The sequence below is a fragment of the Pseudophryne corroboree genome, chromosome 4, assembly GCF_028390025.1.
Source record: "Pseudophryne corroboree isolate aPseCor3 chromosome 4, aPseCor3.hap2, whole genome shotgun sequence".
Classification (NCBI taxonomy): domain Eukaryota; kingdom Metazoa; phylum Chordata; class Amphibia; order Anura; family Myobatrachidae; genus Pseudophryne; species Pseudophryne corroboree.
The window spans coordinates 476,719,788-476,791,876 of record NC_086447.1 but is presented as its reverse complement, the minus strand read 5'-3'; the positions used below and the strand labels follow the sequence as shown (position 1 = coordinate 476,791,876).

General features: G+C 46.7%; 1 long non-coding RNA gene across 1 annotated transcript; it reads right to left on the bottom strand.

Annotated features, from left to right (window-relative positions):
* Window positions 1-39,041: 39,041 nt before the first annotated feature.
* On the bottom strand, window positions 39,042-65,547 carry LOC134911517 (uncharacterized). The gene is made up of 3 exons (XR_010176637.1): window positions 65,428-65,547; window positions 62,174-62,233; window positions 39,042-39,246 (listed from the first exon to the last, which is right to left on the bottom strand). It is a non-coding gene; the product is annotated as an uncharacterized LOC134911517 (long non-coding RNA).
* Between the last annotated feature and the right edge of the window lie 6,542 nt (window positions 65,548-72,089).

Sequence of the window (72,089 nt, the reverse complement as noted above, 5' to 3'; positions counted from 1 at the left end):
GGGCCGATGTGGGAGAGATGTGTGCTGAGCGAACCGCTCAGCACACATCTCTCCGGCCGCTCAGTACAGCGCGATCTGTGCTGAGCATGCGGGGGGAGACAGAGGGCCGCTCATTTCACCCAGCGGGTAAAGTGAGCGACCCGCTAGATTGGCCTGCATGCAGACCAATCTAGCACCAGCGATAGCGATGCACGGTGCTGCGCATCGCTATCGCTGTAGGGGGTACACACGGAGCAATAATGCTCAATATCGAAGCAATCTAGTCAGATTGCTTAGAATATCGCTCTGTGAGTACCCCCCCTATAGTCATATGTCACTATCTATGAGGATAAAAGGATGATACAAAGAAACCTTTATGTGCACATAATCCATTTATGCAAGTAAGCATACATATAAGACTCTACACAGAGTGACATTTCCATCACACATTGGTTGCCATAGAACGGGAGTCGGCCTCTTTGAGTACCTTGGACGGGACTATCTCACCTTATCCTGTGTGATTTGACACTTGGGGTGGGATGTAATGAAGTCCAAGTTCGGCAGCCGTGATAGATGCCGGCTGAACTCTGATGGTTTAGCCTTGTACATGATTGCCCCTTTAATAAAAACATCAGCGTTTGTCTGGCATCCTGCACTGCCACCAAACTATGACTTCATTATATCCCGGCCGTGGGGTGTATTTGTTTAACAATATTACACCAATGTGTCTTATTCTTCTCCCTTTTTATGTATTCCGATGTATGGACTTTAATACTGAAAACATCTGGAAATTATAACAAATTCGAACAATCTATAGCGCAAGTGAGACTGTTTTGTTTCATCACTTCAATAAACTTGGTTTGTTTAGAGATGTGCGTGACCCCATGTTTTGGTTTTGTAATTCTTCATCGTGTTTTGGTTGTGGTTTTGGCAAAAGCCCCCCTCAAGTGTTTTCATTCGGATTTCAGTTTTTGGATTGGTTAAAAATCAATAAAAACAGGTAAAATCATGTATATTTTGCAATGTAGAACCCGAAATTCCAATTTAAAATCCAAATTCCAAATCACGGGAAGGTCTGAACCGGACTTAGTTTGGATCAGATCTCCTTGGGCGATCCGGACTGGGTTTTGGTATGGTTTGGATCTACAAAATTTTATGAGGATTTGAATTTCTGGAGAACTGAACTGCACATCTCTAGTTTTTTTTTTTTTTTTTTTTACTACTTAAGTACATCCCATGGAGGATTGAAAAGGAAAACTGAATTATCACCGATTATTATTTTCTTTGAAACACTCTATGGTAACCCAGAATTACTATCCATGTTGTTTGAAACATTATATATGTACTTTCAGTGACCGTTTGGGAAGTCATTAAAAGAAACAGAAAGAGGAAGAACTGGACTATGTACAGTACCATCTGGGGGGCAAATCTGTATCTACATAATCTACTTATTTTACATAATTTAGCGCCTGATTCCAATATGTTTGGTATTGCACAGCCTCAGGGAAGCGGCTGTGCAATCTTGTACAACTGAAATTCTAATACAGCAGGAGGTATCTGTAAGAAAAAGACGTCTCCTGCCAGCATCTGCGATCTGTATGCTGCACCTGAGGACACAGAATTGGATCACCTAATTTTGATGGTTGTCATCCTAGGCCATCAGCGGAAGCTGAACCTTACTCAGATTGGCCAAGGGAACTTCTCTGCTGGATCCAGAAAGTCTGTATCTGATGATGTGGACTGACCCCTGACTTGGAACGCCTGCCAAATGGGGGTCACCATTTTGTAGAACGGTCTCAGTCGCATACCCCTCAACCCAAGGAATTAAGGAATAATTGGCTGTTTTCTCGGTAGCACAACATCTTTAATTAAGATAACATGTAATAACCTCAAATATAAAACCTTTAGCTGTTACCTGCAGTCTGTTGACTTTTGAGCATGATGGTGGTGAACACAATAGCATTTATCTAGTTTACAATTTAGAGTAATTAATTTTGTCTTTTTGCTATAGCTGCACAACAAAGATTGGTGGGCATTTTATCATTACAGGACGAGAACAGATGTCTTGTCAAACTATAGATCACGAGTGCTCGTTAATTTTTACAATCCTACATAAAATGTTGTGCATTAAAGCATTGTTTTCAGTGGATGGAATATGTTGAACATTTCATGCCATAAACCCGTTAGAACTATGTTATGTGATTAGCTGGCTGTGTATATCTTGCTTGACTGTGACAATGCCACTATAAAAGTTTGCAATGGCTGTTCTGTCAAGCAGTTTTCTTTTGCGAAGAAAACCAAGAAGTGATTAAATGTCTGCATAAGAGAAATATGAGTACATTATTTTTAGTAGGTCTTATTTTATGCATGCATTTAAAAGTATGTCTGACCAAGTTTAAAACTAGTTTTATATCAGTAACATGTTTGATCTGTGTGATAGGAACAAGTTCACAAATAATAATAGTAATTGTATAACCACAATGGCTGTAAAGCAGCTAATACACCGCTGATGTCAGTGCATACTCTTTATTTGGGTGTAGTATGGTATGCCAGCGGCCGGGCTCCCGGCGACCAGCATACCGGTGCCGGGAGCCCGACCGCCGGCATACCGACAGTGTGGCGAGCGCAAAGGAGCCCCTTGCGGGCTCGCTGCGCTTGCCACGCTGCGGGCACGGTGGTGACCCCCACAAGGGAGAATAGCTGTCGGTATGCCGGGTGTCGGGATCCCGGCGCCGGTATACTGTGCGCCGGGATCCCGACATTCGGCATACTGAAGACCACCCCTTTATTTAGTATTTCAGTGTATGCTTTTTGGGGTTTTTATGTTTTTACTTAATATAGCACTCAGATATGTTCCACAAAGTAAGGTATATATAATTAGCTGCACATAGAAATAACATTCACACTTTATTAAGATATAACCACTTGGATAACATGCTGGGTGTATGCAGACAATGGTGTAGCTAGGTGCCATGGTGCCCGGAGCAAGGGTTTGTTTTGGCGCCCCCTCCCCTGTACTGAATTGGGAGCATGTTGCATTGGACAAGAAAAAATATTTAAAAATCCTAAATTGGTGTCAGGGCTGGTTCTAGACCTTGTGGAGCTCAGGGCAAAAGTTGGGCGCCCCCATGCATAAAATAGGGACAGTGCACACCGAAGGTGCACAATAAAAATATAGTGGCCACAGAATAGAACCAATTCAGATTACACCGCACAGTATTGTCCATTATTCACATTACACCACAGTAAAGCCGCTTATACACGTTACACCACATTAGAGCCGTTTATACATGTTACACCACAGTAGAGCCGTTTATAGACGTTACACCACATTAGAGCCGTTTATACATGTTACACCACATTAGAGCCGTTTATACATGTTACACCACATTAGAGCCGTTTATACATGTTACACCACAGTAGAGCCACTTATACACGTTACACCACATTAGAGCCGTTTATACACGTTACACCACAGTAGAGCCGCTAATACATGACACAACAGTAAAGCCGCTTATACACGTTATGCCACAATAGAGCAGCTTATACATGTTACTCTGCAGCTTCTAATGCAAAGAGGGGTGCTGTAACAGCAGCTGGGGCAGAGAGAGGTGCTGTAGCAGCTGGGACAAAGCACAGTGCTGCAACAGCTGGAGCAGAGATAGGTACTGAAGCAGCCGAGGCAGAAAGAGGTGCTGCAGCAGCCGTGGCAGAGAGAGATGCTGCAGCAGCTGGGGCAGAAAGAGGTGTTCCAGCAGCTGGGACAGGGAGAGGTGCTGCAGCAGCTGGGACAGGGAGAGGTGCTGCAGCAGTGGGCAAGAAAGAGGTACTGTAGCAGCAGGGGCAGACAGTGGCGTAGCATGACAGAAGTAACCCTGCTGCACAGCTACAAGCACACAGTGAGACATAAAGTGGGCGGCTGTCCTGCTGGCTGTCAGTGTCTCCTGCTGTTGCCTCTGGTCTGCCCTGGTCTCTCAGTTCAAGTCAGTGTGCGCCTCTCTGCTTCTCCTACCTGTATAGTGGCCAGCGGTATAGCGGGTGAAGGAAGGGGGGGAGTAGGCAGCGGTGCGCCCTCTAACTTTTCCATCACCCGGAGCTCACGCGCCACCAGAGCTACCCTCGCTACACCCCTGTATACAGGCTGTATTACTGACTCCTGATTCCAAGTATAGCAACATGCACGGGCATAAGCCATAATGCTTTGTAGAACATACTCAGTGTCTTGGCATGGATTGGGTTTGTTTGGTCAACCCTTTTTAGGTCGACACTCATTAGATCGACCACTATTAGTCGACAGGCACTAGGTTGACATGGTCATCAGGTTGACATGGAAAAGGTTGACATGAGTTTTTTTTATTGCTGTCGTTTTCTTTGTAATGTGACCCAAGAACCCCAATTAGTGCACCGTGTCCGCTCGCCATGCTTTGGGCAATGTGCCTCGCTCGGCACAGGTTACTATTCCAAATCGTAGTCAACGTAAATCGTAAAGTATGAAAAAGTAAAAAAAATTAAAACAATTGTGAAAAACTCATGTTGACCTTTTCATGTGTCGACCTAATGCCCATGTTGACCTTTTCCAGGTGTTCACTTAATGCATGTCGACCAATAGTGGTCGACCTATTGACTGTCGACCTAAGTGAGGTCGACCTAAGGGCCGTATCCCCCTGGCATATAGGAGCATTGTATGTGCTGACGGTGAACTTGGATGAAAAAGTTGGTGAAAAGTGCTGCTTCTTAGTAAATAACCCCATGGTCCATACTTCTATAGTTCCATTATTGTGGTCTCTAAAGATAAAATATATTGTTATGCCTGTGCTCAGTATTTTGTCTTTCGTATATTTAAATAGTTACTGTATCTTTAAATCTGATGAGTCAATCTGAGAGCTTTCATAGGAATGTTTTCTTTCCTGTGAAACATAGAAATGCATAGACATAAATGGTAAATGTAACCGATGACGCTATATAATTACCTAAAATCAATGTGATCATCCTGGAATGTATACTTTGGTTTTGTTGCAGAGCAAACAATGGCAGGACTACTACTGTATGTGTAATTACTGTCTAGGCACAATCCGCAGGAAATATTAGGGTAGCCATCCATTCAGAAGTGCAAGCATATAATATGCCACCTTCCCTGTTCTGCACACAGCATCTTTTATACCTGCAGCATCTGTTTTCTGTCTGTGGGCTCTATAATATATAATTTATAGAGGGAGAGAGCTTGAATTATAATAGAACACTTTTTAATAATTATGTTGTGTTTAATGCTCGATGCCTCAATAATGAATGCCACACTAGATGAGCCCCTGCTGATCAGAATAAAGTTCCTGGCTATTATATTAGGATGTTGATAACTATGCTCTCACAATATCGCTAATAATATCAGCTGAAATGGATGGCATTTTGCTCTGTGTATGCTGCAGACTTCACTGGAGAGTAATGCAGGCACTTATTTTATTCTGTACATTACCATGTAGTGCAAAAGCCTATTAAAGTTTCACGTTGTGCTTAATTAACTACTGAATTATATTTAGCAAATATTTACCAACATCAAAGCTAGTTCCCATTTTACTATTAATTGATTGAATGATAACGTACATACGGAGATACTGTTATTGTTTTGTAAGCTGCAATTAAACATAATTTCTATATAAATCTGAGTGTAAAATGTGTATTTGTTCATATAACTAGTTAGCTAACGGCCGACTTCTTCTTGCTATATCTTTTAAATACATTTATTTTAAGGAAAACAAATAAGTTAAATTACAGAATAGAATATATAGTTTTCAAGTATTCCCTTACCACAGCGGGTAGCTTATTATGATAAATAATATATTTTCTGTTATTGGTTCTAATATGCCATTCTATATATATCTGGCAGATGAACACAACACTTAATACGACATGTAACAGCTTGTGTATTAGTTTTAGTGTTTATTGCTTTTTATTATCATTTTTTACAGACATATAGTGAATTATGCTCCCACAGGGAATCATGCTGATTATATTCTATTTTTGTGGTTATATATTTCTATAGCCCAATGGAGCAGTTTGTTATATCTTAATATTCTGCAATCATTCTGAAATGTTAAAGGTTATACAGATAAAACATATCTTATTGCTTGTGCAGTGTGTTAATTCATCAGAAGAGATTAGTAAGGCATTTGAGATAAATAAGCCAAAAACAACATTTTCTTAGTATGTAGTCAGATTTAATATGTAGAGAAATGGCTAAAATCGGATTTAGATGTAGATAGTCTCAAAGGGTTACAATGTTTATTTATGTATGTATGTACATTATGTATGTATGCAATGGAGAACAGATGCTACTCAAATTGATGCTTTGCAGATAAGTGTACAGTAGGGAGCTTAGATCACATAGGCGTTTAAGTACTAACCAATCAGCTCCATACTGTCATTTTTTCAAACACAGCCTGTAACATGGCAGTTAGGAGCTGATTGGTTGGTACTTTATCACCATGAAATGTATCACTCTCCGAGGCTTGATAAATCTGGGCCATTGTATTTTATTGGATGCAGAAGCTAATAGTTCTAAGTTCTAACCACATTGGCTTTGTCATTGACATCCTACTAAGCAAAAACTTTGTCATATCTAAATAATGTACAATTATGTAATGTGATTGTTAAATCTGCCTAGGGATAGAAAATCAATAAATTAGATCTATATATTTAATGCATGGGTCTGTACATGTTTAGATTGGACAAATGCTGCATGTTTTTAACACTTTTTGACTGAAGAAAGATATGCCTAAATCTGCTGGCTCTTAATGGTTGATTGATAGCCACCATAGTTGTCATTTCCTCTTCTGTTACCACAGCAGTGACCCATACATAACCCAAGGACTGGAGCTGACCAGCAGCCACATAAGGTAAGCTTTATTTCTGTTTCCTGTTTTGTGGAATGTTTCACTAACACTGAAAGGTCCCTGTGTTCTCCAATATCTCCAATATCTGCTATGGTCTCACATACAATGTCGCTTCTAGCGGTGGACAAGGTGTGTGACTGCACGGGGCACCCACCACGGCACTTTTCACTGTCACTAGACTGCTCCCCATGCTCCCTGTCATAGTACTCTGCTCAGTGGGGTAATTTAGACATGATCGTAGCAGCAAATTTGTTAGCAGTTGGGCAAAACCATGTGCACTGAAGGGGGGGCAGACAGGGCTGGTGCTAGGGTGTTCGGCGCCCCCCTGCAAACTATAAATTTGCGCCATCCCTCCCACACGTAATAAAGGGCCAGTGGTCTCACGTGCAGTGACGTGCGGTGAGGTCACTGGTTGGGGAGGCACTGGCAGCTAACAAGCCCCCCCCCCCCCGAAAAAAAAAAAAGTGTGGTCCCCCAACACATCAGGAAAACCAGCGCTAGGCAGAACCAGCCAGGGGGAGTAATGCCATAGCAGGGGAGACACTCAGTATGGGGTCCCCCTGCCATAACATTAATTTGCCCCCCCCCAGCCAGTCAGCCCAGGGTTGGAATTCCTCGGAAAGTGGGAACCCCAAAAAATAAAAATGGGGTCCCCCCTCCCGAGCAATAACCAGCACTGGGCTGATAGCCCAGTGCTATTCCCCGCACCCCTGGTGGCGGTGGGTGCGGGGTTCATTGTGTGCTAATATTGTTCTTTACAGGTGGCCTACAGGTCCCAGCAAGCCTGCCCCAGCATGCTGGCACTTGGAGGACCACAAGTGCCAGCATGCCCGGACATAAAGGGCCTGCTGGCACCTGTAGTCCACCTGCAAAGAATAGTAATATTGTTCTTTACAGGTAGCCTACAGGTCCCAGCAAGCCTGCCCCAGCATGCTGGCACTTGGAGAACCACAAGTGCCAGCATGCCCGGACATAAAGGGCCTGCTGGCACCTATAGTCCACCTGTAAAGAAAATATTAAAATAAAACGCCACACGTCTTGAAAATAAGCTTTATTAAACTGGGTCTTCACCTGGGGGCGGCGGCCTTTAAGCTCTTTTGCGTGGCCGCCGCCTTCCCAGGGCTTCCGGCGTCTTCACCTGGGGGGCGCCACCCCCCCAGGGCTTCCAGCGTCTTCACCTGGTGGGCGGCGGCTGCTAAGCTCTTTTGCATAGCCGCCGCCCAGCCAGGACTTCCGGCCGTCTTCTTTCTTCAGGAGCTCTTCACTGCTCCTCCTCCACGGTCGGACTGACTCTCCTCCGCCTCGCGCTGACTTATATAAGTCAGCCGGAGGGGGCAGGGCGATGACGCGGCGAGCCATGATTGGCTCGCGGCGGCCATCTTGAATTTCAAAAATGACGCTGAGGCGCCATTTTTGAAACTGGAACCGCTCCGCTGCCAAACTCTGCAGGATCAAGGTAATTTTCTGCCGCCGCACCGCCGCCGCAACCCGCCGCCTGCTCCACCGCCGCCCGCACCATCGCCGCATCCAGCCGCCCGCACCTCCTCCGCCAGCGTCGCCCACACAGTGATTGACAGCGGATCCAGTGACGGATCCGCTGGCCAATCACTGTGGCCTCACTGACAGGGACGTGCTTTCATAGGTTGAAAGCACGTCCCTGTATGAAAGCGGCACCACTAATGGTGCCGCTTTCCCCTATATTTTCAATGGGATTTTACAGCCCATGGCTAGTCCCCGCCCGTGCCCGCCCCCCGCTCCCCATACTTTCCCCAGTGACAACGGGAGGCACCACGATCGGTGCCTCCCAAGCACATAAAAAGAGGAGCAATGTAAAGAATAATATTAAGAAGATACATATGACACAGAATATGTGTCATATGCTTCTTCTTTGTATTATCTTAATCATTAATGACAGGGGAGGCACTGCCTCCCCTGCCTCCCCTGCCTGCACGTCCCTGCTCACGTGTAAGGGGCGTGGCCACACAATAGTGACCCCAATTCAAATTACGCCACACAATAGCACAATCTTATTCACATTACACTCCACGTAATGCCCAGTTCATATTGCAGCCCAAAGTAGTGTACTTTATTCACATTATGTTACACAGTACTGCCCCTTAGTCAAGTTAAGCTACACAGTAGTGCCTCTTATACACGTAATGCTACACAGTAGTGCCTCATACACAATTCCCACAGTAGTAGTTTCCCTTACATATAATACCCACAGTAGTAGTGCCACACATAATGCCCACAGTAGTAATGTCACACATAATGCCCACAGTAGTAGTACCCCTTACACTTAACATCGACAGTAGTGCCACACATAATGCCCATGATAGTAGTGCCACACAACTCCCACAGTAGTAGTGCCACACATAATGTCCACAGTAGTAGTACCCCTTACACAATGCCGACAGTAGTAGTGCCACACATAATGCTCACAATAATTGTGCCACACATAATGCTCAAGTAGTAGTACCCCTTATACTTAACGTTGACAGTAGTAGTGTCACACATAATGCCCACAATAGTAGCGCCACACATAATACCCACAGTAGTAGTGCCCCTTACATATAACTCCCACAGTAGTGCCACACATAATGCCCACAGTAGTAGTGCCCCAGACAATTAATGCCCACAGTAGTAGTTGATAATGTCGATATTACCTTAGACCGAAAAGCTATACCTCTAGATACACTATTACCGTGGAGCCGCTATGGCCGCTAGACTGAATACACGTGCTACGCACTTTGTACGCTATTTGCGTACAGAGTCCTGCACGTGGTACGTACTTGGCGTACACACGCCGCGCTGAGTGTACAGAGTACACACAGCGTGCGCACACACAATTGATAACCTTTAAACCTTGTTAATGATACAATGTAATGATATGATCACACTTTAAACCCTTAACAGCAAAGTACTGCAATGATGTTGTACCTTAAACCTTAAGTAGCGCTGACGGTATAAAGTACCCGCAGTGCGTACACCTTATCAAAACCTATACACCTTTCACAGATAAATACACTCTAAAACCCTTGCAGGAAAGTGAAGACACCACACCGATTTGTAGTTGCAACCACAGGGTTCTAAGGCCACAGTGGATTAATTCCAAAAGGTAAAACAGTACAAATCATACACTACAGGCTAACAAGATAAATCTAAACAGAATAATGGCTACAGAGAATGTACATACGTGAGAATGTTCGCAAGCGCAACCCGGCCGGTCCTCCGCTAGTCAGATAGAAAGTGTTCAGAGTCTTCTGACCGGCCAGGCAACAATGGGCTTTTTATACACAACATGCATACACAATACAATGGTCACTGTAATCTCATTGTCCATTGGACACAGGGATGTGTCTTTACATTACAGAAGAGGTCATAGGTGGATTTGAATAGATGGGCGATGTCTTTCCCCAACTGCTCTTGTGGGTGGTATCCTCTGGATTCCCGCCGTATACATAATATACAGTAAATACAGTGAAAAGCTCCTTTACGCAAATTGCGGATATGTGCACGCACGGCAGACTGAGTGCACGCGCAGCGGGCATGTGCATGGGGTTAGTACTTGGGGCATGCATTACAATATTTTTCGACTTTGACAGTCCACCCTTTGGCAGTCAACAATAACTGCCACTATCTAAACATTAAACATAAAAATATACCATACAATATCTACAGATGGTTGGATAAAAATCTACAATACATTATCCATAAAATAATTGGATGGTAGGAGGAGAGGTGTAGGCGGGAAATGTATGACCTAAAGGGATAGTAAAAGCATGTATGTATGTATGTATGTATGAAATCCATGTCTGAGGGGCATGTATCATCGTGCCGTATATGTTCTAGATAAGCTTCGAGGTATTGCAAAGTATACATTAAATCCTTCTTATCCCGTATTAAGGGTCTGTAAGTAGGCCAACAAACACTACCGAGCTCTTTTCGGCTTCTTGTTCCAACAAATGGGGTGCACATTTAGTTGATGATACATGGAGAGGAGGGGGGGAACATATGTGAATGCTAATATATAGGTATTACCTATCGACTATGTGTGAGACTACCTGAAGGTTGTAGAGATGAAGATAAGACACGTATCACAAATACATTCACATAACATTTGTGCAATCGTTGTCCGGATGGGTGTATCTTTGCTGAAAGTGTTAACCAAAGTCTTTTCTGGATGGATGTATTGTTCATCAAAAGTCTTTTCAGAATGGGTATTGTTCATCAAAGTCTTTTCCGAATGGATGTATTTTTGCTTGAGGGAAAACAAAGGAGAAACGGGTGAAAGAAACGGACCGTGGAATCACGTCTTATCACAACATTGTCTCTATTGATGGGTCATAAATTAAATCAGTTGTTGTAACAATGCCCCCGCTCCTCAAACTCATCACTTTGGTACCGCGCTTGCACCGCATTAAAATTCGAACACACCTGAATATCAAACCAATCATTATGACAACTCCCAGGATGCAAAGGAGAAACTTTCCTACACTCACGGTAACATTTTGAGCCCATTCTCCTAAACCTGAGAACCAATTGCGTGGGTTCAACCATGAGACCCAGCCGGTCAGTTCATTACTCACTGTTATGAGCCACGGCTGTGGCTCATTCCTGTTTTGCATGTCAGTTAGGTATTTTATGTTTATAAGTTGTTTCGCAGGCCAGGATTTCCCGTTGCTCTGTTTAAGAGTACTCTTGGTTGCTGCCGCTGGTGAGTCTGTGTAATTGCAGCTTGTTCCCATGTGTTCTGCCTCACCTGGCTGCTAATTGCATCTTGTCAGTTTGGAGTCATGCAACAGGGCAGCTGCATGAGATTATTAATTAGGCCTCTCTGTTATATGCTGGCTCAGTGCTATTCACAGACGCTGGTGATGTTTCTAGGTTTCCAGTCTGCTTGAGTTCTGAGCTTGGTTCCTGCTAGTTCCTGAGCTCTTGTGTAGCAGTGTCAGTCGAACTGCTTCCTGTGTCGATTCCTGTGTCAGTCCCTGTGTCGATTCCTGTGTCTGATCCCGTGTCCTGCCGTGAGGCGTTCCTGTCCTGAGGTCCAGTGGCTTTGCCTGTGCCTGGTCAAGTTTCTGGCTTCTTGGTGTCCACCGGTCTGTCGTTTGGGATTCTGCCGGTCCTCCAGTTCTGAGAGTCTGTGTCAGCAGCATTTGGAGTTCCTGTCCGTTTGCCAGTATTCGTACCGGTTCCGTGAGTAGCGGCTCTGCCACGTCCGTCGGCCTAGGCCGCTGTATTCCGTTATTATTTCTGTCACTGGTGTTTTGCAGAGAGTTCTGCTTATGCTGTCACCGCCGGGACACAAAAGTATTGTGTCGGCGTGTGGTCAGCATTTTCTTTGTTGTTCTTTACCTTTGGTGGCAAGCCGCACATACATTTAGTTTTAGGCTAGTTAGTAGCCCCTGGCTTTGGTTGTTTCAGTAAGAGGGCCCCTTGTTATCACCCTGTCTCGGTACATTCTTTGTCTCTCATTAAGACCTGAGGGGGCATCGAAGTTGGGCAGACGTAATCCGCCCTTCAAACGCGGCTGCCATGGGCTCAAGCAACCATAGTCTCGCAAGAGTGTACTGACAGCACGGGCGAGACAACGGAGATAGGGCGCCAGGGGCTATTCCCTTTCCATTCCCCTTTCCCAGCGTTACGTCCTGGTGCTCTGGACTCACTTCATAACATCTCCCTTGTTTTGAGCACCAGGAACCTAACATTATCACCAGCCATACCACAAAAAAGAAATAAAAACTTTTTCTTTTTTGGCCCAGTCCAGTGTCTAGTCAAGAATCCAGTCCTGTCTAGAATTCAGTTTGCAGAATCCAATCCGGTGTTTCGAATCCAGTCCTGTCTAGAATTCAGTGTGCAGAATCCAGTCCGGTGTTTAGAATCCAGTCCTGTCTGGAATTCAGTGTGCAGAATCCAGTCCGGTGTTTAGAATCCAGTCCGGTGTTTAGAATCCAGTCCGGTGTTTAAAAAAATCAGTCTTGTTTTGTCTAGTTTAAAAATTCAGACTTGCCTTGTCTAGTCTTGCCTTGTCTTGTCTAGTTTTAAATCCTCCTATGTCTACTATGCAAGCCCTGCAGGCATCTCTCTCAGCCCTGAACTCTGCTTTCAGTGCTTTGAGACCAGAGCGACTAGAAGTTTTGCAGCAATCATTAAAGCAACTGCAAAACCTTCTGACTAAAATCTTGCTCATCTTGCCAGAAGTCGTTGAAAGTACATCTATCTCTAAAGAGACTCTTGTTCACAGTATGGTGACAAGAGAATCCTCTGGTTTAATTGAAGAGAAAAGGTTTAAAAGTTTTCTGCGGCCCAGGCTCTCAGAAGAGGAGCGTCTGCGTCGCAGAAACTTAAACTTATGCCTATATTGTGGGGGTTTAGGCCACTATCTGCAGACCTGTGAGTTGCGCAAGCCAAAGTGTGGTGACGAGTCTTGCCCTCTGGTCAAGTTGAGTCAGGATACAAGACCTACTCCTGTCTCTACTGTGGCAGAGGTACTTGTCACACAACCCACACTAAAAAGCTCTCTGTCCTATAATTGGGGTCCTTGGGCAAGGGAGCCCCATTATAGATTCAGGAATCAAAAGAGAATGTTTCTCTCCTCTCTTGAGGTTCCTGTTGAAGCAGAGTTGCAGGTTCCTGGAGTGGTGCCCGTTGCCCAGGGTCCTGGAGTGGTGCCCGTTGCCCAGGGTCCTGGAGTGGTGCCCGTTGCCCAGGGTCCTGGTGCGGTACCCGATGCCCAGAGTGCTGGAGCGGTACCCGATGCCCAGAGTGCTGGAGCGGTACCCGATGCCCAGAGTGCTGGAGCGGTACCCGATGCCCAGAGTGCTGGAGCGGTACCCGATGCTCTAGCTTATAGAGGGACATCAAATATTATAGCTCAGGTTTCCATACCAGAAGGGGTCTCAGAAGCAGTTACCCCAGGTAGGGACTTGAAGAGCGCAACCCCAGAAAGGGTATCTAAAACCATAGTTCTAGAAGGGAACTCGAGAAGCAAAACCCCAGAAGGGATATTTGAAGTAATATCCCCAAGTGGGGTCTCGAGAGACGCAGCCTCTAAGAAGGGTCTAGAGGTCGCTTTCCCAGGAAAGAACTTAAGAGGCGTAGCATTAGTGGAGGTGCTGAAGGTTATAGCTTCAGCAAAAGTCCCGGAAGTCATAGTCCCGGGAGAAGTTTCGATAATTATCGACTCAGAGAGGGAGGCCGATGGCTCGGTCCCAGTGGGGGAGGCCGACGGCTCGGTCCCAGTAAAAGAATCCGAGGTGCTGACCCCAGCAGGGTTCCCGGAGGCCACTGCCCCAGCGGGGTTCCCAGAGGCCACTGCCCCAGCGGGGTTCCCGGAGGCCACTGCCCCAGTGGGGTTCCCGGAGGCCCCTGCCCCAGTGGGGTTCCCGGAGGCCCCTGCCCCAGCGGGGTTCCCGAAAGTCACTGCCCCGGGTGGGGTTCAGAAAGTCACTGCCCCGGGTGGGGTTCAGAAAGTCACTGCCCCGGGTGGGGTTCAGAAAGTCACTGCCCCGGGTGGGGTTCAGAAAGTCACTGCCCCGGGTGGGGTTCAGAAAGTCACTGCCCCGGGTGGGGTTCAGAAAGTCACTGCCCCGGGTGGGGTTCAGAGAGTCTCAGCCTCGAGTAAGGTCAATAGTGACCAGGTCCTAGCAAAGCACTCCAGTCAGTCAGATGGGAAGGAAACAGATCCTGACTCTGATATCTCAACATCCATAATCTTTGATGGGGACTTAGCCCAATTTCTGGCGCTTTACAAACACTATTACATTATTATGTTGTCTAGACCATTTCTGGGCATCACTTCAGAGAACCTTGTGCTTTATCTGATTTATTCTTTTAGAGGAGAGCCTTTTGAGTGGGCGATCAGCCTAATGAAAGCTGAAGATCCCATTCTTCAGGATCCCCCAGCATTCAGTGATGCAATTATTAAAAGATATGGTTCCAAAGAAATTGGTTCAGGTTCCTCTAAGTCACCCGTCTTGTCTGCTGAGAGTCCACCAAATACTGTAAACTTGGCACAAGAGTCCCAGCCCGTTGTTTTGACTACAAGATGTGCTTTTCTGACTTCTTCTTCTTCTAATAATAGTACTTTGCCAGAAAGTTCAGCTCCCAAGGGTAAGAAACCTGTCTCTGATTTGAACGCAGCCTTGCTGGGTGGTACCATCAGTTCAGACAATGTTTGGGGAATTACCTTGGTCAGACCTAAAGAGCTTTGTAAAAAGAAGAAGAAAAAGAAATAATTTTTGACTCTTGCCTTGATATATAAAAAAAAAAAGAAAAGATTTTTTTTCTCCTTATCTTGTGTCCAGTGGCCACCGTCAGGGGGAGGGCACTGTTACAAGCTGTGGTTGCAGCTTGTTTCTGTTTTCGTGTCTGTTAGACCAGTGTGTCAGTTTTTTTTTTTTATCCCTTGTTTTGGATAGTCTGTATTTTGGGGTCCTTTGAGCCCTCCTCAAGGGGGGGGGGGGTACTGTTATGAGCCACGGCTGTGGCTCATTCCTGTTTTGCATGTCAGTTAGGTATTTTATGTTTATAAGTTGTTTCGCAGGCCAGGATTTCCCGTTGCTCTGTTTAAGAGTACTCTTGGTTGCTGCCGCTGGTGAGTCTGTGTAATTGCAGCTTGTTCCCATGTGTTCTGCCTCACCTGGCTGCTAATTGCATCTTGTCAGTTTGGAGTCATGCAACAGGGCAGCTGCATGAGATTATTAATTAGGCCTCTCTGTTATATGCTGGCTCAGTGCTATTCACAGACGCTGGTGATGTTTCTAGGTTTCCAGTCTGCTTGAGTTCTGAGCTTGGTTCCTGCTAGTTCCTGAGCTCTTGTGTAGCAGTGTCAGTCGAACTGCTTCCTGTGTCGATTCCTGTGTCAGTCCCTGTGTCGATTCCTGTGTCTGATCCCGTGTCCTGCCGTGAGGCGTTCATGTCCTGAGGTCCAGTGGCTTTGCCTGTGCCTGGTCAAGTTTCTGGCTTCTTGGTGTCCACCGGTCTGTCGTTTGGGATTCTGCCGGTCCTCCAGTTCTGAGAGTCTGTGTCAGCAGCATTTGGAGTTCCTGTCCGTTTGCCAGTATTCGTACCGGTTCCGTGAGTAGCGGCTCTGCCACGTCCGTCGGCCTAGGCCGCTGTATTCCGTTATTATTTCTGTCACTGGTGTTTTGCAGAGAGTTCTGCTTATGCTGTCACCGCCGGGACACAAAAGTATTGTGTCGGCGTGTGGTCAGCATTTTCTTTGTTGTTCTTTACCTTTGGTGGCAAGCCGCACATACATTTAGTTTTAGGCTAGTTAGTAGCCCCTGGCTTTGGTTGTTTCAGTAAGAGGGCCCCTTGTTATCACCCTGTCTCGGTACATTCTTTGTCTCTCATTAAGACCTGAGGGGGCATCGAAGTTGGGCAGACGTAATCCGCCCTTCAAACGCGGCTGCCATGGGCTCAAGCAACCATAGTCTCGCAAGAGTGTACTGACAGCACGGGCGAGACAACGGAGATAGGGCGCCAGGGGCTATTCCCTTTCCATTCCCCTTTCCCAGCGTTACGTCCTGGTGCTCTGGACTCACTTCATAACATCTCCCTTGTTTTGAGCACCAGGAACCTAACATTATCACCAGCCATACCACAAAAAAGAAATAAAAACTTTTTCTTTTTTGGCCCAGTCCAGTGTCTAGTCAAGAATCCAGTCCTGTCTAGAATTCAGTTTGCAGAATCCAATCCGGTGTTTCGAATCCAGTCCTGTCTAGAATTCAGTGTGCAGAATCCAGTCCGGTGTTTAGAATCCAGTCCTGTCTGGAATTCAGTGTGCAGAATCCAGTCCGGTGTTTAGAATCCAGTCCGGTGTTTAGAATCCAGTCCGGTGTTTAAAAAAATCAGTCTTGTTTTGTCTAGTTTAAAAATTCAGACTTGCCTTGTCTAGTCTTGCCTTGTCTTGTCTAGTTTTAAATCCTCCTATGTCTACTATGCAAGCCCTGCAGGCATCTCTCTCAGCCCTGAACTCTGCTTTCAGTGCTTTGAGACCAGAGCGACTAGAAGTTTTGCAGCAATCATTAAAGCAACTGCAAAACCTTCTGACTAAAATCTTGCTCATCTTGCCAGAAGTCGTTGAAAGTACATCTATCTCTAAAGAGACTCTTGTTCACAGTATGGTGACAAGAGAATCCTCTGGTTTAATTGAAGAGAAAAGGTTTAAAAGTTTTCTGCGGCCCAGGCTCTCAGAAGAGGAGCGTCTGCGTCGCAGAAACTTAAACTTATGCCTATATTGTGGGGGTTTAGGCCACTATCTGCAGACCTGTGAGTTGCGCAAGCCAAAGTGTGGTGACGAGTCTTGCCCTCTGGTCAAGTTGAGTCAGGATACAAGACCTACTCCTGTCTCTACTGTGGCAGAGGTACTTGTCACACAACCCACACTAAAAAGCTCTCTGTCCTATAATTGGGGTCCTTGGGCAAGGGAGCCCCATTATAGATTCAGGAATCAAAAGAGAATGTTTCTCTCCTCTCTTGAGGTTCCTGTTGAAGCAGAGTTGCAGGTTCCTGGAGTGGTGCCCGTTGCCCAGGGTCCTGGAGTGGTGCCCGTTGCCCAGGGTCCTGGAGTGGTGCCCGTTGCCCAGGGTCCTGGAGTGGTGCCCGTTGCCCAGGATCTTGGTGCGGTACCCGATGCCCAGAGTGCTGGAGCGGTACCCGATGCCCAGAGTGCTGGAGCGGTACCCGATGCCCAGAGTGCTGGAGCGGTACCCGATGCTCTAGCTTATAGAGGGACATCAAATATTATAGCTCAGGTTTCCATACCAGAAGGGGTCTCAGAAGCAGTTACCCCAGGTAGGGACTTGAAGAGCGCAACCCCAGAAAGGGTATCTAAAACCATAGTTCTAGAAGGGAACTCGAGAAGCAAAACCCCAGAAGGGATATTTGAAGTAATATCCCCAAGTGGGGTCTCGAGAGACGCAGCCTCTAAGAAGGGTCTAGAGGTCGCTTTCCCAGGAAAGAACTTAAGAGGCGTAGCATTAGTGGAGGTGCTGAAGGTTATAGCTTCAGCAAAAGTCCCGGAAGTCATAGTCCCGGGAGAAGTTTCGATAATTATCGACTCAGAGAGGGAGGCCGATGGCTCGGTCCCAGTGGGGGAGGCCGACGGCTCGGTCCCAGTAAAAGAATCCGAGGTGCTGACCCCAGCAGGGTTCCCGGAGGCCACTGCCCCAGCGGGGTTCCCAGAGGCCACTGCCCCAGCGGGGTTCCCGGAGGCCACTGCCCCAGTGGGGTTCCCGGAGGCCCCTGCCCCAGTGGGGTTCCCGGAGGCCCCTGCCCCAGCGGGGTTCCCGAAAGTCACTGCCCCGGGTGGGGTTCAGAAAGTCACTGCCCCGGGTGGGGTTCAGAAAGTCACTGCCCCGGGTGGGGTTCAGAAAGTCACTGCCCCGGGTGGGGTTCAGAGAGTCTCAGCCTCGAGTAAGGTCAATAGTGACCAGGTCCTAGCAAAGCACTCCAGTCAGTCAGATGGGAAGGAAACAGATCCTGACTCTGATATCTCAACATCCATAATCTTTGATGGGGACTTAGCCCAATTTCTGGCGCTTTACAAACACTATTACATTATTATGTTGTCTAGACCATTTCTGGGCATCACTTCAGAGAACCTTGTGCTTTATCTGATTTATTCTTTTAGAGGAGAGCCTTTTGAGTGGGCGATCAGCCTAATGAAAGCTGAAGATCCCATTCTTCAGGATCCCCCAGCATTCAGTGATGCAATTATTAAAAGATATGGTTCCAAAGAAATTGGTTCAGGTTCCTCTAAGTCACCCGTCTTGTCTGCTGAGAGTCCACCAAATACTGTAAACTTGGCACAAGAGTCCCAGCCCGTTGTTTTGACTACAGGATGTGCTTTTCTGACTTCTTCTTCTTCTAATAATAGTACTTTGCCAGAAAGTTCAGCTCCCAAGGGTAAGAAACCTGTCTCTGATTTGAACGCAGCCTTGCTGGGTGGTACCATCAGTTCAGACAATGTTTGGGGAATTACCTTGGTCAGACCTAAAGAGCTTTGTAAAAAGAAGAAAAAGAAATAATTTTTGACTCTTGCCTTGATATATAAAAAAAAAAAGAAAAGATTTTTTTTCTCCTTATCTTGTGTCCAGTGGCCACCGTCAGGGGGAGGGCACTGTTACAAGCTGTGGTTGCAGCTTGTTTCTGTTTTCGTGTCTGTTAGACCAGTGTGTCAGTTTTTTTTTTTTATCCCTTGTTTTGGATAGTCTGTATTTTGGGGTCCTTTGAGCCCTCCTCAAGGGGGGGGGGTACTGTTATGAGCCACGGCTGTGGCTCATTCCTGTTTTGCATGTCAGTTAGGTATTTTATGTTTATAAGTTGTTTCGCAGGCCAGGATTTCCTGTTGCTCTGTTTAAGAGTACTCTTGGTTGCTGCCGCTGGTGAGTCTGCGTAATTGCAGCTTGTTCCCATGGTGTTCTGCCTCACCTGGCTGCTAATTGCATCTTGTCAGTTTGGAGTCATGCAACAGGGCAGCTGCATGAGATTATTAATTAGGCCTCTCTGTTATATGCTGGCTCAGTGCTATTCACAGACGCTGGTGATATTTCTAGGTTTCCAGTCTGCTTGAGTTCTGAGCTTGGTTCCTGCTAGTTCCTGAGCTCTTGTGTAGCAGTGTCAGTCGAACTGCTTCCTGTGTCGATTCCTGTGTCAGTCCCTGTGTCGATTCCTGTGTCTGATCCCGTGTCCTGCCGTGAGGCGTTCCTGTCCTGAGGTCCAGTGGCTTTGCCTGTGCCTGGTCAAGTTTCTGGCTTCTTGGTGTCCACCGGTCTGTCGTTTGGGATTCTGCCGGTCCTCCAGTTCTGAGAGTCTGTGTCAGCAGCATTTGGAGTTCCTGTCCGTTTGCCAGTATTCGTACCGGTTCCGTGAGTAGCGGCTCTGCCGCGTCCGTCGGCCTAGGCCGCTGTATTCCGTTATTATTTCTGTCACTGGTGTTTTGCAGAGAGTTCTGCTTATGCCGTCACCGCCGGGACACAAAAGTATTGTGTAGGCGTGTGGTCAGCATTTCCTTTGTTGTTCTTTTCCTTTGGCGGCAAGCCGCACATACATTTAGTTTTAGGCTAGTTAGTAGCCCCTGGCTTTGGTTGTTTCAGTAAGAGGGCCCCTTGTTATCACCCTGTCTCGGTACATTCTTTGTCTCTCATTAAGACCTGAGGGGGCATCGAAGTTGGGCAGACGTAATCCGCCCTTCAAACGCGGCTGCCATGGGCTCAAGCAACCATAGTCTCGCAAGAGTGTACTGACAGCACGGGCGAGACAAGAGATAGGGCACCAGGGGCTATTCCCTTTCCATTACCCTTTCCCAGCGTTACGTCCTGGTGCTCTGGACTCACTTCATAACAACTTACTTGTTCTGAGCACCAGGAACCTAACACTCACAGCAGTAATGGTAAGGTTGTTTCTTCTTCGGAACTCCCACTTCAATTGCAAGATATCGTCCATCTTTTGATCTATGACCTCGGTTGGGTCATCAGTGCTGTTTGTGATGTACGTGCAGCACTTCACACCATACTGAGTTGCCAAGGTGACACATTACCCGCCTGTCACTGCTGTGATATAATTTAGAACCATCCTGTGCTGGATCAGTTCCGTTTTGTAAGCTTGCAACTCCCTCCCTGTATACCTGAAGGTGTCATCATACATCTCGGTGATATTATCTATCAGGTTCGCTAGCGCATGAATATACCTATAATTTATAATTCCCCTGGCGGTACGGGTGATATCTAACGCGAGTAGGAATTGAATCCCGGTGGATTCGTGGATCAAATCAGAGGCTGCGTGCTCTGTCCTATCTATAAGGTGTCTCTTAACGATGTGTTCATAGTGAGTATGAGTGTAAGGAGCTTGAGCATTGCGGTGAACATCTTTCATCTTATTATGGGTTATGGTCATAACTTCTGGCAACACTCTTCCAATGTAACACAATCCCTCTGAGTTTGGGGCAAGCCACTTATACGCCTTCCTCCCGCATGTGAAATATGCATCATCGGGGAGAACATATGGGACAGAATATGACATTACCATATTGCAAACCTTCCAGGTGAAAAATCCTATCCCTAACTCTCTCATCTGTTCAGTACACGTATCAGGCTGTATGATATGCGCACAGTATCCTGGTGATACTTCTCCAACCCGCATGGTCCTACTTCCTAGAGTATACCTGTACTGAAAATACCTTCCACCGTCGGCTATTTGGCGTATAAGTTCTGAGTCTACGGGCATTCTGTCGGCTCTGTGTGAAAATGCCATGGTTTGGTTATTCCATGTCACTTCCCAATTTCCCGGCTTTCGGGAATTGGAAATGTTGAAACATACTAAGGATCTATCCACATGATATTGGTGGAGCTTCAAACTAGGGGGCCTAGAAATATTTTTAATTTCTTGTCCACCGGTCTCCCACCCCTTAATTCAAGTACCTCATCTATTGTTAGTGGATACGGTACTAGTCCTGACTTGCTCTGACCTTGAGGTACTTGTGAGCACACCCAGCATTCTGTTTGGTTTAAAACCTTACCCACTAATGAGTGATAATCACTCAATGGATGACGGTCCATGTTGATATTAAGGCTGGACTGACATCTCTGGATGCACCCGTCCTCAACTATGTTTTCACAGTTTCTACAAATACAATTTTCCTCAGCCAATAACCCTTCACAGTGCCTCCTAGTTTCTTGACTACCAGATCATTTTCTGATACTCGCCTTTGCTCGGTGGATGTGTTGCTCTTGGAATTCTACAAATCCGTCCTTTCCATCAGAACCCATTCCAGATCCTTTCTCGACCTCTCTGGTACTCTCACCGAAATAGACTGCTCTGGTCAACAACAGGGTCAACAGGAAAACCCAGACTGCAGTTTCTTGGGGTAAGTCCATCTTGTTAAGGGGAGAGAAAAAGGAGCAAGGAAGGGGGGAAAGGAGGGTAATGGGAGATGGAGAAATTAATAAAAAGGAAAAAGAAATTTGGTGCGACAACCGCCTCTGGTCTTGTAGTTCTCTGTGCTCAGGTGCCGTAACAACAGTCCTGCCTCTCAACCTTCCCGGAACAGGCACTCCAGTGATACGATTTCCTCTACACTCTGATCTTTGTCACGGGTTCTCTCTGGGTCAGCGACCTTCTTACAGTGGGATGAGTGGACCCAAGTCTCTCTCTCGGCAACCTTTAATGCTGTCGTGTTGGTTAGTAAGACTTGGTACGGTCCTTCCCACCGGTCAATAAGGCAACCTGAGCGTAGAAAATTTCGAATCATTACATAATCCCCAGGTTCAATGTCATGACAATTATTGTTTGGTAGGTCAGGAATCACCAGCTTTAGATTTCTGTTTTGATTCCTCAGCTGCTGGCTCATCTTAACCATATATTTTACAGTCACCTCATTATTGCATTTCAAATCATCCTGGGGGTCAATCATTACATGGGGTTGTCGACCAAAAAGAATCTCAAAGGGTGATAGGTTAAGGGGGGACCTGGGAGTGGTTCTGATGCTGTACAATACAAGTGGCAAAGCTACTGGCCATAACAATCCAGTTTCAGCCATCACTTTGCTCAGCTTGTTCTTAATAGTGCTGTTTACTCTTTCCACTTTCGCACTCGCCTGTGGGCGGTACGGAGTATGCAGCTTACTATTAATTCCCATCAGTTTGCACATAACCTGAAAGACTTCACCTCTAAAATGGGTACCCCTATCGCTTTCAATTATCCTAGAGATACCATATCTGCACACAAATTCCTGCACAATTTTCTTTGCAGTGAACGTAGCAGTATTTGTGGCAGCGGGGAACGCTTCTACCCAATTTGAAAACACGTCAATACAAACTAACACATTTTAAATTTCTGCAGGGTGGTAACTGTATGAAATCAATTTGTATTACCGGAAAAGGGCCATCTGTTGGCGGGATATGGTTCTGTTGGTATTGACTTTCCAATATTCTTCCTCAAGCAGATAAGACATGTCATTGCTCTCTTACCCGCATGAGAAGAGAATCCTGGCACACACCAGTAGGCTCTCACCAGCTTACACATACCCTCTTTGCCCAGATGAGTCAGACCGTGTGCCGCCTCAGCTAAGCTTGGAAGATGTGCTCTGGGGGCTACTGGCTTACCCTGTCCATCTGTCCAGAGTCCTGAGGACTCCTGGCCATATCCTTTTGACCTCCAGACTGCCTTTTCCTGTGGCGAACACAAATTTTGCATTTCACTTAATTTTTGTGTGTTGACGGTATTGAATACCATCAGTTGTGTGATATCTGTCTGTATGGGGGTGCTGGCTGCTGATTTAGCAGCTTCGTCTGCCCGGCTGTTTCCAAGTGACACTGGGTCTTGACTGTAAGTGTGGGCTTTGCACTTGATAACAGCCACTCTGTCAGGTTCCTGTATCGCTGTTAGAAGCCTTTTTATATGGGATGCATGCGCTACAGGTGTGCCAGCTGCCGTCATGAAATTTCTGAGGTGCCATAGGGCCCCGAAATCTTGCACTACTCCAAAGGCATACCTAGAATCTGTATATATATTGGCTGACTTACCCTTAGACAATTCACACGCTCTGGTTAGGGCGACCAGCTCAGCAACTTGTGCTGAGTGCGGTGGGCCCAGGGGTTCAGCTTCTATGATACCTTTGTCATCTATGACTGCGTATCCAGTACACAAGTCTCCCGAGTCTGTCTGTCTGTGGCAACTACCGTCAGTGTAAAAAGTAAAATCTACGCCTTCCAGTGGGTTGTCACTAATGTCGGGTCTTGCAGTGAAAGTTTGGTTCAGATATTCCATACAATCATGTGTGTCAGTGTCTATGCTAAATCCTCCTTCACCATCATTCTCATCCTCCACCCTTTGTGCCTGTCCAGGCACACCTGGGAGATAAGTTGCAGGATTTAGTGCGCTGCATCTCTTTATGGTGATGTTTACAGGTGCCATTAGTGCTAATTCCCACCTTGTAAATCGTGCAGATGAGACATGTCTGGTTTGGGCAGAGTTCAGTAAGGCTGATACTACATGAGGTGTATGGATGGTCAGGTTGTGTCCCAACACTACATCTTCACTTTTACTCACTAGCAATGCTATTGCTGCAACACTTCGCAAGCATGTGGGGAGAGACCGTGCTACGGTGTCCAACTGCACACTGTAGTAAGCTACCGGCCTGCTGGCATCACCATGTCTCTGGGTTAGGACACCTGCCGCACACCCAGCACTTTCCGTACCGTACAACTCAAAAGGTTTCCCATAATCGGTCATGCCTAATGCAGGTGCCTGTGATAGGCATTGTTTAAGTCTCTCAAATGCCAGTTCGGACTCATCTGTGTGAGAGATCCGATCTGGTTTGTTTGAGGAGACCATTTCCTGCAAAGGTAAAGCCAGTATGGAGAACCCTGGGATCCAGTTTCGGCAGTACCCACACATTCCAAGGAAAGTGCGGATCTGCTGCTGGGTTTGTGGCAGAGTCATGTCGCGAATCGCTTGTATTCTATCGGCGGTGAGGTGTCTCAGTCCTTCTGTCAAGCAATGTCCCAAATATTTCACCTTGGTCTGGCACAACTGTAACTTATCCTTTGAAACCTTGTGTCCCATATTAGAAAGGTGAAACAGAAGCTGTTTTGTGTCTTTCAAGGATGCTTCGAGTGAATCTGAACACAGCAGTAAGTCATCTACTACTGTATTAATACTGATCCGCTCTCAGGTTGAAAGGATTGTAAACAGTCATGCAAAGCCTGGGAGAAAATACTTGGGCTGTCAATGAAACCTTGGGGAAGACGAGTCCAGGTGTACTGTACTCCTCTGTATGTAAATGCAAACAAGTATTGGCTGTCAGGGTGCAGAGGGACAGAGAAGAAAGCAGAACAGAGGTCAATGACAGTGAAAAATTTCGCAGTAGGGGGAATTTGCATGAGGATGACAGCTGGATTTGGCACTACGGGGAATTGGCTCTCAACTATCTTGTTTATCCCCCTTAGATCCTGCACTAGCCTGTAACCCCTCCCCCCACTCTTTTTCACAGGGAAGATGGGACTATTGGCAGTGCTGGACGTCCTAACTAGGATGCCCTGTTGTAGCAAGCGCTCTATGACTGGGTACACTCCTAATTCCACCTCTGGCTTCAGAGGATACTGTGGGATTTTTGGAGCTATCCTACCATCTTTTACTTGCACTACTACAGGAGCTACATTTGCCATCAATCCAGTGTCTTGTCCATCTTTGGTCCAGAGGGATTCCGGTATCTGGGAGATCATTTCCTCTACCTTGGATGGACACCTGTCTATAACAGCAGAGTGTGACATTAACCTTTGTGGGGTGTCCAACATATCCTGCACTTCCTGAACGTGATTCTCGGGTATATCTAAGAAGACACCCTCAGGAGTACAATATATGACACACCTCATCTTACACAATAAATCTCTTCCAAGTAGATTAGTCGGAGACGATGCAGCTAGCAAAAAGGAGTGCTTGGTCTGCAAAGGCCCTATCGTAATCTCCGCTGGTCTACTTAAAGGGTAGTGTTGCACTACTCCTGTTACCCCCATTGCTGAAATTGTTTTACCCGTGGTTTTCATACCTACCGTTGAATTTAACACTGACCTGGCCGCCCCTGTATCTACAAGGAAAGGTAGTGATCTACCAGCTACATCAACTGTAACCTCGGGTTCATTTCCAAGGCTAGCAATCAACTTCACTGGCTGCAAACTACAGGTGTGGCCTAATCCCTATTGTATGTTGTGACCCTCCCGCAGCGCGCTGGCAGCTACAATATGTGAGGGGGGTAGCTGAGAATTTTCAGAGGTCTGCCAGTCACTCCTAGGATACCTCCTTGTTTCCCCTGCATGTGGCTCATAATTCCTCCTATGCGGTCCCTGATCCCAATTACGTGTGTTATGCTGTGAGTCATGTTCTGGTCTAGGGGGTCGATATACATTACTTTTATAATTACAGTTCCATGCGTAATGTCCTTCCCTCTTGCACTTATAACATTTTACTACATCAGGGGTCTGGGGTTTAGGCTGATGTGGCTTCGTTGTCAGGGCTTTGATACCTACGGTCATCAGCTTATCCCCCTGTGACTCCCTGTGCTTAATGATGTTCCAATCGTGCTCGATAGCGGACTCTCTTAATGCAGCCACCGAAATACCGCTCCAGTTAGGTTGAGTGGTTTGTACCCTTGTTCTCAACGCTTCTTTTAAACCGTCCATTAATACGGACACAGCTACCTCTCTATGATGTACATTTTCCTTAATGTCCTCGACCCCAGTGTATCTAGTCATTTCCTGCAGTGCTCGATGGAAATATTCAGAAGCAGTTTCACCTTCTTTTTGTCTTATGGAAAAGATTTTATTCCACTTGACAACAGTAGGGAAATATACCCCTAACTGCAGATTGATCTGTTTTACATTCTCCTGAGTGTATTCATCAGTGAGAGGTACTTCTGCGTCTAATTTACAATCAGCAATGAATTTCACAGGGTCAATATTGGAGGGCAAACATGCCCGTAGCACTGTCCGCCAATCTTTGTTTGTGGGTTCGGTGGCGTTACCTAGTTCTCTAATAAACCTCTGACATGCGGCTAGATCCTTTCTGGGATCGGGAAATTCAGACATAATTGTCCTCAATTCTGTCCAGGACCAAGGACAATGCATAGCAATGTTCCTGACGGGAGTGATTCCCTGAGCGTCAGTCTTCCCATTGGGGACTGTGATCACCCTGACAGGATTTAATTCAATTACATCATTCTGGGTTGCTTCTACAATGTGAGGTGCAATTGTCTCTTCATAATGTACTGTACCGTACTTACCTGTGGACACGACCTCACCTGTCCCTCCGCTAGGGGCCTTTGCTACTGTTCTTACTGGTTGGGCCGTGCCCACTTGTGTTTCTTGTATGGTGGCTGCTAGAGAGAGTGCCGATATCGTGCTGGGCTCATCTTCCTGGTCGCAGTCCCGAGGGAAGTTTAAGATGGGATACAACTTGCACGGGTTAGCATTAATACATTTATCAAGTTCACTCTTATCATATATTAGTATGCCATTCTCTGTAGCCACTTTCTCCCCTGTAATATACGGTGGTGGTGGTGCAGTTGCAATCAGTTTCCTGCTAGGGTTGGAACCGGCTGCGTGAGCTAGTTCCCTTTGCATATCACTCTCTCGTTGCCATAAATGTAAACAGTTTGAGTGTCTGATCCTTTCTTTTCGGGATTTTAACAGACATATCCTAATCCTTAAATTCTGCAACACCTCTGGATTAAAACTGCCTACCTTAGGGAATGGTTCCCTATCTTCCGAAGTCATACATTCCCATTCATTGCATAAAACCTCTGCGTGTGAGCCATATTTCTCACACATTATGTACCTCGCCGACCCCTTGGGCCGCGGAATATCAACCTTAACCCTGGTTGATCGTCCCTTACTTGAGCAACTGGCCCCCATCTTTTGCAGGTATTGCCTTCTCAGCTAATTCCTACAAAAAACCAAAATACTCAATTATAAAGGCAACGGTGAAAGTTCAACGAGTGCTCTCACCCACTCACGCCCACGTTGGCCAATACACCTAAGCACTGTCGTCAGCGCCGGTACGTACCCAACCTAGGGCCCCTGTGTAACCTCTATTTACTGAGAGTGTGTGGGAGTGACTTACCCTTCCCAGTAAATATTGGTCGTTAGAGATTTCCTGAGTGACCAGCGAAAACTCCCTTAAAACAAAAATTGTTACACAAATCACGTTGCGTGTGCTACACCTAGCGCCAATGATCCCGCGATTTTACGCAAAACTCGTAAAAGGGTATCGCGGTGGGCTAAGTATTGCACTCACGAACGCGCGGTACAATCACCCAGCGTATAGGTAACTGTTACTTATCCGCCGTGCGACCAATGGAATCGTTTTTCAGGCTGCGAAACCTCAGCCGGAGCGTATCTGACTGGGCCTATATGGGTTCTACACCAACCCCCTGGGCTGCGCTCTCTACACAAAAACCTCAGAGCTTCGCTTGACTTTGTCAGCGGTTTTCTGACTTCGCTGACCTCTTGGTCTGCTGTTATCTACTTTGCTCCTTTATACCTTAATCAATGTTAACGTGAGCAAGCCACTCTCACGCCACCAAGTGTCCACTCACCTGGTGTGGTCTCCTACGGGATCCCGAATTCCCTGGGTCCACAAAACCTTTATTGTGTTAGGCTCCTAGCAACTAGGGACGCCGAGCGTGCTAGCCGCCGGGTCCCTAGCAACGCTGGGATGCCGTGCGCGCTGAGCCGCCGGCTCCCTAGCAACGCTGGGACGCCGGGCGCGCTGAGCCGCCTGGATCCTAGCAACGGGGACGCCACGGGCGGACCGCGCTCCCCGTTGCAGGGTCAATCAAGTTAACCACATACACTTGTCTTCTGGTCGGCATTTATGCTAATCAGGCTCTGAACATCTGATTGGAGGACTCCCTGCTAAATACCTTCTCAGTGCTTCACACAGACGCCGGTAATAGCTTCCTGCATGCTGCTTAGGTTTGCTGAACGTCTGTTCCAGTCCTGCTGTGTCCGGTCATTCCTGTCCTCAGAGTTCCTGAATCTTGGAGTTGTCATCTCATCCCAAGGAGTCTTCTGGTCCTCAATTGCCCGCAATAGTCGCCAGAGGATCTCGTGTGGTTTTCGTGAGTTGCGGCTCTGCCGCGTGCTGCGGCCTAGCCCGCTTCATTTTGTATTCTGTTTCGGAGCATTTGCGGAGGTTTCCGCTTCCACAAGTCCTCTCTGGAACTCGGCGGTGCCGGGTAGGAGAGTGGACAAGTGGGTATTTTGGTTGTCCTTTTCCCTGGCGGTTTTCCGCACATATTCTAGTTTTAGGTTAGTCTGTAGCCCCTGGCTTTGTTGTTTAGTTAGAGGGCCCTTTGTTATCACCCTGTCTCGGATTTCTCTTTGTCTCCCATTAAGACCTGAGGGGGCATCGGAGTTGGGCAGACGTAATCCGCCCTTCAAACGCGGCTGCCATGGGCTCAAGCAACCATAGTCTCGCAAGAGATTTCTGACAGCACAGGTGAGACAACGGAGTTAGGGCGCCAGGGGCTATTCCCGTTCCCTTTCCCAGCATTACGTTCCAGTGCTCAGGTCCTTGCTATAAGATCTCCCCAGACCAGAGTGCTGGAATCATAACATTATTACCGGCCATACCAAAACTTAAAATTAAACGGGGTTTAATTTTTTCTCATTCTGTTTTTGTGAGAGTTTATCGGCCTCATGAATCCGACAGGTTTAGGGCCAAATCCCGGTCAGCTCTTAGTCAACCAGATTCAAGAACTTACTCAGATGGTTCAGGATCTTTCTCTTCGGGTGAGATCGCAGGAAGATCTTTTGCGAGCCTCCCCGAAGGTAGTCCCTGAACCAAAGATGCATTTGCCCGACCGTTTTTCCGGTGACAGAAAATATTTTTTTAATTTTAAAGAAGCCTGAAGCTTTATTTTCGTTTAAGACCTACATCCTCTGGTACCGAATCTCAGCGGGTTGGGATTATTATTTCTTTACTTCAGGGGAATCCTCAGACCTGGGCATTTGGTTTAAAAGCTGAGGATCCTGCGTTGTTATCTGTAGACGCCTTTTTTAAGTTACTAGGGCTCTTGTATGATGACACAGATAGAGAGGCGTCCGCTGAGAGTCATCTGCGCGCTCTCAAACAAGGTAGAAATCCAGCTGAGGTTTATTGTACCGAGTTTCGCCGTTGGTCGAACGACTGTGGCTGGAATGACCCAGCCCTGCGCAGTCAGTTTCGCCTCGGTTTATCTGAATTTATTAAAGACAGTCTCCTCCAGTACCCCGCTCCTGAGACTCTCGATAAACTCATGGAGCTTGCTATAAAGATTGATCGTCGTCTCCGAGAGTGGAGGGCTGAAAGAGGAACAACTGTAAGGTCTAGTCCTTGTGTTTATACCTTCCCAGAGGACGTCGAGGAGCCCATGCAGATAGGTCTCTCCCGGCTGTCTCCTGAGGAAAGAACCAGAAGACAAAAATCCGGTCTTTGTTTGTACTGTGGGGATAAGGGACATTTTGCTCGTAACTGCCTGAACAAGTCCGGAAACGCTCTGACCAGGTGAATGGTGAGGGGGTTCACTTAGGTCTGCAGCTTATCTCCTCAAACAACTCTCTATTAGTCCCTGTTAAGGTTTCCTTTGGCAGCCTCAGTTCTTTGGTGTCGGCTTTTGTCGACAGTGGAGCTGCAGGAAACTTTATGGATTTAACTTGGGCTAAGGCCTTAGGCATTCCACATTTACCGTTAGATAGATGTATCACCATGCACGGCTTAGATGGGGGTCCGCTTTCCAATGGGGTAATTACTCACCGTACACCTCCAGTAATACTTACAGTAGGAGCCTTACATTCTGAAGATATTGAATTCTACCTTACACATTGCCCGGCAGCTCCTGTTGTTTTGGGTCACCCTTGGATTGCCTTTCATAATCCCACCATTGATTGGCGGTCCGGGGAGATTTCCCAAGGGGTACTTTTTGTGTTAAAGAATGTATTTCGTATCCAGTCAGAGTTGCAGCAGTCGTCCCAGAGCTCATTCCTGTGGAATACCAGGAGTTTGCCGATGTCTTCTCCAAAGGCAATGCGGACATTCTGCCTCCCCATCGGCCCTATGATTGTGCAATTGAGCTAGTTCCAGGTGCCACTTTGCCTAAGGGGAGATTATATGCCTTGTCCGGGCCAGAAACCACGGCCATGAATAATTATATTCAGGAAATCCTAAAGAAGGGATTTATTAGACCATCGAAATCTCCTTTAAGTGCTGGTTTTTTCTTTGTGGAGAAAAAAGATGGCTCGCTTAGACCATGCATTGATTTTAGGGCTCTGAATAAGATCTTCGTTAAAAACACCTATCCTTTGCCGTTAATTTCTGTGCTTTTTGATCAGTTACGTTCCGCCGTGATTTTTTCTAAAATTGACATTAGGGGAGCTTACAACCTCATCCGAATTAAATCTGGGGATGAGTGGAAGACGGCTTTCAGCACTCAGTCGGGTCACTATGAATACCTGGTGATGCCGTTCGGCCTGTCAAATGCTCCGGCAGTTTTTCAAGACCTCATTAACGATGTTCTCCGTGACTTCCTAGGGAAATTCGTGGTCGTTTATTTAGACGACATCTTGATTTATTCTGAATCGATGGAACAACATGGTACCCAGGTGCGTCTGGTTCTTCAAAAGTTACGTGAGAATCATTTATATGCCAAGCTGGAGAAGTGTGATTTTCACATCACAGAAGTATCTTTTTTAGGGTACATAATTTCTCCCCAGGGATTTTCCATGGAACCGAAGAAGCTCCAGGCCATCCTTAATTGGGCGCAACCCACTAATTTAAAAGCAATTCAGCGCTTTTTAGGGTTTGCGAATTATTATATGCGGTTTATTCATTCTTTTTCTGACCTGGTTGCTCCCATAGTAGCTCTGACTAAAAAAGGAGCGGATCCTTCCAATTGGTCGATGAAGCTGAGTTGTCTTTCCAGGCCTTGAAACAAGCCTTTGTCTCGGCTCCTGTCCTCAGACATACTAATCCGGAATTGCCCTTTATTGTGGAGGTTGATGCCTCAGAGGTTGGAGTGGGGGCTGTCCTTTCTCAAGAAGATCCGGAGTCTCTGGAGTTACATCCTTGTGCCTTTATGTCCAGGAAATTCTCCTCCGCTGAATCCAACTATGACGTTGGTAATCGGGAGTTACTGGCAGTAAAATGGGCTTTCGAGGAATGGAGGCATTGGCTGGAGGGAGCTAGACATACTATTTCGGTTTTAACTGACCCATAAGAACCTGCAATATATTGAATCAGCTAAACGGCTTAATGCTCGGCAGGCACGTTGGGCATTATTTTTTACTCGTTTCAGGTTTATCATCACTTTCAGGCCTGGTTCCAAGAATACGAAAGCTGATGCCCTGTCACGTAGCTTACTTCCGGTTCACAATAGAAATCCTGTTGTTACCCCCATAGTTCCATCTTCGGTCATCCGGGCAGGCCTCACACAGGATTTATTTACCCAGTTAAACCAGCTTCAACACCAAGCTCCTAGACTTACTCCTGCTGGTCGTCTTTATGTCCCTGAATTTTTGAGAGCCACTGTTTTATCTGAGTTTCATGACAACAAAGTCTCAGGGCATCCGGGTATCACTAAGACCTTGGAGTTAGTCTCTCGTCAGTGTGGTGGCCTAGTCTTTCTAAAGACGTTAAGGAATTCGTCCATTCCTGTCAGGTTTGTGCACAGCATAAGGTTCCTCGTTCGTTGCCTATCGGGCAACTCATGCCTTTAACTGTTCCTCTCAGGCCATGGTCTCATATCTCCATGGATTTCGTGGTTGACCTTCCCCTTTCAGCCGGATTCCGAGTCATTTGGGTGGTAGTGGACCGTTTTAGTAAAATGGCTCATTTTATTGCTCTTCCCCGATTGCCTTCTGCTCAAGGGTTGGCAGTTTTGTTCCTCCGCCATGTGTTCAGGCTTCATGGTTTGCCCACTGATATTGTTTCTGATCGGGGTCCACAATTCATCGCACAATTCTGGAAACGTTTTTGTGCCTCATTGAAGATGAAACTGTCTTTAACATCTGGTTATCACCCACAGTCTAACGGGCAAACTGAACGAGTCAACCAGTCATTAAAACAATATTTACGTTTGTATTCAGCCAAACTCCAGAATGATTGGTCAGAGTTTCTCCCTTTGGCTGAATTTGCTTATAATAACTCTGGTCATTCCTCCACCAAAGAGTCTCCATTCTTTTCAGTTTTTGGCTTTCACCCCAGAGCCAATTCTTTTTTTCATCATTCTCCAGTCTCCTCGCTGACCTTAACCTCCCATCTCAGAGCAATTTGGAGAAAAGTGCACCTTGCTCTCAGAAAAGCGGCCTTCCGAGAGAAGAAATTTTCTGACAGGCTCCGACGTCCTTGCACTTTTAAGGTGGGAGATAAGGTGTGGTTGTCTACTTGCAACATCAAGCTTCGACAATTCTCGGCTAGACTGGGACCCAAATTTATTGGACCGTTTCTTATTATTAAGAAGGTCAACCCAGTTGCCTTGCGGCTACGTTTACCAAGATCTCTCAGAATTGGAAATACTTTTCACTGTTCCCTGTTGAAACAATATGTTTCTTCCAGTAGATTTCCTCGGAGGATCTCTCAGGGTAGATCTCCAGTGGATGTGCAGGGACAACAGGAGTTCTTGGTAGAGAAAGTTCTTGATTCTAGAATGTCCCGGGGTCGGCTTTATTTTTTGGTTCACTGGAAAGGCTATGGTCCGGAGGTCTTGGGTCCTTGATAAGGATCTTCATGCCCCTAAACTCAAGAGAGCATTTTTTCTGGAATTTCCTCAGAAACCTGGCTTTAGGGGTTCGTTGACCCCTCCTCAAGGGGGGGCACTGTTAGGCGCCGTGGTCCGCGATGTCCTCGCGGCCCGGCGCCTAGCAACTAGGGACGCCGAGCGTGCTAGCCTCCGGGGCCCTAGCAATGCTGGGACGCCGAGCGTGCTAGCCGCCGGGTCCCTAGCAACGCTGGGACGCCTTGCGCGCTGAGCCGCCGGCTCCCTAGCAACGCTGGGACACCGAGCGCGCTGAGCCGCCTGGATCCTAGCAACGGGGACGCCACGGGCGGACCGCGCTCCCCGTTGCAGGGTCAATCAAGTTAACCACATACACTTGTCTTCTGGTCGTGCAGCAAGGCAGCTGCACGGCATTTATGCTAATCAGGCTCTGAACATCTGATTGGAGGACTCCCTGCTAAATACCTTCTCAGTGCTTCACACAGATGCTGGTAATAGCTTCCTGCATGCTGCTTAGGTTTGCTGAACATCTGTTCCAGTCCTGCTGTGTCCGGTCATTCCTGTCCTCAGAGTTCCTGAATCTTGGAGTTGTCATCTCATCCCAAGGAGTCTTCTGGTCCTCAATTGCCCGCAATAGTCGCCAGAGGATCTCGTGTGGTTTTCGTGAGTTGCGGCTCTGCCGCGTGCTGCGGCCTAGCCCGCTTCATTTTGTATTCTGTTTCGGAGCATTTGCGGAGGTTTCCGCTTCCACAAGTCCTCTCCGGAACTCGGCGGTGCCGGGTAGGAGAGTGGACAAGTGGGTATTTTGGTTGTCCTTTTCCCTGGCGGTTTTCCGCACATATTCTAGTTTTAGGTTAGTCTGTAGCCCCTGGCTTTGTTGTTTAGTTAGAGGGCCCTTTGTTATCACCCTGTCTCGGATTTCTCTTTGTCTCCCATTAAGACCTGAGGGGGCATCGGAGTTGGGCAGACGTAATCCGCCCTTCAAACGCGGCTGCCATGGGCTCAAGCAACCATAGTCTCGCAAGAGATTTCTGACAGCACGGGCGAGACAACGAAGTTAGGGCGCCAGGGGCTATTCCCGTTCCCTTTCCCAGCATTACGTTCCAGTGCTCAGGTCCTTGCTATAAGATCTCCCCAGACCAGAGTGCTGGAATCATAACATATTGTTTGCACACTCACGCTCGTTCACTCATATACACTTTGGTTTTTCTTTACAGAAAATTAACTTTCATTCAGGAAAAACAGTCTTAGCTCCAGAGGTAATACAGTAAAAAAGTTTTTTAAACTAAATATTGGAAAACTGATCAATTTGTGCTATTATCGCGTGGCTACCGTCTCGCGCCTAAACTAAAACAATGTTATTGTGTGATTTGTGTTTAGCGGTCGTACTTTTACGCACGTTGCGTGAACACGCCACATGTGTATGCCTTTACGTTGCGTACGCAGTCCCGTACGAAGCACGAGACACGTGTACAAAGGCCGTACGTCCGCAGTACTACAAAACCCACACTTCTATAAATGTAAGCGATATTTAACTATAATCGCTTACTGACACAACACACAGTTTCTACTGTATAAACCTTTATAACTAGGCCAGGCTGCGTGTGCGTCTTACACTTACTTCTTTAACTATTAACTCTATATTTTAACTAAATAGCAACAAATTTTCTCAGCACAGGTCAAAATTAATCTAGTAATCAATGCTTACGGCAACAATACGAGCAGATATGCAAAGTACAAAATACAGGTGTATGCGTGTGTTGTGTGCGCATTTGGCGCCAAACAGAAATTTGCAGATAAAAAGAAAATAGCTTTTGCATTCTTACCCTACGGATCCCTCCAGCATCCCTTCAAACCATGCAAGGCAGACGCTTATCTAATCAGCACTAGTGTATCCACTGACCAAGAGAAGGCTTACAGGGGATACCTTTCCGCCCTTTGCTGATAGATAAAGTCTGCGAAAACCTGCTAGGCTGCGGGTATGAGGAAGAACCGGATGATGCCCCCAATTGATAATGTCAATATTACCTTAGACCGAAAAGCTATACCTCTAGATACACTATTACCGTGGAGCCGCTATGGCCGCTAGACTGAATACACGTGCTACGCACTTTGTACGCTATTTGCGTACAGAGTCCCACACATGGTACGTACTTGGCGTACACACGCTGCGCTGAGTGTACAGAGTACACACAGCGTGCGCACACACAATTGATAACCTTTAAACCTTGTTAATGATACAATGTAATGATATGATCACACTTTAAACCCTTAACAGCAAAGTACTGCAACGATGTTGTACCTTAAACCTTAAGTAGCGCTGACGGTATAAAGTACCCTCAGTGCGTACACCTTATCAATACCTATACACCTTTCACAGATAAATACACTCTAAAACCCTTGCAGGAAAGTGAAGACACCACACCGATTTGTAGTTGCAACCACAGGGTTCTAAGACCACAGTGGATTAATTCCAAAAGGTAAAACAGTACAAATCATACACTACAGGCTAACAAGATAAATCTAAACAGAATAATGGCTACAGAGAATGTACATACATGAGAATGTTCGCAAGCGCAACCCGGCCGGTCCTCCGCTAGTCAGATAGAAAGTGTTCAGAGTCTTCTGACCGGCCAGGCAACAATGGGCTTTTTATACACAACATGCATACACAATACAATGGTCACTGTAATCTCATTGTCCATTGGACACAGGGATGTGTCTTTACATTACAGAAGAGGTCATATGTGGATTTGAATAGATGGGCGATGTCTTTCCCCAACTGCTCTTGTGGGTGGTATCCTCTGGATTCCCGCCGCATACATAATATACAGTAAATACAGTTAATGTTCATATTCTGCTTCTGCACATAACTATACGCTGGAACATGCGATCTTTCTCTAACCAACACTGGAATGTTACCCTCAAAATACCCTACAGCTGGATACTAGACATCACCTTCCAACCTTTATCTGACCCTTCCTATCATGCAAAGGCAAATCTCTTAGTCCAGGAACTGTTTAAACTATTAATACTCGCTGACGTGGTGCAAGGGAACTATGGGTACAAAATTCACTATTTGGGTTAAATATGTAATGTTTTAATAACCCTCTATGCGTTCACAAACTCTACCGTAAATGCGCATACCGCGCGCTAAGGCGCATGGCCGTGAAAAGCTCCTTTACGCAAATTGCGGATATGTGCACACACTGCAGACTGAGTGCACGCGCAGCGGGCATGTGCATGGGGTTAGTACGTGGGGCATGCATTACAATATTTTTCGACTTTGACATAGTGCAACACATAACACCTACAGTAGTAACACCACGCATGATGCCCACAGAAGTGGTGCCCCTTACACATACAGATGTTGCCATGCTCATTGCTGCCATGATGCACAGCGGTGCCGTGGCTAATGTGCCCATACGCACTTACATTAAAGCCTATGGAGTGAACGCCTGGCCAGTTGCAGTGTGGCACGTTCTCATCATGCCACGACGCATGTGCACGCATCTCGGCAATGATGAGCGTGGCTGCATCTGTATTCCTACAGGAGGGGAGAGAGGGGGAGGGTAAATATGCCAGGAAGGGGGGGGGGGTTTCAGCAGGAAAGCTTCTACCTCCAATGGAGCAGTCCACAGGATGGCAGGGAGGAACAGCCAGGACCAGCAGATAGGGCAACTCTCAGCAGGACAGGACCACCACTGCAGAAGCCACCGCACCCGCTCCCTCCCTCGGATAGGCAGCAGGGTTCATCACCAAGCCACGCCGCCCACAGCCGTCCGATGCTCCAGGGATCCTGAGGGGGGCGATGGGGGAGATCCTAAGCACGGGGAAGCACACAGAGACCCGCTGATAATCCATGCCGGAGGGACCACCAGGTGCTGAAAGCCGCGCATCCCGCTGCCTGTCATACAGTGACAGGTGCAGTAACAGCCAGCAGCAACAGCAGGGTAGCAGTGCAGGGAGAGCGCCTCCTCTGCCCTGCGCCTCCCTGCATTGCATACCCTTGCTGAACGGGTTGCGCCGGCGCTGGTGGCAGATGTAATATGTGCAGAGAGAGTTAGATTTGGGTGGGGTGTGTTCAAACTGAAATCTAAATTGCAGTGTAAAAAAAAAAACAGCCAGTATTTACCCTGCACAGAAACTAAATTACCCACCCAAATCTAAAGGCCAGAACTGACAGGAGAGATGTGTGCTGAGCGATCTTAACACAGACCGCTCAGCACACATCTCCCCCCCCCCTCTCAGCACAGCGTGATGTGTGCTGAGCGAGGGGGGGGGGCTGCTCACTTCACACAGCGCTGAAGTGAGTGACCCGCTAGATTGAGCCTGCATGGCTCAATCTAATACCGGCGATAGCGATGCGTGGGGCCGCGCATCGCTATCGCTGGGGGGCATACACATGACTGATCCGTGCTTAAAATCTAAGCAATCTAGGCAGATTGCTTAGATTTTAAACACAGATCTCTCCGTGTGTACCCCCCTTAACTCTCTCTGCAAATGTTATATCTGCCCCCCACTGCAGTGCACATGGTTTTGCCCAACTGCTAACAAATTTGTTGCTGCGATCAACTCTGAATTACCCCAGGGGCAGAGTTTTGTGCAATGATGTGTTTGCATCATGACATCATGACACAACGTGTCATTTCGCAAAACTTCACCCCCCGAGCAAGGTACTATGACAGGGAGGAGTGGGGACAGGGGAACTGGCGGGCTGTGGCTGGCTGTACACACCCCTGACAATCAGCATTACCCCTGGCAATGAGCATTACACAACTCTGGCAACAAGCATTACACACCCCTGGCAATGACTATTACCCCTGCCAACAAGCATTACACACACCCGTCTCAGAGCATGAAACCCCTGACAACGAGCATGGATCCCAGAGCATGAAACCCCTGGTAACGAGCATGACACCCAGGGCATGAAGCCCCTGCAACGAGCATGACACCCAGCATGTGAAACCCTTGGCATAGAGCAGGTAATTTAAAAGTAATTAGAAGCTTTACTGTAGGGCATAATGTATCACAGGTGTTGCGGTGCATGGCATAATATGGTGCAGGGGACATAATATGGTGCAAGGGGTAATACTGTGTGGGGTTTAATATAATGGAATTTTTTTTCCCTGTGGTGGCTGAGGCTTGTTGGTGCAGAGTAAAAAACTAGGGTGTAAGGTTGTCTTTTCCTGTGAGACTATGTCCATTTTAGCAAGGTCACACCTCCTCGCTGGGAGCGCATATGCCAAAAATGCCCCCCCCCTATATCTATGGGGGGGGGGGCATTTTCAAATGTCAATGGAGGGGGGCGGGCACAAATTTTTAAATCTCTCACAAGGAGCCAAATTGTCCCATACATACGGTACATTCAGTGTATACTTAATATTTAATGTACCCCCTGAAAATGGGAGTTTTCGGGAGATGTCCCACTAATTATTTGATAAATAGTCCCCTATGGATAGACTCCATATTTGCAGTGACCTATACATTACTGTAAAACACAGAGACTTTACAGCTATTTGGTACTCCAAGCTGCCAGATGCAAAACTTGGTGATTTTGCAGGTGCAAAGTCAAGATAAAACCAAAACTACATAAGTACATAACGCAACCAATCCCAACACAATAGAATTAAATTCAACCATGTGAAGTCCTCTTAAATGAATATATTGCAGCTCCTATAGAATAATACTCTCAAGGAAGCCAATTTTTAACAGAAAAAGATCTTGGAGAAGATATATATATATATATATATATATATGATATTGTTGTGCGATCAATGTCCACTGTTCTTTTTTCAATTAGAGTCCGCTCTCCATAGGATGAGAGTGCAGGCACCTCTCAGACAGTTTAACCAACAACTGTAGCTCCAAGGCATGTAAAAGAAAAGAAAATGAGGGCGCTCCCAGTGAGATCAGGTTTCAAATAAATTTTACTAAACATAACAAGTTCACGTACATCTTAGTTTAAAAACATAAGCATGTGGACGGTTCACCAGCGCCTCCGGACAGCGGCTAGCAGCACACTCTACACTGCTTTATGCAATGATATCCTTCTCAGCGTCTCAGCTCCACAGACTTGGTGTCCGACAGTTGTGTGTCTGTCACATTCTCCAAAGCCATGGCCTGGGGGAATAAAAGGTCAGAACCATAAATTATCTTACTCTGAGGTTTATGTGATCTATGTGAGGAAACCACATGAGGCAGAAGATCGGATCACTTCTAGCATAAAGCAACAACCTTGCACACTGAACCCTGAGTAGTTTGGACTTCTGATCTTTTAGTCCCACCTTTTCCAGGCTGAAAAGGACTGCTCTCTTTGTTCTCACAAGATCTATGTGGATGCAAATTAGGTTGTCTCCAGGGACACTAAGGGGTCTATTCAATGTCTGTCAGATCCTCTCTGACGGAGAGGATCCGACAGGTCAGTATTTAATTAGCGAGCATTTCCAACAGGCTTTGCCCGTTTTCGACAATGCTGATCTGACTTTTTTTGAAGTCGGCTCAGCATTGTCGAAAACGGGCCAAAAACCTGATGGAATTGACCACTAATTTGACAAAACACGTGGATCCACTTGTTTTCCAACAAGTCAGAAAAACGGCAAACCATTTGAATAGGTTGAATCCTGATTTGACCTAATAAAGTCGGAACCTGATGTCTTTCCGACTTGACAGCAAGTCCGACAGGCATTGAATAAACCCGTAAACATCATATGTCTCTCTTGCTTAAGAAATGTATTTTGATTATTCAGGAAGTTTGGCATATGGGACCTCAAAGGAACTTGGCTTAATAGTTGTACCTTTTGGTAGGACTTTATCCCCCAACTTGGATAGTATTTTATGGCAGTTAAACTGAACAAAAGAGACTGATAAGCTGACACTTTTCCAGCCTGCTTGTCTGTGCCCAAGGGCTTGAACAAGGGCCCACTACTGTGTAACTACAGGGTGGATAAATTGGCAAGGTGAAGGGGGCCCACCAAGTTCCAGCATCCGAGATCTGCCTTCTGTATAGTTCCAAAGCTGCAGTGTGGTTTTCTGGACTCCAGATCATCATCTGCCACAACCACACTGATACTGCTGTCTGCTGGGCCGACTTGAGCCCTCGCTGTCTGGTGCTTACATGAGGAGGGTCCTCTGTTGTTGGGGTCCACTTATGGAGGTTCGTGTCACCACGGGTACTCCCATGGCTGCCCACTGGTGTATCTTTTCCTCTTGAAGTGCCTCTGACTAGAATTCTGTATACCTCCCTACTCGTCTGCCAGCTTCCTGTTTGACTCTGTTGGTACCTACACACAGGGCTGCCATCAGAAATTTTGGGGCCTGGGACTGACAAAATAGGCAGGGCTCCCTACCACACACATGTGGGCACACATACTGCCCCCATAGACAGACAGACAGACAGACAGACAGACAGACACACACACACACACACACACACACACACATACTGTATGCCAGTGGTTCTCAAACTGTGTGCCGTGGCACACTGGGGTGCCTCGGGACACTTCAGGACCAATTTAAATTATTTATGGTCAATGTAACCAGTGCCAGATTAAGGCCCATATGGGCCTGGGGCTGAAAATGATCAAGGGCCTATTGTGATAACTTGAGGGGGTGGGAATTATGTTGTGTGGGTGTGGCCAGTGACATATGGGCGTGTACACTTCCTAAACTCTAAGCCCCAATGTCTAACAAAATATGTAAAATTAGAGAAACAACATCACTTTGTGAGGAAATTAGAAATATAATTAAAAATCTTATCAATTATGGCAACCATGTGACCAGCTGGGCAGTTAATCATCATGATGCTGTCATGGTGATGGGCCTATCTTTATCTGAGGCCTGGGGCTGGAGCTCCATCCGCCTCATTGTTAATCTGGCCCTGAATCTAACAGACAAAACCAGAGGTGGTGGCTGTCAGACATAACATATGTGAACAAACAGAAGCAAATCCTGTCCCTCACCACACAACTGAAACTAAGGATGGTATTTACCATTTACTTAATTTAATATTTCTTTCTAAATATCTCAATAAGAAACTTTTGGCCCAGGTGTACCGTGAAAAAAATTCTGATCCTCTAGGGCGCCGTGATTCAGAAAAGTTTGGGATTCACTGCCATATGCATTAAAAATAGAAATTAAGCTCATCATACATAGACAGACTGAATAAACTGCATTATTGTGACTGTCTATTACACAGTTATTTAGACATTCAAGAAGTATACATATAAAATGTCAGCATAAATTATACTAAAAAACAACACAGTACATAGTTATTAAAATTGTCTGGCCCCGCAGACAGTTTTCAAAAGAATACAACTGATACTCTGTAGCCAGCAGTACAGCCACAGTAGTGGCAACAATGTAATATTGAGCTGACTACAATTGCAACACTGCAGCCTACAGCCCAAGACAAACAATTTTGTAGCATATAAACCTAATGTAAGCACAAAAAAACTCCTTAAGAATACCCAATAGTGTTTCTGCAAATATAAAATAGAAGTGTAGCTAAACAGAAATGTTTTACCTGGGTTCAGTATGGTATGCCAGCGGTCGGACTCCCGGCGACCAGCATACCGGTGCCGGGAGCCCGACCACCGACTTACCGACAGTGTGGCGAGCGCAAATGAGCCCCTTGCGGGCTCGCTGTGCTCGCCACGCTAAGGGCACGGTGGCGTGCTACGCGCGCCACGCTATTTTATTCTCCCTCCAGGGGGGTCGTGGACCCCCACGAGGGAGAATAAGTGTCGGTATGCCGGCTGTCGGGATTCCGGCGCCGGTATACTGTGCGCCGGGATCCCGTCAGTCGGCATACTGAAGACCACCCGTTTTACCTCACACTCACTGACATACGTCAATTTTACCCACAAACTACCGCTTACGCCCTCCAGCGCTGGATACACACGCACACAGAAATACACGCATACTCCTGACTACTCCTCCAGGCCGGACACACACACACACACACACACACACACACACACACACACACACTCTTGCCTACCCCTCCAGGCCGGACACACATACAAATGCACGCATACTCCTGCTTACCCCTCCTGGCCGGACAAACACACAAACACACGCATTCTCCTGCTTACCCCTCCAGGCCAGACACACAAACAGGCACACGTGCACTCCTGCTTACCCCTCCAGGCCGGACACACACACACACACACACACACACACACACACACACACATACTCTTGCCTACCCCTCCAGGCCGGACACACACACAAATGTACACATACTAATGCTTACCCCTCCTGGCCGGACAAACACAAAAACACATGCACACTCCTGCTTATCCCTTCAGGCCAGACACACAAACAGGCACACGCACACTCCTGCTTACCCCTCCAGGCTGGACACACAAACAGGCACATACACACTCCTGCTTCTTACCCCTCCAGGTTGGACACACACACACACACACACACACACACACACACACACACACAAACACACAAACACATGCACACTCCTGCTTACCCCTCCATGTCGGACACACAAACAGGCACATGCACACTCCTGCTTACCCCTCCTGGCTGGAAACACATTCAAACACATGCACACTCCTGCTTACCCCTCCAGGCTGGACACACAAACAGGCACATTCACACTCCTGCTTACCCCTCCAGGCTGGACACACACAGAAACACATGCACACTCCTGCTTACCCCTCCAGGCTGGACACGCACACAGAAACACATGCATACTCCTGCTTACCCCTCCAGGTTGGACACACAAACAGGCACACGCACACCCCTGCTTACCCCTCCAGGCCAGACACACAAACAGGCACACGCACATTCCTGCTTAGAACTCCAGGCCGGACACACAAATAGACACATGCATACTCCTGCTTACCCCTCCAGGCCGGACACACAAACAGGCACACGCACACTCCTGCTTACCCCTACAGGCTGGACACACACACACACAGAAAGACACGCATACTCCTGCTTACCCCTCCAGGCCGGACACACAAACAGGCACACGCACACTCCTGCTTACCCCTCCAGGCCAGACACACAAACAGGCACACGCACATTCCTGCTTAGAACTCCAGGCCGGACACACAAATAGACACATGCATACTCCTGCTTACCCCTCCAGGCCGGACACACAAACAGGCACACGCACACTCCTGCTTACCCCTACAGGCTGGACACACACACACAGAAAGACACGCATACTCCTGCTTACCCCTCCAGGCCGGACACACAAACAGGCACACGCACACTCCTGCTTACCCCTCCAGGCCAGACACACAAACAGGCACACGCACATTCCTGCTTAGAACTCCAGGCCGGACACACAAATAGACACATGCATACTCCTGCTTACCCCTCCAGGCCGGACACACAAACAGGCACACGCACACTCCTGCTTACCCCTACAGGCTGGACACACACACACAGAAAGACACGCATACTCCTGCTTACCCCTCCAGGCCGGACACACAAACAGGCACACGCACACTCCTGCTTACCCCTCCAGGCCAGACACACAAACAGGCACACGCACATTCCTGCTTAGAACTCCAGGCCGGACACACAAATAGACACATGCATACTCCTGCTTACCCCTCCAGGCCGGACACACAAACAGGCACACGCACACTCCTGTTTAGAACTCAAGGCCGGACACACAAACAGGCACATGCACACTCCTGCTTACCCCTCCAGGCTGGACACACACACACAGAAACACACGCATACTCCTGCTTACCCCTCCAGGCCGGAAACACAAACAGGCACATGCACATTCCTACTTAGATTTCCAGGCTGGACACACAAATAGACACATGCATACTCCTGCTTACCCCTCCAGGTTGGACACACAAACAGGCACACGCACACTCCTGCTTACCCCTCCAGGCCGGACACACAAACAGGCACACGCACACTCCTGCTTAGAACTCCAGGCCGGACACACAAACAGGCACATGCACACTCCTGCTTACCCCTACAGGCCGGACACACACACTGAAACATACGCATACTCCTGCTTACCCCTCCAGGTTGGACACACACACACACACACACACACACACACACACACACACACACACACACACACACAAACATATGTACAAACCTGCTTACCCCTCCAGGCCGGACACACAAACAGGCACATGCACACTCCTGATTACCCCTCCAGGCCGGACACACAAACAGGCACACGCACACTCCTGCTTACCCCTCCAGGCCGGACACACAAACAGGCACACGCACACTCTTGCTTACCCCTCCAGGCCGGACACACAAACAGGCACACGCACACTCCTGCTTACCCATCCAGGCCGGACACACAAACAGGCACATGCACACTCCTGCTTACCCGTCCAGGCCGGACACACAAACAGGCACATACACACTCCTGCTTACCCCTCCAGGCTGGAAACACACAGAAACACACTCTGTCAGTGTGCCCAATCCTGAATCTAAAGTATCCACAGACCGCCCTTGATGGCGGCCCTGCCTACACAGCTGCAGCTGCAAATACAGACTTAAAAGTTTGCCAGGGCCCTCCAAGCCTCTAGTTACGCCACTGGTCCAACATCTGCAAATCAGAGCTAGCGAGTTGAGCAGTAAAGAATTAATGTTTTAATTCCTTTATCTCTTACCCCTTGCTATTACAGCTATTTTGGCTTTTGTTATAATCTGGTATTATGAACAGGGATCATTGTACATGTTTAATGATATGGTACTCCATATCATCCAAGGATATTATCTGTAATAATGATTTAATACAGTATATGGCTCTATAGGTTGAACTCAATGGACAATTGTCTTTTTTCAACCTCAACAACTATATTACTATGTACTGTATATGCAATTATTAAAAAAAAAAAAAAATGTGACCAACTAAGGTGCAAAATGTCAGTTAACTCCTGACAGTAAAGGTTAAAGACACAATTGCAGGGTTTATGCTTTTTATTATTTTTACAATGATATCTTTCAAAATGAAGAATGCTGGCTAAACTATTTGTGAAAGAGGACATCTGGTGTATGCGGTGCTGTTACGAACTGTTTAATGTAAAACATTTTTTCATGTATGCACCGCTAACATATACTGTACATAAAATGCAACAAAAACAACTTTTTTAAATTTTGCAAGTCAACTCTCTATTGTATGGCTTTAGTTTACAAGTGGAAATATTTATTTACAGTGACAAATGAAACCATAAAATCATAAAGATAGTATTGGTTTACATGTTTACCTAATAATTTTAGAATGGCAGTTTATTGTGTAGACTAGAAAAGGAATTGATTTGTTTCCTATGTGCATATCTTTCTTGTTATTTCAATAGCAAATGAATACTTCGTGTGTATCAGGCCTTTTATGTCACTGATCTTCATTGATGCAGACACACTGGCCTATGCAACTGGTAATTCAAACTAATAGCATTAACACTATTCCAAAAAATGATGAGCTTTCAACAACACATAAACCCCATGATTAAACACTAGACAAGCCGACCATATAAGCATTTATTTTGTGGTTTAGATCATTAGTTCTATGTATTACCGCTAGTGCAATCTTTTATTGAATTTTTACTATCAGTCCTCCATTTAAAAACAAATGTCAATGAGATTTTTATTGCTTTTTATTCATAACGGCTGTTAAATGTGTTTCAACAACGCACTCAATAAAGTGTCATTCTCCTTGGTTACAGATGGCTAGATCATCCAAATATTCTATAAATAAATCAAGGATACTAGAAGCCCAATGTATTACCTACAACTATACTAATCATTAACCTAAAGCATTATTTATAATCAAAAACAATTAGTGTACATAAAAATAATCTACAGTATTGTACTAGAAGAAATATAGACGGTTGCCATCAATTATACTTAATAAACAATACATTTAAATTATTTTCCAGATGGTGAATATGAAGGAAAAAACCCTCTATACACATTATAATTCAGATGACATTACATCTACAGTAGAGATGTGTGTTAAAACAAGATCATTTGTGAATATGGCCAGGCTGGCAACATCCCCCATTAATCCTTGTCTCCCTAATCCTTTAGTCTGTCCCCTGGTACCACCTCTATCCTTCTCTCCCAGTCTCCTACATCTCACCCTCTCTCCTCTTCTCTGTCTCCCATACTCCCCTCTACCTCCCTTCCCCTCCTCTTCTGTTTCCCCATTGCAATTTACTTCTGCCCCTTCACAGGCTCTCTACAGCACCACTCAACTCTGCTCTCTCCCTCCTCTGTCTGTCACCTCACCTCTCCTCCACCACTATCATACTGCACTCCCTCCATGCCTCTGTCCTGCAGTCTCCCTTCCTAGCCAAGGACCCAGCACCATCATTACACCCTCTATATCCCTTCCTTCCAAATTAATCTTACTTCAATGCTACAGCAATTCTGATAATCTCGTTCACATCTCTCCCACAAACTCCTACCCCTTATCCTGTGCCCTCTGGAATGCCAATTCTGTTTGCAACAAACTGGCCCCTACTCATGACCTTTTCATTTCAAACTCCCTGCATCTCCTGGCCATTACAGAAACCTGGATTACTCCCTATGACACCACTTCTCCTACTGCTTTCTCTGTTGGGGGCCTCACATTCTCACATACACCCCAACCTGGGGGACGCCATGGTGGTGGTGTTGGGGTCCTTTTACCCTCTACCAACTTATACCTCCAGAACCATCCCTTACATTCTCTACATTTGGGGTCCATGCGATATGCCTCTACCAACCTACTAATCTTTGAGTTGCTGTCATCTACTGTCCACCTGGCACTTCCTCCATATTTCTCGTCAACTTTGCTTTCTATCTACCTCACTTCCTCTTCTGACATTCCCTCCATTATCCTAGGTGATTTCAACATCCTTAACCTCACCTCTTCACTTGGTCTCTCCCAGTGGACCACCTTACCTTCCCATGTGAATGGGAGCTCACTGGATCTGTTTTTTACTCACCGCTGCGATATTTCTGATTTCTCCAAATCTCCTTTTCCCCTCTATGACCCCCACCTGCTCTCTTTCAAGTTATCTATCTCCGCTTCCCCATCCCACCCTCCTAAGGCTACCATCACTAAGCGTAACATTTAGGCTATTGACACCTCATCCCTATCCTTCCTGTTTGACTCAATTCTCTCTCCTATTCTCTCTCTCATGCCCTGAACAAGCCACATCCCTATACAATGCATCCCTTACTTCTGCTCTTGAGTCTGTCGCTCCTCCAACCACTATTCACCCTCGCAGATCAACACCTCAACCCTGGCACACCAAATGCACCAGTTATCTTCAAAAATGCTCACGTACTGCCGAGAACAGTGGAAGAAGTCACGCTCTAAGGAAGACTTCCTCCATTTTAAATTTATGCTCTCATCCTTCAGTACTGCCCTTTCCCTCGCTAAACAATCATACTTCAAAATTCTCATCTCTACCCAGTCTTCCAACCCCTGGCGCCTCTTTGCCACTGTGAACTCCCTCCTCTGCCCACTACCACCTCCTCTCCCATCCTCATTGTCTGCTCTTGACTTTGCCACTTATTTTACATCCAAGATTTACTCCATATGTCAGGACATCACATCCCACCAGACCAGCAACCAGCCACCACCCATCCCTTGCCACCCCTCCCCTTCCTCTCACCAACTCTGATATCTTTCTCCCATGTATCTCGTGAGGAAGTCATGGCCCTCATCCATTCCTTCCCCCCCACAACCTCCCCACTTGACCCTATCCCCTCCCAACTCCTCCACCGCCTCTCTCCTTCTGCCTCTTCTCATCTTGCCCACCTTCTCAATCTCTCCCTCTTTTCAGGCACTGTCCCCTCTGCTTCAAGCATGCTCTTGTCTCCCCTATTCTTAAAAAACCTACCCTTGATCCAAACACCCTCTCCAACTAATCTCTCTCCTTCCTTTTGCCTCCAAACTCTTTGAGCGCATTGTCTATAACTGCCTCACTGCCTTTCTTTCCTCCCACTCACTGTTTGACCCATTCCAGTCTGTTTTATGCTCTCTCCACTCCACTGAATATGCCCTCACAAAAGTCTGCAATGACCTCCATGCAGCCAAATTGTCACAACCCGGTCCAGTTTGCCCTGCCGATGGGTCACTTATTCCTCCTGCCACATGCAGATTCGCTCCATCACAAAGTACCCATATCCGCTGTCACTTACAAGACATACAGGCTTCAGTATTTCCCGGCCTGGTAGGCCACAAGCTACATCAAAGCCTGACCTAGAGTACTGCTCTGCCAAGTCCCAATCACCTGACCATGGTTCAGCCAATCGTTAGCCAGTATGCACCATCTGATTCTGCTCAGCCTATCCCAACTAGCCAAGGGGTATATGTTCCGGTTACTGGCTCTCAGTCTTCGCTAGTTCATTGTCTAGGTCAGCTCTAGCTGAGTGAAGTTAACTGTGCTTCTTTGCATTCTGTTTCCCTGCAGGTGCAGTTTCTTTCCTAAGTGCTGCACAGTATCATTATCCAGCTCTACACCTGTGCAGGCCTTTCCTTTGGCTGCACAGGTAATCTCATCAAGCTCCTGACTGCTGGTGCCAGCCAGCAACTGAGATTCCAGCCTGCTCCAGTTCCCTGGATCCACTCCGGTTATTCACAAACTACCATCTGTTCAGTGTTCAGTTTGCATCCAGTCCAAGTCATCTCAAGAGTGCTTCCTGATCCAGTTCTACAGTGACCATCCAGTCTGAAAGCTTGTTACCACACTGCTAAGGTCAGCCACTCCACCTTACTGGACTGCAGCTACAAGTAAGGAGAGTGTTGTACATCATTACTCTATCATCCCAGTATTAGCCTGGTTACTATCGCACTCTTCACTCCCCTCATACATCATCCATTCACCAACCCCAAAACCCTTGGTGGTCTAGTGGTCACGATCCGGCATTTTCTTGCCGAGACCTGGTTCGATTCCCGGCCAGGGGATGGTATTTGCCAGCTTACTTATACACCTTCAAGTACTTGCACAGACATTTCCTGACTCCGGATTCACAAACAAATACCAGTCTAACAGTATGAACTAGCCTCATGGATCCGGCTGAAGGAATTTGTCTATCACCAGACCTCCTGAATAATATTGCAGGTCGTCTGGAGGGTCTGGAGGTAACAAATCACCAGCTGGCACGATGCATACAAGAAATCTCTATCCACCAAGATCAATTTCTGACTACTGCTACAGGACCAGGAGTTCTTACTCATCCTGTACCATATGCTGCTTCTGTGCCCAGACTTCACCTTCCCACACCTGTTAAGTTTGATGGAAACCCCAAGCTATGCCGGGGTTTTTTGAACCAATGTGATGTACACTTCACTCTACAACCTGCCAACTTTCCTTCGGATAAAATCAAAGTTGCATATATTGTCTCCCTGCTATCTGGTCCAGCCCTAGAGTGGGTATCACCTTTTGTGGGAGAGATCTGACCCATTGCTGTTTGCCTATACTGAGTTTATTGCCACTTTCCGTAAGATATTTGACGAGCCCGGAAGATCTACGTCAGCATCTAAAGATGTCTGAGCCAGGGCACTAAAACCATGGGTCAATATGTGGTACAGTTCCAGACGATAGCATCGGAATTACAGTGGAACGAAGAAGCCCTCATAGCTACATTCTGGCATGGGCTATCAGAAGAAATCAAAGATGTCTTGGTAACTTGTGACCATCCTTCCAAGTTGGCAGATCTCATTTCCCCGTGCACCAAAGTGGACTTAAGACTCCGAGAATGTTCCTGTGAGAAAAGTACACTAAAGGTTCCGTCAGTGTCTTCTCCTGAGAAAATCACTCCCTCCAGAGGAGCGCCAGAGGCAACGTCAAACAAATCTGTGTTTGTATTGTGGTGAGCTGGACATTTGATCTCCTCTTGTACCAAACGACTGGGAAAATGGTCGCACCAGATTCCTCAGGAAGGAAAGAGATTAGGAGTATTACATCCCTCTCCCAAACAGTCAGACTCTGTGATTCCAGTGACTCTTGTTGTGGCTAACAAACATAAGTTTCTGTCTGTTCTCCTGGACTCTGGTGCTGCTGGAAATTTCATAACACAAAGTTATGTTGCCAAGCAACACATACCCACTGTGACACTGGCTCATCCAGTGTCACTGTCAGCTGTGGATGGCAGTTTGATCCCACATGGATCCATCACCCAGTGTACTTCAGCAGTTAAACTCCAGGTGGGGGCATTACATTCTGAAGAAATATCTTTTCTGGTCATCCCTAAAGCCACTCATTCCATTGTACTCGGTTTTCCCTGGCTTCAGAAACATAGTTTTCTAATTGAGTGGTTTACCATGCACATTTTGTCTTGGGGTAAGAACTGTTTCAGTGTCTGTTTGAAACAAGTGGTACATGTTCGGTCATCTGATACTACCATTGCGGAGAAAATTACCAACTCAGTACCACTCATATATTGACGTTTTCAGCAAACAAGGGGCTGATACTTTGCCTCCTCATAGAGAATGGGATTGCCCCATAAACCTGGTCTCTGGAAAATTACCTCCCAGGGGTCGTACATATCCATTATCTGTACCAGATATGAAGTCCATGACTGAGTACAACCAAGAGAACCTGAAGAAAGGGTTCATCCGTCCTTCATCATCTCCAGCCGGTGCAGGGTTTTTCTTTGTAAAAAAACAGATGGCGGACTCCGACCCTGTATTGACTACAGAGGGCTCAATGAGATCACTGTCAAAAACCGTTATCCTCTGCCTTTAATCACGGAGCTCTTCGACAGAGTGAAGGGGTCTACTATCTTCACAAAACTTGACTTGAGGGGTGCCTACAATCTGATTCGCATTCGCCAGGGTGATGAATGGAAAACAGCATTTAACACGAGAGATACTGTCATGCCGCCGCCGTGGCCACCATACTTACCCCTCTGGGCGCGCTGGGTCTCCGTGCGGCCTTCCTCGCTGGCGGTCCCCGGCTCCCGGCGCTCCGTCCGGCCAGCATGAGTGTGGACGTCACGGGTACGCTCGGCGTCCACGGAAGGTGCGGGTGACGTCATCAGTACTTCCCACCAATCAGGCACTGGCGGGAAGTTCAAATTCAGACGCCGGGCAGAGCTCCGGCACCTGAGTATCATCTATTCTCCCAAGAGTTGTGATCTCCAGTGCTCCCGTATCCCTGTAGTCTCCAGCCTTCTCAGCGCCTCCAAGCACCTCCGTGCCTCCAAGCACCTCAGCGTCTCCAAGCACCTCCGTGCCTCCAAGCTCCTCAGCGTCTCCAAGCACCTCCATGCCTCCAAGCACCTCAGTGCCTCCAAGCACCTCAGTGCCTCCAAGCACCTCTGTGTCTCCAAGCACCTCAGTGCCTCCAAGCACCTCAGCGCCTCCAAGCACCTCCATGCCTCCAAGAACCTCAGCGCCTCCAAGCACCTCCGTGCCTCCAAGCACCTCAGCGTCTCCAAGCGCCTCCAAGCGTCTCCAAGCACCTCAGTGCCTCCAAGCACCTCAGTGCCTCCAAGCACCTCAGTATCGCTCTCAGTGAGCCAACGGTACTCTTCACCAATTCATCAGCGCCTTTTCAAGTCTTGTCTTTCAGGAGACCTCCAGCGTCCACACGTGCCTCCTGCCTGCCGTCCAAATCCTGCATGAGGAAAACCTACATTCGGCCATCTCTGCTGCGACCCAGTTGCGGTTCCTCTTCCCGGTCACCGGAAGAAACCCCGAGTCCACAACACTCCCAAACCAGGTCAGTGATAGTATACTCAGGCCACATGGACCCGGGGGATCGGAACACGGACTCAAGTGCCATCCAGAATCTGGCTTCCCGAGTGCAAAGTCAGGAAGCAGTCAGGGCCAGGTGATGCAGTACCTCCAGGAGTTGTCCGGTCATTTGGATCAGATTTGAGCATCCTTAGCTTCTGTAATTCCGGCCCCAGCTCCCGTAGCCGTACCAGTTGCCGCCCGCAGCAATGTTCAACCACCGGCTGGTATCAGTCCGCGCCTTCAACTTCCTACTCCTTCCCGTTATAATGGGAATCCAAGAAATTGTCGAGGTTTCTTAAACCAATGCGAAGTTCATTTTGAGCTACTCGCACATAATTTTCCCACAGACCGGTCCAAAGTGGCATATATTATTTCTTTGCTTGAAGGATCTGCATTGGATTGGGTGTCTCCACTATGGGAACGATCTGATCCACTGGTTTCCAATTACACTGAATTCATCATGTCTTTTCGAAGAATTTTCGACGAGCCCGGCAGGATGACCACGGCCTCTTCTGACTTGCTGCGCATCCATCAGAGCTCCCGATCCGTGGGTCAGTACGTGGTTAATTTTCAGACCATTGCCTCTGAACTTCACTGGAATAATGACGCCCTGAGAGCTGCTTTCTGGAACGGTCTCTCTGATCGCCTGAAGGATGAGTTGGTCACTAGGGAACTCCCGGATTCATTGGAGGAACTGACCTCTCTGCGTCAAGGTGGATCTCCGGATGCAGGAACGTGGAGGCGAACGTAGTCGATCGGATCGTTCCAGGTTCCGGCTTCCTCCCTCTAGGCAAGCGGTGGTACCAAGTCCGGACGAACCCATGCAGATTAATCGGTCCCAATTGCCTCCGGAAGAACGACAGCGTCGTCGTGAGGGCAAACTCTGTCTGTACTGCGGAGCCGCAGATCACTTCATTAAATCCTGCAAATCCCGTCCGGGAAACGGGCAGGCCTAGCTTGTTCCGGAGGAGTCAAGTTGGGGGTCACGACCAAATATTCTCCGACTTTGGATTGTTTGCTTCCTGTGTCTTTAATCACCAAGTCAATCTCCAAGTCTTGTGAGGTCTGTTGGACTCTGGGGCTGCGGGGAACTCGTTTCTTCTTCCTGTGTCCAAAGCATGGATTTAAAGGTATGGCCTACCGAGCGGCCTATTTCTTTGACGGCTATCAATGGTACAAGAATATCCAAGGGTCTCATAACGTGGCGCATGGAGCCAGTTAAGCTGCAGGTCGGAGCTCTACATCAGGAATGTCTGGAATTCTTGGTGATTCCGGAAATGCATCACGATCTGGTCCTCGGAATGCCTTGGCTCAAAATTCATAATCCCCACATCGATTGGAAGTCTTCTCAAATTCTGTCTTGGAGTTCTTTTTGTCACGCTAACTGTCTCACTCCTGTCTGTCCGCTCCGTGTCTCTTCTAAGTCGGATAAAGAGCATGTTCCGGAGGCGTATCAAGAGTTCAAGGATGTGTTTTTGGAACAGGCGGCTGACCAGTTACCACCCCATAGGCCTTGGAACTGCCCCATTGACCTTATCCCAGGGAAAATGCCGCCCCGAAGCCGTACATATCCTCTGTCACTTCCTGAGACTCAATCTTCTCAAGGGATTCATTTGCCCCTCTATCTCCCCGGCTGGAGCAGGCTTCTTTTTCGTGAAGAAGAAGGACGGGGGGTTAAGACCATGTATCGATTACCGCGGCCTAAACAATATCACCATCAGGAATAAGTACCCCTTATCACTAATCACAGAGTTATTTGATAGGGTTCGTGGCGCCCATGTTTTCTCCAAGTGGATTTGAGGGGAGCCTATAATCTTATACGCATCCGAGAAGGGGATGAATGGAAGACCGCCTTCAATACCAGGGATGGGCATTATGAATATCTGGTGATACCGTTCGGCCTTAGTAATGCCCGTGCCGTCTTCCAGGGATTCGTCAACGAAATCTTCCGAGACATGTTATATCGAAGCGTTGTGGTATATTTAGACGACTTACTGATTTTTTTCCAAAGATCTTGCTGAACACAGGACACAGGTCAAAGAAGTGCTCCACCGTTTACGAAAGAATCATCTCTACGCTAAGATCTCCAAATGTACTTTCGAAGTAACATCAATTCCGTTCCTCGGTTATATCATCTCGGGGACGGAGCTTCGCATGGACCCGGAGAAACTCTCTGCCATTCGTGACTGGACTCAACCCCTCTCTTTGAAAGCCGTACAAAGATTCCTGGGCTTTGCGAATTATTACAGGAAATTCATTAGGGGTTTCTCCACCATAGTTGCACCCATTACCACCTTGACCAGGAAGGGCTCCAACCCGGGTTTGTGGTCTCCCGAAGCCATGGGAGCCTTCACCTACTTGAAATCAGCTTTTATGTCAGCCCCGGTCCTCCAACAACCAAATTTCGAAGAACCTTTTTTCCTGGAGGTTGATGCGTCCTCGCTCGGAGTCGGAGCCGTTCTCTCCCAGTACTCTTCGGATAAGAAATTGCATCCATGTGGCTTCCACTCTCGTAAGTTCTCTCCGGCCGAACGGAATTATACTATTGGTGATCAAGAACTTTTGGCAATAAAATCTGCTTTGGAGGAGTGGAGGTATCTTTTAGAAGGGGCCAAACATGGGATTACTATTTACACCGATCACAAAAATTTGTTGTACATCAAAACCGCACAGTGTTTGAATCCTCTCCAAGCTAGATGGGCGCTTTTCTTCACTCAATTTTCTTTTGTTATCAAGTACCGGTCCGGGACTTTCAATACTAAAGCTGATGCGCTCTCTCGTTCACAATCTCCCACAGATGAAGAGGATTCTTTTGAGCGGAGTTTAATTCTGAATCCAATTTCTGTTTCCGCTGCTTCCGCCACTCCGGATCCTCCCCCTGGAAGAATGTCTGTACCAACTAAATTCCAGCCGAAAATACTGCAGTGGGCCCATATCTCCAGGTTCTCTGGTCATCCCGGCGCCCAGAAGATGTTCAAGTTTCTGCAAAGATCTTACTGGTGGGACACCATGAGGAAGGATGTACAGGATTACGTTAATTCTTGCCCACAGTGTACGTAGCATAAATTTCCTCGTCTGCCTCCTGCCGGGTTGCTTCGTCCTCTGTCCATTCCTATGAAACCCTGGACTCATATTTCCATGGACTTCATTACCGAGTTGCCCTGTTCCAAGGGTTACAATACCATCTGGGTGATTGTCGACCGTTTTTCAAAGATGGCGCACTTCGTTCCATTGACAGGTCTGCCGACAGCTCCCAAATTGGCTCTACTATTCGTCCGGGAACACTTTAGGTTGCATGGTTTACCTCAAGAAATAGTCTCTGATCGAGGGGTACAGTCCACCACAAAGGTTTTGGAGAGCCCTCTGCTCAGCCTTACAAATTAAACTTAAAATTTTCGTCTGCCTATTATCCCCAAATGAATGGACAAACAGAACGAGTCAACCAAGATTTGGAGACTTTCCTCCGCCTTTATCTCTCCCCTTCACAGGACAACTGGGTGGAGTTGTTACCTTGGGCGGAGTTTGCCCATAACCATTCATTTCATTCTTCCACTGGCGAGTCTCCGTTCTTCATCAACTAATGGTTCCACCCACGAGTTCCGGAATTGCCAATTCTTCCGACAGAAGAGGTACCAGCTGTGACTTCCACTTTACTACACTTCAGACAAATTTGGTGTACGATTCATGCTAGTCTTAAAAAGGTTTCTGTCCGATACAAGTTCTTCGCGGATAAGAAATGGCGAGCCGCTCCTCAATACAAGGTTGGTGATAGGGTATGGCTTTCCACACGTAATCTCCGGTTAAGAGTACCCACTATGAAGTTTGCTCCAAGGTTCATCGGTCCTTATCCTGTGCTACAAGTCCTGAATTCTGTGGTCTGTAAGTTGGGTTTACCTTCTCACCTACGTATACCAAATGCCTTCCATGTTTCTCTTCTTCGACCTCTCATCCGTAATCGTTTTCATTCAAAGTCTTCTGGCCCCACCTCAGTAGAAACTGAAACCGGAACAGACTTCGAGATCAAAACTATTCTGGACTCTCGTTACCATCATAAGAATCTGCAATATCTGGTAGAGTGGAAAGGTTATGGTCCTGAGGAGAGAAGTTGGATAAAGGCTTCTGAGGTCTCAGCTCCTCGACTAATCCGGATTTTCCATTCTAGACACCCTACGAAACCAGGAAGGGGGTACTGTCATGCCGCCGCGGCCACCATACTTTCCCCTCCGGGCGCGCTGGGTCTCCATGCGGCCATCCTCACTGGCGGTCCCCGGCTCCCGGCGCTCCGTCCGGCCAGCATGAGTGTGGACGTCGCGGGTATGCTCGGCGTCCACGGAAGGTGCTGGTGAAGTCATCAGTACTTCCCACCAATCAGGCACTGGCGGGAAGTTCAAATTCAGACACCGGGCAGAGCTCCGGCGCCTGAGTATCATCTATTCTCCCAAGAGTTGTGATCTCCAGTGCTCCCATATCCCTGTAGTCTCCAGCCTTCTCAGCACCTCCAAGCACCTCCATGCCTCCAAGCACCTCAGCGTCTCCAAGCACCTCAGCGCCTCCAAGCACCTCAGCGCCTCCAAGCACCTCAGCGCCTCCAAGCACCTTCGGTGCATCCAAGCACCTCAGTGCCTCCAAGCACCTCAGTGCCTCCAAGCACCTCAGCGTCTCCAAGCACCTCAGTGCCTCCAAGCACCTCAGCGCCTCCAAGCACCTCAGCGTCTCCAAGCACCTCAGTGCCTACAAGCGCCTCAGCGTCTCCAAGCGCCTCCAAGCACCCCAGCGCCTCCAAGCACCTCAGCGCCTCCAGCACCTCAGTATCGCTCTCAGTGAGCTTACGGTACTCTTCACCAATTCATCAGCGCCTTTTCAAGTCTTGTCTTTAAGGAGACCTCCAGCGTCCACACGTGCCTCCTGCCTGCCGTCAAAATCCTGCATGAGGAAAACCTACATTCGGCCATCTCTGCTGCGACCCAGTTGCGGTTCCTCTTCCCGGTCACCGGAAGAAACCCCGAGTCCACAACACTCCCAAACCAGGTCAGTGATAGATGGGCACTATGAATATCTGGTCATGCCCTTTGGCCTGGGTAATGCCCCAGCAGTGTTTCAACATTTTGTGAATGAGATATTTTGTGACCTTCTGTACCACTCTGTTGTTGTCTACTTAGATGACATTCTCATATTCTCCAATGACCTTGTTTCACATCATGACCAAGTAAAAGAGGTTCTCCGAAGACTTCGTGTAAATCACTTGTACTGTAAACTTGAAAAATTGATTTTTGAGGTGCCAGATATTCCTTTTCTTAGATACATCATTCAGGTGCCGACCTCAAGATGGATCCTGAAAAAGTTCAAGCGGTACTCTCCTGGTCTGAGCCTAATTCCCTGAAAGCCATTCAGAGATTCCTGGGCTTTGCCAATTATTATCGAAAATTTATCAAGGGATTCTCTACATTAGTAGCTCCTATCTCTGCTTTGACCCGAAAGGGGGCCAATCCAACACAGTGGTCTCCGGAAGCAAAAACAGCATTTCAGTCTCTGAAACAGTCCTTTATTTCAGCTCCGGTACTTAGCCAGCCGGATGTTACTCAACCCTTCATCCTTGAGGTGGACGCATCCTCAGAAGGAGTAGGGGCAGTTCTTTCACAGAGACTCGAGGACAAACTGCATCCCTGTGAATTCTTTTCAAAGAAATTTCTGCCTGCCGAGAGGAACTACCCCATTGGCAAGAAAGAAGTATTAGCCATTAAATTAGCCTTTGAGGAATGGCGTTATCTGCTGGAGGGAGCTCGCTTTCCAATTTCGGTATTCACAGACCACAAGAATCTTCTTTTTCTCAGAACTGCTCAGTGTCTCACACCCAGGCAAGCCCGGTGGGCACTGTTTTTCTCTCGGTTTGATTTTAAAATTTTATACCGTCCAGGATCCCGTAACTGTAAGGCTGATGCTTTATCCCACTCTATGGTTCCAGAAGGCGAATCAGATGGAGATGAACAGTATCCGCTGCTCAATCCTACTGTATTTGCTTCTACTGATGTGGCCACACCTCCTCCTGGTAAAACATATGTCACTCCTGACCTTCGCAGGCGACTATTACTATGGGCCCATGCCTCCAAGTTCTCCGGCCATGCGGGAGTTAGAAAGACTTTGGAATTTGTTGAAAGATCCTATTGGTGGCCTTCCTTATGTTGTGATGTCCAGGAATTCATGTCATCTTGTCCTCAGTGCGCTCAGCATAAGGTCTCTCGTCAGTCTCCAGTTGGTCCCTTGCATCCATTATCCATACCACTACAACCTTGGACCCATATTTCAATGGATTTCATTACTGATCTCCCATCCTCCAAGGGATTTACCTCTATCTGGGTTGTAGTTGACCGTTTTTAAAAAATGGCACACTTTGTTCCTCTGACTGGACTGCCATCAGCTCCATGCTTCTCTCAGCTTTTCATCTCTGAAATATTTTACCTTCACGGATTGCCCACAGAGATTGTGTCTGACAGAGGATCCCAATTTGTTGCCCGCTTCTGGTGAGCTCTCTGCTCATCTTTACAGATCAAGTTAAAGTTCTCCATGGCATATCACCCGCAATCTAATGGGCAGACCGAGAGGGTCAATCAGGATTTAGAGACTTTCCTCCGTATGTATATATCATCCTCGCAGGATGACTGGACGGATTTCCTGCCATGGGCTGAATTCGCTCATAACAACTCCTATCATACTTCCTCTGAGACCACTCCTTTCTACACTGTGTATGGGCGGCATCCTCGTTTTCCTGAGTTCCAGTCTCTCCCAGTATATGATGTACCAGCTGCCAAAGCAACTTTCCAATATTTTGCAAACATCTGGAAGGAGGTTCATGCCACACTTAAAAAATCTTCGGTACGTTACAAGATTTTTGCTGATAGAAGAAGGAGAGCTATTCCTCACCTCAAGGTGGGTGATCAAGTTTGGTTATCCACACGCAATATCAGGCTCCAGGTACCATCAATGCAATTTGCACCTCGCTTTATCAGTGCTTTTCTTATCATCAAGGTCATCAATCCAGTGGCTTACCGTTTACAACTTCCACAATCACTTCGAATTCCCAACTCTTTTTATGTGTCGCTTCTCAAACCCCTTATACTCAACAGGTTTCAGTCTTCTCTTCCCAAGGCTCCTCTTGTTAAAACTCAGCGAGGGGTAGAATTTGAAGTCGAAAACATCATTGACTCTCATTGTCATTATGGGGAACTCCAATATCTGATCCATTGGAAGGAATATGGTCCTGAGGAGAGGTCCTGGGTACATTCTGAAGATATTAATGCTGCTTGTCTCATCTCCAACTTTCATACAAAGTACCCACGAAAACCAAGGAGATGTCCTGAGGCCACTCCTCAAGGGGCGGGGGTACTGTCCCAACCCGGTCCAGTTTGCCCTGCCGATGGGTCACTTACCCGTCCTGCCGCATGCAGATTCGCTACATCACAAAGTACCCGTATCCGCTATCACTTACAAGACATACAGGCTTCAGTATTTCCAGGCCTGGAAGGCCACAAGCTACATCAAAGCCTGACCTAGAGTACTGCTCTGCCAAGTCCCAATCACCTGACCATGGTTCAGCCAATCGTTAGCCAGTATGCACCATCTGATTCTGCTCAGCCTATCCCAACTAGCCAAGGGGTATATGTTCCGGTTACTGGCTCTCAGTCTTCGCAAATTTGTATTTGTGTATCTCTATTCTGTAGTTCATTGTCTAGGTCAGCTCTAGCTGAGTGAAGTTAACTGTGCTTCCTTGCATTCCGTTTCTCTGCAGGTGCAGTTTCTTTCCGAAGTGCTGCACAGTATCGTTATCCAGCTCTACACCTGTGCAGGCCTTTCCTTTGGCTGCACAGGTAATCTCATCAAGCTCCTGACTGCTGGTGCCAGCCAGCACCTGAGATTCCAGCCTGTTCCAGTTCCCTGGATCCACTCCGGTTATTCACAAACTACCATCTGTTCAGTGTTCAGTTTGCATCCAGTCCAAGTCATCTCAAGAGTGCTTCCTGATCCAGTTCTATAGTGACCATCCAGTCTGAAAGCTGGTTACCACACTGCTAAGGTCAGCCATTCCACCTTACTGGACTGCAGCTACAAGTAAGGAGAGTGTTGTACATCATTACTGTATCATCCCAGTGTTAGCCTGGTTACTATCACACTCTTCACTCCCCTCATACATCATCCATTCACCAACCCCAAAACCCTTGGTGGTCTATTGGTCACGATCCGGCATTTTCTTGCTGAGACCCGGGTTCAATTCCCGGCCAGGGGATGGTATTTGCCAGCTTACTTATACACCTTCAAGTACTTGCACAGACATTTCCTGACTCCGGATTCACAAACAAATACCAGTCTGACACAAATCACTACTCTCTGCTTATTCTTCTTGACCTCTCTGCTGCTTTTGATACTGTGGACCATCCTTTCCACCTGAAAATCCTTCACTGTCTTGGTCTGCATAATACTGCCCTCTCCTGGCTGTCCTCCTACCTCTCTGATCATTCCTTCTCTGTCTCCTCTCATGGCGCTACTTCCCCCCACTTCCACTAACTGTTGGTGTCCCCCAAGGTTCTGTTCTTGGTCCTCTCCTTTTCTCTCTCTATACGTCCTCTTTAGGTGAACTCATTAGTTCTTTTAACTTCCAATATCACGTCTATGCTGATTACACTCAAATCTACCTCTTCTCCCCGGTTCTCCTCACTCGTACCTCCAACTGTCTCTCTGCTATCTCTTCCTGGATGTCCCAGCGCTTTCTTAAACTCAGCATGTCCAAGACTGAGCTGATCATCTTCCCACCCTCCCGCACAACCTCACCTCCCACAATCTCATTATCCATTGATGGCACGACTATCTCCTCTAGCCCCCAAGTACGCTGTCTTGGCATAATCCTTTACTCCTCCCTGTCCTTCAAACCACACATTCAGCACCTCTCACAAACCTGTCATTTTCATCTCAAAAACGTTTCCAGGATCAGACCATTTCTCACCCAGGATGCCACCAAGATCATTATCCACTCACTGATTATTTCCAGACAGGATCACTGTAATCTCCTCCGAACTGGCCTTCCTGACAATTACCTCTCTCCACTCCAATCTATCCTCAATGCTGCAGCCCGGCTAATCTTCCTCACCAAATGTACTACATCCACCTACTCTCTCTTACTAGCCCTTCTCTGGCTTCCCTTCCCTTTCAGAATCCAATTAAAACTTCTCCCACTCACTTACAAAGCACTCACCCACTCCTCTCCCATTTACATCTCTGACCTTATCTCCCTTTACTCTCCCACCCGTCCTCTTCGCTCTGCTAATGCATGCCAACTCTCTTGTCTTCTGATTACTTCCTCCCACTCCTATCTCCAAGATTTTTCATGTGCTGCTCCCTTACTCTGGAATTTTCTGTCTCTCCCCCTCGGACTCTCCACCTCTCTACAGAACTTCAGACGGTCTCTTTAGACCCACTTCTTTACCAAACCCAGCCAAATCTCATCCTAACCCTCTGTCCCACACTCTTTCTACCCATCTGTGTTACCCCTGTCTGTCTGCCTCTCCCCTTTAGAATGTAAGCTCTCACGAGTTGGGCCCTCTTCCCTCATGTGCTTATCCTTTTCTTACATTAATAATCCTCAACGGCCCAAATTCTGTAAGTCACTGTTTTTCTGTTTTGATTATGTGCATATATACTCTGTAATTTGGCGCTGCTGAACCCTTGTGGCACCATATAAAAAAGTATAATAATAATAGTAATAGAGAGCCACCACTTATCACTGCTAAGTCTCGCGTAGTTGCATAGTGAACTGGGACACTTGTTACAATGCACTGCAGCGGTCATGACTGCACTACTGATACTCATTGCACACTCTTGAGTAGGCTTTCTATCATTAGTCTACTGTGGTTTAAAAGTCACAAGGACTTAGCCTCGTATCCATGATAGCTTCAGCTTCAGTTGTAATACTCTGTTTTAGGATATGGTAGTATTTATTTACTCTTGCATCTTGACCAGGTTAAGAACGGTTTGCACCATAATTTATGCTTTATCCATTTGAACTTGGTCATATAGTTATACTGCACATTGTAAATTGTCAGAGAGTACTCTGGTTATACTCTTGGTTAGGATGTAGTCAAAATGTTAACAATCATGATGCTGACATTGTAAAATGTAAACATTAAACATGACAGCATGTGCAGAAGGTTGATATGTTCACAATGACAATGTAAAATGTCATCATGTGAAATTCGACATTCTGCATGAACCAGCAGCAGAAGGTTAGAGTTTGGCTATAGGAGGGAGGTTGCAAGATGAGAGGTTAGGGTTAGGCTACAGGAATGTAGAGTGAGGGTTAAGCATACTCACAACTGAATCCACCAGAAGTCATCATCAGCTAAATGTTGGACCCAGAAGACATCGCTGGAGCTGCCAGACCAGGTAAGTAGACAGTAGATCACCAGGGACGTTTTGCTGACATTGTAATCATATCGACATCACAATGCATTAAACTAGTAACTCTGTGACATCACAATGCATTCAGCTAGACAGTACCTCTGTGACATCACAATACCTTAAGCTAAACATTACCTATGTAACTACTTCCCCTTATGTAAAGTCATAATGCATTCAGATAAACAATACCTCTGTGACATCACAATGAATTCAGCTAGACAGTACCTCCATGACATCACAATGCATTCAACTGCAGATAGCTAGACAGTACCTCTGTGACATCACAATACATTAAGCTAGATATTACCTATGTAACCGCTTCCCCCTATGTCTCTATGTGACATAACAATGCATTCAGCTAGACAGTACCTCTGTGACATCACAATGTATTCAGCTAGACAATACCTCTATGACATCATAATGCATTAAGCTAGATCATAGGTTCTCAAACTCGGTCCTCAGGAGCCCACACAGTGCATGTTTTGCAGGTAACCCAGCAGAGGCACAGGTGTATTAATTACTCACTGACACATTTTAAAAGGCCCACAGGTGCAGCTTATTATTTCACTTGTGATTCTGTGATGAGACCTGCAAAACATGCACTGTGTGGGATCCTGAGGATCGAGTTTGAGAACCTGTGAGCTAGATAGTACCTCTGTGACTTCACAATGCATTCAGCTAGACAGTACCCATGTGACATCACAATACTTTCAGCTGCAGACAACTAGACAGTACCTCTGTGACATCCCAATACATTCAGCTAGACAGTACCTATGTGACATCACAATGCATTCATCTACACCAGGCATTCCCAACCACAGTCCTCAAGGCACACTAACAGTGCAGGTTTTAGTGATATCCAGGCTTAAGCACAGGTGACTTAATTAGTAGCTCAGTTATTTTGATTTGACCATCTGTGCTGAAGCCTGGATATCACTAAAACCTGCACTGTTAGTGTGCCTTGAGGACCGTGGTTGGGAATGCCTGTTCTACACAGTAACTCTGTGATATAGCAATGCATTCAGTTAGACAGTACTTCTGTGACATCCCAATACATTCAACTAGATTATACATTTGTTACGTCACAATACATCATACTTGCCTACCTGACCCTCTCCATGAGGGAGAAAATGCTCTGTTCCTGGACTTTCCTGGTAATGTATGATTGCCATCACCTGTGGTGAAACACCTTTCTTATCAATTAACTAGCTCACCACAGGTGATGGCAATCATACATTACCAGGAAAGTCCAGGAACAGAGCATTTTCTCCCTCATGGAGAGGGTCAGGTAGGCAAGTATGCAATACATTCAGCTAGAGCAGGCATTCCCAACCACGGTCCTCAAGGCACACGAACAGTGCAGGTTTTAGTGATATCCATGCTGCAGCACAGGTGAATTAATTAGTGGCTCAGTTATTTTGATTTAACCATCTGTGCTGCAGCCTGGATATCACTAAAACCTGCACTGTTGGTGTGCCTTGAGGACCGTGGTTGGGAATGCCTGAGCTAGAGAGTACCTGAGACATCAAAATGCATTCAGCTGCAGTCAGCTGGACAGTACCTCTGTGACATCACGATACATTCATCTACATACTACCTATGTGATAGCACAATGGATTCAGCAACACAGTACCTCTGTGACATCACAATGCATGGAGTTAAATAGTACCTCTGTGACATTACAATGCATTCAGCTAGACAGTACCTCTGTGACATCACAATACATTCAGCTAGACCACAGGTTCTCAAACTCGGTCCTCAGGACCCCACACGGTGCATGTTTTGCAGGTCTCTAAACAAAATCACAAGTGAAATAATTAGCTCCACCTGTGGAACTTTTACAATGTGTCAGTGAGTAATTAATACACCTGTGCACCTGTTGGGTTACCTGCAAAACATGCACTGTGTGGGGTCCTGAGGACCGAGTTTGAGAACCACTGAGCTAGACAGTACCTCTGTGACATCACAATACAGTCATCTACACAGTACCTCTGTGATATCACAATGCATTCACCTAGAACAGTGGTTCCCAACCTCGGTCCTCAAGTACCCCCAACAGTTCATGTTTTCCAGGTCACCTAGCAATTGAACAGGTGTATTCATTACTCACTGACACATTATAAAAGACCCACAGGTGGAGTAAAATATTTCACTTGCAATCCTGTGAGGAGACCTGGAAAACATGAACTGTTGGGGGTACTTGAGGACCAAGGTTGGGAACCACTGACCTAGACAGTACCTCTGTGACATCACAATGCATTCAGCTAGACCACAGGTTCTCAAACTCGGTCCTCAGGACCCGACACAGTGCATGTTTTGCAGGTCTCACAGAATCACAAGTGAAATAATTAACTCCACCTGTGGACCTTTTAAAATGTGTCAGTGATTAATTAATACACCTGTGCACCTGCTGGGTTACCGGCAAAACATGCACTGTGTGGGGTCCTGAGGACCGAGTTTGAGAACCACTGAGCTAGACAGTACCTCTGTGACATCAAAATGCATTCAGTTAGATAGTTCCTCTGTGACATCACAATGCATTAAGCTAGACATTACCTCTGTGACATCACAATACATTCAGCTATACAATACCTCTGTGACCTCAAAATACATTCAGCTGCAGGGAGCTAGACAGTATCTCTGTTACATCACAATGCATTCAGCTAGACAGTAGTAATAATAATAATAATAATCATAATAATTTTATTTATATAGCGCTCTTTCTCCAACAGGACTCAAGGCGCTTTACAGACATCAAAAACAATGCACATAATAGAAAAGATTTAAGTAATACATCAAAAGATAAACCACACAGACATAAAAGAAAACCTTGAGCACACAGAAAGAATAATGCATGATTGGTGTAGGCATTTTGAGTAATAAATCTGTAACATCACAGTACATTCAGCTAGACAGTACATTTGTGACATCACAATACATTCGGATAAACAGTACTTCTGTGACATCAAAATGCATTTATCGGCAGTCAGCTGGAAAGTAACTCTGTGACATCATAATAAATTCAGCTAGACAGTACTTCTGTGACATCACAAACAATACATTAAGCTAGACATTACCTATGTAACTGCTTCCCCCAATTTGAAATCACAATTCATTCAGCTAGACAGTACCTCTGTGACATTACAATGCATTCAGCTAGACAATACCTCTGTGACATCACAATGCGCTGCTAGACAGTACGTCTGTGACTTCACAAAGCATTCAGCATACCTCCCAACATGACCCTCTCCAGGAGGGACAGAATGCTCTGCTTCTGGATTTTTCTCTTAATTTATGATCGCCATCACCTGTGCTGAAACACCTTTCTAATCCATTTACCTGTTCAGCACAGGTGCCGGCAATCATAAATTAAAAGAAAAGTCCAGAAGCAGAGCATTGTGTCCCTCCTGGATAGGGTCATGTTGGGAGGTATGCATTCAGCTAGACCAGAGGTTCTCAAACTCGGTCCTCGGGAGCCCACACAGTGCATGTTTTGCAGGTCTCCTCACAGAATCGCAAGTGAAATAATTAGCTCAACCTGTGGACCTTTTAAAATGTGTCAGTGAGTAATTAATACACCTGTGCACCTGCTGGGTTACCTGCAAAACATGCACTGTGTGGGCTCCTGAGGACCAAGTTTGAGAACCTATGAGCTAGATAGTACCTCTGTGATTTCACAGAGCATTCAGCTAGACAGTACCTATGTGATATCAGAATGCATTCAGCTGCAGACAGCTAGACAGTACCTCTGTGTAAAATACCAATACATTTAGCTAGACAGTAACTTTGTGACATCACAATACATTAAGCTAGACATTACCTATGTAACTGCTTCCCCTTATATGAAATCACAATGCATTCAGCTAGACAGTACCTCCATGACATCACAATGCATTCAGCTGCAGATAGCCAGACAGTACCTATGTGTGACATCACAATACATTAAGCTAGACCCCTATGTGAAATCACAATGCATTCAGCTAGACAGTACCTCTGTGACATCACAATGCATTAAGCTTGACGATACCTCTGTGACATCACAATGCATTCAGCTACATAGTACCTCTGGGACTTCACAAAGCATTCAGCTAGACAGACGTATGTGACATCACAATGCCTTTATCTACACAGTACCTCTGTGATATAGCAATGCATTCAGCTAGACAGTACTTCTGTGACATCGCAATGCATTTAGCTTGGGAGTACCTCTGTGACATCCCAATACATTTAACTAGATTGTACATTTGTGACGTCACAATACATTCAGCTACCTGAGGCATCAAAATGCATTCAGCTGCAGTCAGCTGGAAGTGTACCTCTGTGGCATCACAATACATTCATCTACACATTACTTATGTGATATCACAATTAGTGATGAGCGGGTTCGGATCCTCGGAATCCGACCCGCCCGAACTTCACCTTTTTTTTACACGGGTCCGAGCGACTCGGATCCTCCCGCCTTGCTCGGTTAACCCGAGCGCGCCCGAACGTCATCATCCCGCTGTCGGATTCTCGCGAGACTCGGATTCTATATAAGGAGCCGCCCGTCGCCGCCATTTTCACACGTGCATTGAGATTGATAGGGAGAGGACGTGGCTGGCGTCCTCTCCGTTATAGTAGAACACAGAGTGACTTAGTTAGTTATAATTGTGGGGAGGATTGGGGACGGGGAGCAGCTGTTAGGGAGTACAGTGCAGGGTTTTGATTATAATATACCACCAGTGAGTTTAATCCTTTGTTTCTCTGCCTGAAAAAAACGCTCCGACCACCATATCTGTGCTCACTCAGTGTGCTGCACTGCTGCATGATATATCTGTGCTGAGTGCACTGCTCTGCTCACACTGCCTAATTGTGGGGACTGGGGAGCAGTTATAGCAGGAGTACAGTGCACAGTTTTGCTGACAGTGACCACCAGTCCAGTATACGTTTGTCTGCCTGAAAAACACTCCTGTGTTTTTTTTTTTTCTTCATACTAGTTTAGCAGTCTGCTGACAGTGTCCACCAGGTCCGTTATACAGTATATTATATATATAAGCAGCAGTACGGTAGGCCACGGCTGTACCTACCTCTGTGTCGTCAGTGCACTCGTCGTCCATAAGTAATATAATACTATACTATCCATCCATCTACATTGTATACCTGTGTTGTTTTTTTTTTCTTCATACTAGTTTAGCAGTCTGCTGACAGTGTCCACCAGGTCCGTTATATAGTATATTATATATATAAGCAGCAGTACGGTAGGCCACGGCTGTACCTACCTCTGTGTCGTCACTCGTCGTCCATAAGTAATATAATACTATACTATCCATCCATCTACATTGTATACCTGTGGTGTTTTTTTTTTTCTTCATACTAGTTTAGCAATCTGTTGACAGTGTCCACCAGGTCCGTTATACAGTATATTATATATATAAGCAGCAGTACGGTAGGCCACGGCTGTACCTACCTCTGTGTTGTCACTCGTCGTCCATAAGTAATATAATACTATACTATCCATCCATCTACATTGTATACCTGTGTTGTTTTTTCTTCATACTAGTTTAGCAGTCTGCTGACAGTGTCCACCAGGTCCGTTATACAGTATATTATATATATAAGCAGCAGTACGGTAGGCCACGGCTGTACCTACCTCTGTGTCGTCACTCGTCGTCCATAAGTAATATAATACTATACTATCCATCCATCTACATTGTATACCTGTGTTGTTGTTTTTATCTTCATACTAGTTTAGCAGTCTGCTGACAGTGTCCACCAGGTCCGTTATACAGTATATTATATATATAAGCAGCAGTACGGTAGGCCACGGCTGTACCTACCTCTGTGTCGTCACTCGTCGTCCATAAGTAATATAATACTATACTATCCATCCATCTACATTGTCTACCTGTGTTGTTGTTTTTTTCTTCATACTAGTTTAGCAGTCTGCTGACAGTGTCCACCAGGTCCGTTATACAGTATATTATATATATAAGCAGCAGTACGGTAGGCCATGGCTGTACCTACCTCTGTGTCGTCACTCGTCGTCCATAAGTAATATAATACTATACTATCCATCCATCTACATTGTATACCTGTGGTGGTTTTTTTTTCTTCATACTAGTTTAGCAGTCTGCTGACAGTGTCCACCAGGTCCGTTATACAGTATATTATATATATAAGCAGCAGTACGGTAGGCCACGGCTGTACCGACCTCTGTGTCGTCACTCGTCGTCCATAAGTAATATAATACTTTACTATCCATCCATCTACATTGTCTACCTGTGTTGTTGTTTTTTTCTTCTTCATACTAGTTTAGCAGTCTGCTGACAGTGTCCACCAGGTCCGTTATACAGTATATTATATATATAAGCAGCAGTACGGTAGGCCACGGCTGTACCTACCTCTGTGTCGTCACTCGTCGTCCATAAGTAATATAATACTATACTATCCATCCATCTACATTGTATACCTGTGGTGTTTTTTTTTTCTTCATACTAGTTTAGCAGTCTGCTGACAGTGTCCACCAGGTCCGTTATACAGTATATTATATATATAAGCAGCAGTACGGTAGGCCACGGCTGTACCTACCTCTCTGTCGTCACTCGTCGTCTATAAGTAATATAATACTATACTATCCATCCATCTACATTGTATACCTGTGTTGTTTTTTTTCTCTTCATACTAGTTTAGCAGTCTGCTGACAGTGTCCACCAGGTCCGTTATACAGTATATTATATATATAAGCAGCAGTACGGTAGGCCACGGCTGTACCTACCTCTGTGTCGTCACTCGTCGTCCATAAGTAATATAATACTATACTATCCATCCATCTACATTGTATACCTGTGTTTTTTTTTTTTCTTCATACTAGTTTAGCAGTCTGCTGACAGTGTCCACCAGGTCCGTTATACAGTATATTATATATATAAGCAGCAGTACGGTAGGCCACGGCTGTACCTACCTCTGTGTCGTCACTCGTTGTCCATAAGTAATATAATACTATACTATCCACCCATCTACATTGTATACCTGTGGTGGCTTTTAGTTGTGCGCAAAATATGGAGAACAAAAATGTGGAGGTTAAAAAAATAGGGAAAGATCAAGATCCACTTCCACCTCATGCTGAAGCTGCTGCCACTAGTCATGGCCGAGACGATGAAATGCCATCAACGTCGTCTGCCAAGGCCGATGCCCAATGTCATAGTACAGAGCATGTAAAATCCAAAACACAAAAGATCAGTAAAAAAATGACCCAAAAATCTAAATTAAAAGCGTCTGAGGAGAAGCGTAAACTTGCCAATATGCCATTTAGACACGGAGTGGCAAGGAACGGCTGAGGCCCTGGCCTATGTTCATGGCTAGTGGTTCAGCTTCACATGAGGATGGAAGCACTCATCCTCTCGCTAGAAAAAAGAAAAGACTTGCGGCAAAAGCACAGCAAAGAACTGTGCGTTCTTCGAAATCCCAAATCCCAAAGGAGAGTCCAATTGTGTCGGTTGCGATGCCTGACCTTCCCAACACTGGACGGGAAGAGCTTGCGCCTTCCACCATTTGCACGCCCCCTGCAAGTGTTGAAAGGAGCACCCGCAGTGATAGTGAAATTGAAGATGTCAGTGTTGAAGTACACCAGGATGAGGATATGGGTGTTGCTGGCGCTGGGGAGGAAATTGACAAGGAGGATTCTGATGGTGAGGTGGTTTGTTTAAGTCAGGCACCCGGGGAGACACCTGTTGTCCGTGGGAGGAATATGGCCATTGACATGCCTGGTGAAAATCCCAAAAAAATCAACTCTTCAGTGTGGAAGTATTTCAACAGAAATGCGGACAACAGGTGTCAAGCCGTGTGTTGCCTTTGTCAAGCTGTAATAAGTAGGGGTAAGGACGTTAACCACCTCGGAACATCCTCCCTTATACGTCACCTGCAGCGCATTCATAATAAGTCAGTGACAAGTTCAAAAACTTTTGGCGACAGCGGAAGCAGTCCACTGACCAGTAAATCCCTTCCTCTTGTAACCAAGCTCGCGCAAACCACACCACCAACTCCCTCAGTGTCAATTTCCTCCTTACCCAGGAAAGCCAATAGTCCTGCAGGCCATGTCACTGGCAAGTCTGACGAGTCCTCTCCTGCCTGGGATTCCTCCGATGCATCCTTGAGTGTAACGCCTACTGCTGCTGGCGCTGCTGTTGTTGCTGCTGGGAGTCGATCGTCATCCCAGAGGGGAAGTCGGAAGACCACTTGTACTACTTCCAGTAAGCAATTGACTGTCCAACAGTCCTTTGCGAGGAAGATGAAATATCACAGCAGTCATCCTGTTGCAAAGCAGATAACTGAGGCCTTGACAACTATGTTGGTATTAGACGTGCGTCCAGTATTCGCCGTTAGTTCACAGGGAACTAGACAATTGCTTGAGGTAGTGTGCCCCCGTTACCAAATACCATCTAGGTTCCACTTCTCTAGGCAGGCGATACCGAGAATGTACACAGACGTCAGAAAAAGACTCACCAGTGTCCTAAAAAATGCAGTTGTACCCAATGTCCACTTAACCACGGACATGTGGACAAGTGGAGCAGGGCAGACTCAGGACTACATGACTGTGACAGCCCACTGGGTAGATGTATTGCCTCCCGCTGCAAGAACAGCAGCGGCAGCACCAGTAGCAGCATCTCGCAAACACCAACTCGTTCCTAGGCAGGCTACGCTTTGTATCACCGCTTTCCAGAATACGCACACAGCTGAAAACCTCTTACGGCAACTGAGGAAGATCATCGCAGAATGGCTTGCCCCAATTGGACTCTCCTGGGGATTTGTGGCATCGGACAACGCCAGCAATATTGTGCGTGCATTACATCTGGGCAAATTCCAGCACGTCCCATGTTTTGCACATACCTTGAATTTGGTGGTGCAGAATTATTTAAAAAACGACAGGGGCGTGCAAGAGATGCTGTCGGTGGCCAGAAGAATTGCGGGCCACTTTCGGCGTACAGGCACCGCGTACAGAAGACTGGAGCACCACCAAAAACACCTGAACCTGCCCTGCCATCATCTGAAGCAAGAGGTGGTAACGAGGTGGAATTCAACCCTCTATATGCTTCAGAGGATGGAGGAGCAGCAAAAGGCCATTCAAGCCTATACATCTGGCCACGATATAGGCAAAGGAGGTGGAATGCACCTGTCTCAAGCGCAGTGGAGAATGATTTCAACGTTGTGCAAGGTTCTGCAACCTTTTGAACTTGCCACACGTGAAGTCAGTTCAGACACTGCCAGCCTGAGTCAGGTCATTCCCCTCATCAGGCTTTTGCAGAAGAAGCTGGAGGCATTGAAGGAGGAGCTAAAACAGAGCAATTCCGCTAGGCATGTGGAACTTGTGGATGGAGCCTTTCATTCGCTTAACCAGGATTCACGGGTGGTCAATCTGTTGAAATCAGAGCACTACATTTTGGCCACCATGCTTGATCCTAGATTTAAAACCTACGTTGGATCTCTCTTTCCTGCAGACACAAGTCTGCAGAGGTTCAAAGAACTGCTGGTGAGAAAATTGTCAAGTCAAGAGGAACGCGACCCGTCAACATCTCCTCCTTCACATTCTCCCGCAACTGGGGGTGCGAGGAAAAGGCTACGAATTCCGAGCCCACCCGCTGGCGGTGATGCAGGGCAGTCTGGAGCGACTGCTGATGCTGACATCTGGTCCGGACTGAAGGACCTGCCAACGATTACTGACATGTCGTCTACTGTCACTGCATATGATTCTCTCACCATTGAAAGAATGGTGGAGGATTATATGAGTGACCGCATCCAAGTAGGCACGTCAGACAGTCCGTACGTATACTGGCAGGAAAAAGAGGCAATTTGG